General features: G+C 41.6%; 2 protein-coding genes across 2 annotated transcripts; both read right to left on the bottom strand.

Annotated features, from left to right (window-relative positions):
* Positions 1-37,341: 37,341 nt before the first annotated feature.
* On the bottom strand, positions 37,342-43,507 carry LOC310988972 (transmembrane protein 26; the record flags this gene model as incomplete). The annotated part of the gene is made up of 4 exons (XM_083975803.1): positions 37,342-37,467; positions 38,797-39,513; positions 40,070-40,214; positions 43,314-43,507. The coding sequence occupies 4 exons, from the start codon at positions 43,505-43,507 to the stop codon at positions 37,342-37,344; spliced, it is 1,182 nt and encodes a 393-aa protein (XP_083831929.1).
* Positions 43,508-48,300: 4,793 nt separating this feature from the next.
* On the bottom strand, positions 48,301-70,899 carry gabrd (gamma-aminobutyric acid type A receptor subunit delta; the record flags this gene model as incomplete). Its single annotated transcript, XM_083976228.1, has 9 exons — positions 48,301-48,624; positions 50,768-50,979; positions 52,113-52,268; positions 52,672-52,809; positions 52,912-52,994; positions 55,435-55,655; positions 56,790-56,857; positions 59,266-59,381; positions 70,832-70,899. The coding sequence occupies 9 exons, from the start codon at positions 70,897-70,899 to the stop codon at positions 48,301-48,303; spliced, it is 1,386 nt and encodes a 461-aa protein (XP_083832354.1).
* Between the last annotated feature and the right edge of the window lie 1,190 nt (positions 70,900-72,089).

Below are 72,089 nucleotides of genomic sequence, written 5' to 3'. Positions count from 1 at the left end.
AGATCCTCTGAGATTTGTACTCCTAGGTACTTGTAGCATCTCACCCTCTCCACTGGGTCCCCGTTGATAGATAGGGGGGTGTAGGAGTGATTTCCCCTCCTGAAATCCACCACTAGCTCCTTCGTTTTGCTGATGTTTAGTTGTAGAAAGTTAGTCTGACACCAAGATGCCAGACTTTGCACCTCCCTCAGGTAGGCTGATTCATCATTGTTATGAATGGTCCCCAGCACTACCGTATCATCAGCAAATTTAATGATGGAATTAGAGCTATAGGTGGCTACACAGTCATACGTATACAAAGAGTACAACAACGGGCTGAGTACACACACTTGGGGGGCTCCCGTGCTAAGTGTTATGGGAGATGACACATGATTGCCCACCTTCACTACCTGAGATCTGCCCGTGAGGAAGTCTAAGACCCAGGCACACAAGTTACTGCACAAACCCAAATCACTCAGCTTAGAGAAAAGTCTATGGGGGTCGCGGGCATTGTCAATGTACTTTATGGCTGGTTTGCTAATTGTCAAAATAAAATGCCAGTATTTGTCTTGATGTTTTTCCTGCTATGATTGTTGTTCAGTGCACAGTGTGTTTTCACTGCCATCCAAAGCCAACAACACCATCCTTTTATCCTTGTATCCGATTCCATTTACAGTAAAGTGCTGTGTTTGAGCCACTGAACTGTAACAATAGTTGACTTTGAACTGTTTGTGTTAGTCTGACAACACTGTGCACCTGAGAGGTATCACTCATTAGATCATCAGTGGAGGCTGAGGTTTCATACATTTTCATAAGTTTTGTCAAACTTTGAAGGACGAGGATATTGATCTGTGCAGACATACAATATCACATATCAATATCATTATGTGACATGAATTTCCCTTAATTTCCAGAATTGTTAAGCTGCCAAAATATCTTTTATAAGCATATTCACCACACTTCAGTAATTTTTGAATATGCACTGAGGTTGGAATCAAACCTGAGGTAGTTTCATGATAAAACAAATCAGCAACATTTAAACCGTTAAATCTATGTGCTGCAGCTCCTACTGAGCCTGAATATAACTTACAGTACAGTAGATAATCTGTTTCCTCCTATTCCATTTGCCACCTGCTGCTGTCACAACCAGCATTAAAAAAGAAGAATCCACTGCTGTGATTTGCTGCATTGAGGTTATTTTCTGAATAAACCGGTTGACGACAAAATTAGAGACATTTCCTGTTGATGGAAATAAAAAGTCATCACCTAATGGAAAAGTTGATTTGATGCTTACAAAGTGGCACCAAGCTGGTCATGAGTGAACACTGATAAATCCATTCCCTATGGTAAAATGAAAACTTGATGTAAAAATCAAAATGAATAATTTAAAGTTAAAGATTTTTATCTACAAATCTACAAAGAAATTGGGCCCATTAAAACATAGGAGGATTCATTTTAGTCGGATGGATAAAAAAAAAAGAAGTTTTTATTGGCACACAATATTCCTCAGGGTAATAGGATCACTTTAGAAAATGACATGAAAGCTGGTAAAATTCATTAATGTCTCCAACACTGTGTGAGACTAAAGCAGTGTCATACTGAAAACAGAAATGGCGTGTTGAGCTCAGGATGGAACACTGTGCCAAATGTGAAGTTGTCATAATATATTTCAGAGCACACAATGGTCTCAGATGCTTTATTGAACTGGAATCTCGCCAGGTTGCCGCCGCCAACTGTATTTGTCTTCCCTCCATACAATGAGCTGAGACTTCTTCCAATTCCTCTGCAGCAATTAAAACACAGAGCAGTATAACGTATGTCCTCTTAATTGCCTGAAACATTTTTGGTTTCAGTGTAACACTCTAAGTATTAGGAAATATTTAAATTGCATTCGGTTTGCTAATTAAGTTTTGATGCACAAAAAAAAATGCCTGACTTCAGAAGACCTTAGAGAACTTCGCCACAAATGCACGTCCGCAATGGCTGACTGGTTTTGATAAATCTTTATATGCATGGCAAAAAAAAACCTCATTTCTGCATCACTGACTCAATCAGCATTTTGTTTGTTTCCACTGTCCAGAGTATTGTACAGGAGGCCAGATTAATGACATTTCATTTTTTTCAGCATGCAGCACAGGAAACCCCAGAGTGTTCTGATATATGTCCCCTAATTAGAGTGAGCCAGCTAATGAGCCTCGTTTGGGCTTGGAAAACTAATAAAGGAAATCTAACTCAGAGGTGATGCCCTGTGGCAATTAGATAAGTTACCAGACAAGCAGTATTTTTCCAAGAGCTTGTGGGGCGCTTCAACATCAGAAAAACATTGTAAAGTGTGTTCATTACCTGAGATGAATTTGTCCGTTACAGTCCTCAATTGATCAAGATTGATCGGGCTAAAGACATTTACACCAGCTGATGAGAGCCAGCCAGTGTGTATGGCTCATTAAGAGCAGCCTTGTTAAAAAGTGAAACAATGACTAAAAGGTCCTGCTGGACTTGTTATTTTTGTACTATTACTTTGCTGTACAAGTAAGTATATGGTGGAAAACTACTATAAATATAGTGAAAGGAAACATTTACTGTACAGTAGTATATATCACTCTTACCTTTTGAAAATAAACCAATATATTTCTATTTGTGCTTGGAAGAGTCTTGTAATATGATAACTCTAAAGTGAACTATACATTTTGGAGTTTCTGAATTAGATTGTATTAATGGATGACGGCTAGCTAACTTTTGACTGCAGCTACAGTGAAGCTAACCAATGATAGCTCATTTTATAACTTCTTATAATAATAATGGATTACATTTATATAGCTCTTTTCTATTGTTACCCGATACCCAAAGCGCATACAGTAACCATTATTCATTCATACACATTCACACCAGTGGTGGTAAGCTACGTGTGTAGCCACAGCTGCCCTAGGGCAGTCTGACAGAAGCGGCTGCGAATGCGGCCACCTCCTCCAAGTTTGAGTGGTTTATCCTCCTGAACAAACGAAGTTTCCGGCACAGTCTCTTGTCCAGTGTGTTTATGTGCCAAAAGAGAGAGAATTTCCTTATATTATTACTGTAGTTGATTGTACAGCTTAATCAAGGCATTTATATGTAAAGGCAGCCATGGCCATCGACAGTTTGATATTTTCTCAATTTATTTATTTTTATGCCTGGCCCTTTTTTTCTTGTGTCAGATTTTAATTTTTTGCCTGGCCCTATTACTCCTTTGTACAATTTAGCTACACTAATTGTCATTTCATTATAAATTGTGCTATATTATCTAATGTTAAAAGAAAACACTGAGCAGAAAGATAATGGAGGATTAACTGTTTTATAGATTATAACATCAATACATCCATCCATTGTTTAACTGTTTATCCATGCAGGGTCATGGTGGGGATGGAGGCAATCAGCTGACATGGGGTCAGGGCGGGGTACACCCTGGACAGGTTAAATCAATACAAAGTTCATTATTCCATCCACATCATCATCCCTGACTGTCATTTTGTAACTCACACTTTGACCATAGTTAAATGTGGGTATATAAAGTGTTATTGCCACTTTTAATGAGACAGACGTTTAGCAGCATGTGACAAAAGACACTGCTGTGAAGAGGGGCCTCTGACAGGCTGCTACTGCTCTCAGTTCATTTTATCAGATCATGTCACAGGACTCAAATTCTGGAGCTTAGAAACCTGCTACAGATATGTAATCCATGCCACTGAATTGCCAGAAATACTTTTCTATTAAGGTCTGTTGAGGATTTCAATTGGTCAAACTCAGACTCAGAGATGACAGGAACAAGACAGCATTCAATATTCTGTTCACCATTCACCATTTTGGATGAATTCCTCACAGTAGTGCATTCAAGGACACTAACATCCAACATTTCTGATACAGCTGCTAAGCAGCTATGACTTTGGTTATTGCTGTGTTTATAAGATACCTGTAAAGGCCTTTGAATAATAGTGAGACTGTGCTCTTCTACATTCAGCGAGATGTGACTCTTGACAGTTCGGCAAAAAGAGTCTCCTTCTTGTTTTATTCTCCTTCTGGAGCAGAGTGAATCATCTGGGCGTAATGTTGCATCTGACTTGTGAAAATGAAAGTTAAAACCTTCTTAAAGTGGTTACAATAGAAATAAGCCACACATTGTTTCACGTGGCCATTCTCACAACTTTCAAACAGGGCTTGCCCCTACGGTTTATTACGTAACAGCAAAAGCACGAGGCATGTAAAAAACTAAAAAGAAACAGAGTACATCTTTAGATTTCATTTTACATGATATTGAGACTTGTGAAACAAAAGTCGTCTTGTACATCATAAAAAGTGGAAGCGTGTAAGACATCAGGGGCTACAATCCTTATTCTATGTGAAGATGCTCTCTGAGGTTCAGCCAAGTTAATTTGAGGTTTTAGCAGCTACAGTTACAGTTATGTGGGTATCATCCAACGTCTGGGGCCAAATGTATAAAACTCTGTGTATATTTAGGTGTAGAAATCTGTGCGCACAAAACAGGAAACATGCATACGCAGCCTTTCCGTCAGATGTATAAAACCCCACGTACATACATTACTGTCAGGGACCAAACAGCAAAGACTAGAGAACTCAAGGTGTAAATGTCCAAAAAGATGTTAATTTATTAACAAACTCAATTCAAAAGAACATCAAAAGTATAATAATGAAAATACAAAAATGAGGAAAATAATCAGTCTAAATGAGGGCCCTAATAACTTAAACTCAGGTCAACTTAAACAAACAGCAACTTAACTCAACATAACTGACCTGACAAATGACACACTAGGTAGGGCTTATATAGACAATGGCTAGCCGACAGACAATAGGTGGGGGGGGGACAAACAACCTATCACACTCATAATACCATCCAAACATAATGTAAACAAAGACTACAAACAGTAACCTAAACATACTAAATATACACACTCAAATTGAGAAGATTTAGAGTTCTTAAGTTTATGTCATAATTTAACTAAATCTCAAAGAAAGGCAGCCTCCCCGCTGGCACCTCCAAGTTGGCCTCTTCCAATCACTGCCTTGCTTCCATAAGAGGCCACCTTGGACGGCGCCGCCTCCTTTCAGGTCTGGGGAGCTGCAACAAGACACACACATGGTGAGGTGAGCAAACTCAAACAAAGAGAATGTAAATCAACAGAATGTCAATCAAAATGCGTGCACTCAAATTAATCAACACCTGCCAATAAACGTGATTTTGAAAAGAAATAACTAAATGTGTGTCATTATTTCAAAGAAATGGAAAACAAACTCAACTTAAAGGTGGTCACCATGTGTGGCCACCACAATTACCACGTGTTTTTTTTTCATACATCTCAATCATCCTGAAATTGTGCGCACGTGCACGAGTCCTTTGACCATGCCCACGATTCACCATAGATGGCTTCCGACACACCCCCAGTTGCTGTGAGACTGGTTTGGTTTTGCATATAAAAGGCCGGGATTTAATTTGAGGAGAAATAGCGGAAGCAAGGAAAGATACAGTTGAACAAGAAGCGCCATTTTACTGATTGTGAAATAGAAGTCACGGTTGAAGAAAATTATCAATGAAAACATATATTATTTGGAAACTTAAGCTCTGTCATGACAAATAAAACCAAGGTAAATGGCAGGGTGCAGTAAATTCGGTGAGTTCTGAGCCACGGACACTGGAGATTTAAAAAAGAAGAAAAAAAGTGGTCTGATTAAAAAATGTGAGACCAAGAAGCACAGGCTACTGGAGGAGGACCGGGAACCCCAGCGCTCTCTGCCCTTATTGTGCGCACCGCGTCTGCCCTGATCCAATCAGAGGCATTGTGCCAGATGAATCAGGAGACACAGATTCAGTTTCAATCTTATTGCAATCGGACATGCAATGAAAACTAACTAGTTTGTTCTTTGTTACAATGTACATTATTTTATTCATAGATTGTGATGAAGACCCTGGTGCCTCCGGTGCCAGTGCGCCACAGCTGGACATGCACACATGTCCTTATTGACGGTGTCCTATAATCACAAAATGAGATTATTACTGTATAAACTGTATCGATGGAAGTGATACTGCAGGAATCATCATAAGAAATAAACTAATTTTCTTTTTCATTTCCTTTTGTTTCATTAAACAAACACTCTTCCCTTACCACGCCTACAGTCGCTGCATCACATCAAGATGTATTTGGACAGCTGCTGCAGCTGGTTGGTGATCATAATTATTATCAACACAATGTAATGAAAGAAAAAAAATATCTAAATGAAACATCTCTCAAATTCACACATTTATTATCCTTTTTGCCAATAATCTGAAACGACTGTGTAGACGGGAGGCTACGCATGGTCTGAAGTATGCGTACCAGTACGCACATTCTCACCGCCCATGGATTTTTATACATGAGGAAAAATATGTGGAAAAGACTGCGGTTCTGATTGAAACAAACAAACATTAACAGATAGGGGACAAAAAAAAAACAGTCTCCCCTGGCTGTCAAACTTGGATGCTTTGTAGACCAACTGCAACCGCCTCCCTAAAGGCTTGGTGTCACAGTCATTTAAAACCACAAAATTCTGTGGCAAAATCAATTCATTCCAATGAAATCGCTGTTTGCACCATCGCAGTGACTGCAAGCCATCATGGCAGTGTTGACCTTTGAGCAAACACAGACTCAGAGAATGAGGGAAGCTGTTGCAGACAAGTAGCTGTGTTGCACCAGACACTTTTATTCAACCTCCCTGGTCATAAACTGCTCCACCAAACAGGAACAGTTTGTAGACAGTTATGCAAAAGAAGTCCACAGTACAAAGACTATGTCATCACTGAGCTGATTATTGAAACAAATTTGATTGATTAGCTTTTTTCACTCTTCAATGAAACTCTATTGAGTAAATTGTGCACAACCCTCAGGACACAATGCCTTGATATAGTGTGTGCAAGGAAAAATGGAAGAAGCTTGGGAAGCTATCATGACAAACTAGCACCAGTAGTCTACAGGCTGATATGTTAGCCCACGCAGACAAATAATAGCCTAATGTAACATATGTCCCTATATCCAGAGTGATGTTACTGAACACGTCATCTATACTATTATCACATATAGAAATCCCTGATACATTAAGAAATAACTTTATACCATACAAAACCAACTGTTAAATTGGCTAATGTACCGGACACAGGAAAGCAGTGCAGAGATAATTACCCAAATTGTCCCAAACTATAGGTCCTCTAAATTGAACTCCCTGCAAAAAGAGTATGGAATGATGAATGAGTGAGTGATTTATTTGTGGGTGGGGCTTATGATGGGGCATTGAAGTGAGCGCTGCTGATCAATTCCAGGATCCATTTGGATCTGAAAAACTGGACACACCTGGAGCCACAGGTTGTGTAAGGCTGGTGTGACACACCTACTGTAAATCTTTCAAAGATTGCCGGTAGCACAGGCGGGTCTGATGTGTGCACACTGTCTTACATGAGCAGGAACGGTCCAGGAGGTGTGAAGCTAAAGCATCCTGAACTGATTGCTGCAGGGCTCCCTGTGGCAGCAAGGGACAACATAATCCTCTCAGTATTGAATGACTCACTACATACTTCAAATGTGTTTGTGTCACAAAAAATAATAGATACAATGCACAGTGTTCTGTGTTGCTCTGGGGCACAATATGCTGGAGAACTGCTGACTTCTCCCAGCACCATTTTGTTTTGTTCATCCTCAGAGCAATCACAGCAGCGCCATAAGTTCTCAACATCTGTTGCTTGTGCAACAAAACAAAATACAAAAGGGGTTGGAGGAGGGATCACTGAGTTGTGGAGTTTTAAACATTGGGCCTCATTTACCAATATCTTCAGTACTATTTTCTTAAATTGTTTCTTAATTTATTCTTAAGAAATTTCTTACGAAATCTCTATGTCAGATTCATAAATGTGTTCTTTTGACAGGGGAATTGTTTTCAGCTTTCCTTTTAGATTGATGAATCCCATCTCCTTGTAAATTGAGAGCATGTGCCAGGTGATCCTAACTGACATAGGATTAGCATAGGTAAACGCCCCATCAATCCCGATAAGGGGGCATGAGACTGAAGGGCTGTGTGCACACAGAAACCACAGAAATTGAGCTGGGAAGGTGAGTTGAGAAAGAAAGTTAAAATGCCTGCAACAGAAGAAATGGTTTGATCTCAAATCTGAGGCTAAAAAAGTATTGCCAAACAAAGGAGACAGTTGCAGACCACTGGAGGGGGACAGACCAGCGCATCAGGGCCATTATCAGAGAGACCACACTCTCGGGTTTAATTGATGTGAATTAAGTGTCTATTGTGTTTTTCAAGAGACTGCAATGCTGAAATACTAACTAAAAACATTATAAATGATAAGAAAAATTAATATTTTAATCATATAATATTATGCAACTGCAGAACAGAAGAAAATGCAAAAAACTGTTATTTTTGTGTCAGCTCTCAAATGTGCATAAGTATGCTTTTGAGTGTGCATATTTTGTTCTTAGCTAAGAACAAATCCAATCAGAAAACATTGGTGAAAATCAAAGTATTCTTGAAAATTTCACAAGTGAGTTTTAGGAAGACATTTCTTCCAAACGGTTCATGAAAGAGGCTCATTATGAGAAGTCACTAAAGGTCAGGGTGACATAGGAACTTGTGTGTGTGGGTGTGGAGAGAGGAAAAATACGAGGGTTGAATGAACCACCTTTGTCCAAAGGAATAAAATGTGTCTTAGCTTTCAAGCTATGGCCACACACACTGAGAGCTGTGGGGCATCTGTGAGGGGGAAGCTCATGAGGTGTGCAGGGGTAAAATGAACCACTCTTTCGTGTTTTAAATGGAAATGCCACCAATTTTTCCAACCAAAGTGTGTATACTGGTCTTGGTCATTTCACCAGACCTCTGCAGCCCACTGTTCAGAGATTTAAAACAAGATGTGATCAGGGGTGAAAGTACACCAGTACAGTCCGATACTGTGTAACGGATGTGCACTCACTCACCCATAAAGGACGTGCTAACCAGACTGCCAAATGCTCATTGAGTTAATGGCAAAACGGTTGGCATCGTCGCCTGCCATGCAGGACACCGAGGGTTCGAACCCCACCTGGGGCAGGCCGAGAGAAACACAACGCAGAGGGCCAGATATGACATCGGCTTCAGTGGTGCCGTGACCCGGATGCCCTGGGTGGAGTGAGTTCCGCTGGGATGAGTGTAACGGAGGTGCACTCACTCACCCATAAAGGACGTGCTAACCATCCTGCCAAGCGGTTGTCAACCTCTTGGCGCAGCGGTTAGCATCGTCGCCTGCCGTGCAGGAGGTAAGGGTTCGAACCCCACCTAGGGCAGGCCATGAGAAACACAACGCAGAGGGCCAGATATGACATTGACTACAACTGCATACCTCTAAAAGATTCAATGATGGTAGGCAGTACCAGGAAGAGGGGAAAGCGGCTGAAATCAAAGCCCAAATTCAGAACCAGTCATCGCCGCACTTAAGGCCAGAAAATAGATCTGCTATGTGCAGTCTTTCACACATGCTGGTGTGGACCAAGGTGCATACCAGATGCTAAAATTAAACATTGTTTGATTTTTCTGCTAGTATGGTTTGAATTCACACACATTTGTTTTCACTCTGGTCCATGCTGCACCACTTGCAGAGTGGTTAGAGTTTCTGTGATGACTGACCGGAAAAAGACACGTGATATGTCATGTTTACAGTACATGACTCCAAATTGTAAACATGAAACTCAAGAAGTAACGCTAAACTACAACAATGGAGACAGTTGAAGCAGATCTGGCCGTGTTCACATAACGGACTGCACCAGAGTTCAACTGGGTCCGGTGGTCTCCTACAGTGGGTACTAGTTTCATTTGGAGGGTTTCACGCGAGATTCACGCGTGAGTCACGGGAGGCTCACGCGGATTTTTTGTGGAGGAGTAATTGTGTTTTCACCAGAAGCTGCAATGTGCCCAAACAACCGCCAGGTGGCATCTGTGAGCAGCAGATCGCCTCCATAAGACAGCAGCACGGAGCAGTGAACACGAATGGGGAATGCAATATAATAATAATACAGTATAGTTTTTCAATGAGAAAAATGTAACGACGGCAGCTATACGTCTCACTCTCTTTTATCGATCCTCTTGTCAGCTCCAAACACACCCATCTGCACCGCGATTACGCACCACAGCGTGGTTTTCCACACAGCAGTTAATTAACTCAGTGGGCGATGCTGCCAGTGTGTTTTTAAAATGAGCCAACTACTGTACAGTAGTGTTCATTCCCCACCTTGTTTGACTGAGAGTGTAGCTGGATGATTTCTCATGAATGAACGGGCAATAGCCTATGTCACTTTCGGGCTGGGCGATAAAACAGGATATCCTGAAATAACTTTCCCTCGATAGAAATAGGCTACAAGATGTGTGGATATAGGTTTCATTCATCCATGTTTTGGATGAATGGCCACAGCAGCCGCGACCGAAGATGCAGCCGTGCTGATGTGACCGCAAAAAAACAAAAGTCAGTCGGGGTCAGCTGGTTTACAGCCAGCCGACTCTGAAACACTCGAGACACAATAACATTAGTAACGCAAGAAAGGTATAGTTCACTTAGTAGAGCAGCTCTCACTGTAAGCAAATATTTTATTTCAGTCTGGGATGCCAACGTGCAGTTTTAGTGAATAATGTATTTTCTCTTATCATCATTATTATGATCACTGATATAGCCTAAATGTGCGGCTATATATACCGTATGTGTGTGTTTGTGTAATGCAGGGGTGCTTTAAAAAAAACACAGTTGTCTGCACAGCAGGCATTTTTCTCACAACCGACCTCAAAAGCAAGGGCAGGTCCGCCGAAGCATCATTCCGGGTGTTGTCTTTGTTGTTGCCGCTCCACAGAGAGCACATGGCTACTTAATTATGCACGTGCTGACCATATATGGTTGTGCTGATGCATTCTGGGGGTGGAATATGAGGTGTGTTCATGTCCGCACCATTCTTGGGTCCGGTGTTATTTATCAATGGAATATTGCGGAGAGTTGTGCATACAGCTTGATCAGTGTTTCCCACAGAAAAAAAATAAATAAATAAATGTGTCCACGTCTCACGTGTGTTTACGTGCGGTGCGCCCGCACGCGAGAGAGGCGGCAGGTTGAGAGGCTGACTGGTGGAGATGAGAGCTGGTGAAACGCTAACATGATTATTAAAAAAACACCATCTCTGATCTCTGCCCGCACATAGACAGACACAGGTTCACACACAGACAGGGGCGCACGGCAGCTGCAGCGCTATTAAACTAGAGCAACAGCAACTCTCACATTAAATTGTGTTTTATATTGATTTCATATATTTCACTGATTGCAATTAGGCTATAGAATGCGAGTGTGTGTTTTATTGAAAGCGAGGCTGGGTGAATATCGCTAGTGTGGTTTATATGCAGCGGTCTGTAGGACCAGACACATCAGCGAGACATTAGCACCTTCATTTATAGGTGTGCTTGTGGATACTTCACTCAAGTAGGCTACAGCCCTGCCCCCCACAGAACTTCACACAGCTGTTCAGTCAGCTTAGAAAAACCGGTTCTTACAGATAGCTACCTCTCCTCACACTTTTCATAAGCCGGGGGACAAAACTGTAGGCTTCACTTCATTGTTTCGTTTCATTTCGTTAAATGAAAATCATCTCTGAATTATGGAACTAAAAATAAAATAAAATAAAAAAGATCCTCTGATATTTAGCCTAATTGCATTATTTTTATTCAAATGTGACTGAGACCTTTATCTACCTAAACAGAGGGTAACATGAATAAATATCCTGTTTTGTATTTCTCTGGAAACTGTTACATTATGTAACGTGAACGCAGCACTCTCTCCCCTCTCTCTCCCTCCCGAATTGGGCATATTATGATAAATATACTGTAGATAAAAACAATAATTGAAGAAAAAAATAAGCTATTGTCGGCCCGAGGTATAAATGCCCAGAAATCGAATGTTTCATTTGTGTAAGTTGTAAGCTTCAGAAACCATCACACATGGAAAAGTCACGGACTGAGAGACCTGTAGTTTTAATGTAAACAAAGTCATTTACGTAAGAAAAACACACACGCCTGTCTGAGACCATCTGGGTGGCTCTAGTGTTAACATTAGCCTAATGAAGAATGAAGAAAACACGTTAGGCTACAAATGAACTATGACCGAATTGACAGCAGAAACAGTGTGCACTTATCTCAAGGAAATTGAAATCGAATGCAACTGTAATTTGTAATCCAAGAGGCTGAAACGTCTTCCTAGACAAATAACCAAGTCCAGTTGCATTCGATTTAAATTTCCTTGAGATAACTATGACCGGGAGTCCGGGACAAACGAGAATATTCACAGGTTTAGTGCATGTGCACACGCCGGCCGGAGATCGACTCGCAACAATGTAGCTTTCCCTCGATTAAAGTAGTTCTGTCATCTCCCACTTTGTACCGGATAAGAGACAGCACCCGACAGATATGCTAAATGTTTGGATGCAACAAAGTCACTGTTAACAAAATCAGCATCTAATCTGTCCCTTCAAGAGCAGCTGCTGACAGATGTGCATTATTGCTCCGCTCATGAGTCCAGCAGCATCGGGTCCAGGCTGCTGGCACGGACGAAGCGATCGTGGGCTGTGAGTGGATTGTTACATTCACCAGAACTTGCAGAACTCAAACTACTCAAACTTGGAGCCCGACCAGGCTACAGGAGAGATCAAAAATATGCAGGGGACCCCCAAAAGGCTGAGAACCATTGATCCTGTTGAACGTAACCACTGTGAAACAATAAAACAACAACATTGATCTGATTGACCGGCGTAGCGGTCCCTCTCTCCATCCACTCTCTAGCTCTCTCGACCACAGCTGCAAATGAAGTACCTATGGCCTATGAACAGCGCCACTCTCCATTGCAGCTACGTTGTGGTCAAACGTGGAATTACCCCAAAATCTTTTGAGCTGCATCTCAGTACGATGCTTCCACCTAGTGGCTACAATGTGACCTACAATTTCACGCAACGCGTGAATCACGCTTTCCGTGAGGGAAACGTCCAAATGAAACTAGTACCCACTGTATGAGCCCAACCTTGTGAGCCCAGTGTGAGGAATAATAACAAGTTGCACATCAGGCACACAAACAAAATGAATCACCATTACTGTGATTTATTTTAATATTTGTGCACACACCCCACACATGCACATGAGATAGTTCACAGGGCACATCAAAAACACATCCACCCTCCAAACCTGTAACATTAACTGACAGGTGTAATTGAATTCCATTGGAATCTCATCAAGAGAGGCTCCACCCGCTAGCCTATACTCCATATCAAGGCAAGGCAATTTTATTTGTATAGCCAATTTTTACAAACAGTTTGTCTCAAAGGGCTTTAGCATCATTACAACATCCTCTGCCCTTAGACGTGGCGTCACATAACGCTCAACGTCATCACGTAAATTAGCGGGTTGACCCGGGTCTGGCGTTCCCACTGCAAGCCGATCAGAGCCGATTGAAGGCAATTTTAACCCGCGTCGCTTGCCGAGTCATTTGATGCGGGTTGACGCGGGTCGGTGCGCCTTTCCCACTGCCACCAAAAGCCGATTGTTAGCGGGTTTAAACAGGTTTTTTGGAAAGGGGTATTATAGTGTACTTCCACGGTGTTGTGACTTTTTGTAGCTCAAGTTGTAAAATTGATATTTGCTCTTATGGCCACAGTGGATATGACATTATTTGAATATTTCACACAAAACCAGTCTGAATGTGGCTAAAGACCCTGTAATTTTTTCCCAACACAATATAATCTCCACTCTGTGATACTGAGAAACACCTTTTGACCACATGAGTGTTTAATGCTGCTGCACTGTGATTAGATGGAGGAGGAAGCTGGAGCGTCGGCTGTCAGCTTCATCCACTCACACAGTAATGTTACAGTACTTCTAATCTATCACTAAGATAGAATAACACTGGTGAATGGTTCCTCAAATGAGACAATTAATGCAATCGCCTGACGCTGAGTATGTCTCTAAGCTGGTTTAAGAATACATTAATGAATTTAACAATTAACAATGGAGCACAACAGATGAAATCAATAATTACATGTAATGTATTCATGTTTAACTAAGGATTCACGTCATAATTTAATAATGATGGTATTAGAGTGATTAAAGCTTATTAACATTAAAAGTAATCACACAGTGTCTGGTAAGTTCCATTGTAATTAATTGTCCATGATGTTGCCACCTCTCTCAGTGACATTCAAGTGTAAACACAGCGTCATCTCACAGATCAACTGTTGGCATGCACACACACACCAGCGAATGCACTGCAAACTGAGCCACCTTTTTGTAGAAAGTCACAAATTCCAGTTTCATATCTGTGGAGGGAACCTGCACATAAGCGAGCATCACACTTTTTGTTTCGCTTGTTGCCAGGCGACCGACAGAATAGCTGACAATCTGCTGCCAGTCACATGGCCAGCTGTTGTTTGTAGTGCTGGGTCAGTGTTGGTGCATTTTGGCTATAAGGGTATTATATAAAAAAGCAGAGTGGTTACAACCCCCCCAGAGGGTCTGTATCTGCATTAATACAATTGGTGAACACAGGATGGAAAACAAAAAACAATAAGTTGGATTTGTTTCAGCTCAGGATGCTCACGGCATTCCTCCAAAGAGTCAAGGTGCCTAAAGCAGAGAAATAAAAAATGCAGCAAAGCCAGGAGCTAACTCACATATACAAGGTCTTTTTCTATCGTCACCTCCACTTTACCTATCACAGCCGCATTTGTTACAGGTTCTCATGGAAACTTTCTCAATTACGATAGCAGAGCATCCAATGGAAGCATTTGTCTCGTTTACCTCCAGCTTTCCTCTCTTGAAATGCTGACTGGATGAGAGGAAGCCCTTTGTCTCCACCTCAATCATCACCAGGAGAGGAGCTGTTGATATCATCATCATTATGATCATCATCAACGACACTAATGTTGCTGCACTGACAACAAATCTTCCTCCAGCAGCAGCAGCAGCAGCAGCAGCAGCACTGTAACTGCACAGATAAGGATATTTAAGCTGCTTTTGAGAGTTTCCTGATTTCCTCCCTGTTTTGTCTGACCCAGGACGGACAAAACAATTTGCTCCAAAAGCAGCTACAGTCTAAAATGTCAACATGTACTTTCTACAGTTACATTAGGCTAAAATCAGTGATTCACAGAGGTGGTCTTTGCTCTCAAGTTCTCTAAATCCTTTAAACAGAGTAATAATCTACTAAATTTACAGAAATCATGAATGCTTTTGAAGCCTTAATGTGTAAGGATAGCTAAAGCAATAGCTCACAGCAAATTAGCTTGAACTTACCATTCTGTGTGCAACTTCAAATGTTGAATGAAGTCAGGAGTTGTTGGATCTCATGACCTGGCGAAGAGCACATTAACACACATCATGATAAACATACTATATTAACAACAAATGACAAACAATAAGTTAAAAAACAAAAGTATCAATATGTTTTGACACTCAGATAAGTGCAGACATTCTGGATGAAAATCATCAAGGGTCTATCAGAGCTTTTAAGCCTCTTTTAGCTCATTGGGGGTTTTTTTAAGTATATTTTTTGGACTTTTTATTGCCTATAATTGATAGCACAGTCGAGAGAGAGACAGGAAAGGGCTGCCCGGTGCGGGATTCGAACCGGGGCCGCCTGCAGTGAGGACTTGTAGCCTCAACATGGGGCGGAAGCTCTACCAGGTGAGCTAAACACCGCCCCTTTTAGCTCATTGTTTTGGTTGTAACCTGTTCTGCTCTCATGAATCCAGGTGTAACAGCAGCAGCATGTACGTTATTTCTGATGAAACATCTTCCTGTGTGCCACTCCCTGTTTGTTGCTTTTTGCAGCTTTGCCTCCATATTATCAGCTGGTGGCTGTGAACTGAAAGGCTTCGGACCATGAATGACCATGGAGGCATTTAAGTGCACAGTAGTCCTGTATGTGACTCACCCAGGGAGGGTGGAGAAGGGGCTGTGACAGGAACACTGTTCATTCTCACACTAACCTTGGTAAGTGGTTGTCAAGATGCACAGAAGGCTGCAGATGCACCTCTTTGTGAAACTAACGTATCACCCACAAACTCCTGAACAGATTTCTACATCCATGAATCTCCTGGAAGTCTCAGTCATCTTATCTGGGAGCAGAGTGATTTATTCCACCTCATCAAAGTGAGCTTGAAATCATGATGATGAGCGAAGAGACTGGGCCGCTGCAACGACATTAGCACAGAGTAGCTGTTTGCTCACTCAAATTGTCCTCCGTTTTACTCCCAGGTTCTAAGCCCAGGTTGTCAGCAGAAAAGTGCTGGAATATATCTGCTTTAGATATAACTGAATGAATAATTAAAAACCCGAAGCTTCACACGTCAAGAGAGGGTGATGTGTACATGGCTTTGAACAAGCTGCGGAGGAAATGAATAAATACATAAATTGTGTCTGTGTGTGTGTGTTTGTGCAGCACACAAGGAAGGAAGCCACAGAATTGAAATTACATGGTGGGATGAAAGCGAGAGGTAATTTTAACATAAAGCATGAACTGTCAGAAAAGCTTTTTAACTCTTCCACAGCGAGTGGCCTGTTTAGGCAGAGTGTTTGTGAAATGACAGATCCGACCCATCAGAACGGGAAGCTCCACAAACAAACTCCTGAATTTCAGCAGCATGCTTTGACAACTTCACAAATTGCATTTGATAACATGTTAATGCGTTAAATGGCAGTTTATTCAAACTTGAGTGATACATTGATAAAGCAGAGGTTTCTCCCTCATGTAATGTTTGAGGGATTTTTTTCTTTCAGAGCTAAATAATCCTTTAGCACCAACAACAGAGGGCTGAATCTGTTTAATGTCAGTGGTGCGTTCAGGACCGGCATTTGCAACTCAGACTTTTAATGCTGCATATTCAGAGGGAGCAGTAGCTTTGAGAGATGAAGCATCTCCACCCAAAAACAGAGCTGAACTAAATAACACACTTTGTGAACACTGACGAGGATCAAGGTAACAAGAGCTGCTGTTTCACACTTCCATCCAGGAAACTGTGTGTGTCTGTGTGTGTCTGTGTGTGCGTGTTCACTGATGCGTTTTGTTGCAGCCATTTAGCTTAACAGCAGCTCTGTGTTTACTGCTTTATAGCAACTTTCCCTCTGTAATTGGTCACAGTTCAGCTTTGTTGTAGAAGGCAGTCTGTTCTCTGTCTGTGCAGGTCAAAGATTCCTCCAGATAAACAAACTCAAAGCCAATGGTTTCCTTTTTTCTATTCTTTTAGAGACGGAGCAAATTATATTGTGATGACTCTCCCTCTGAGTTTTCATACACAAATAAATCAAACATAAAAGTATTTATTATTTAATGGTTGTCAGTTTTGTTTGAAAGAGGTGAACACAAACATCTGCTGAGCACCTCAACAGTGTTTTGTTTTCCTCACATTACTTATATCTGCAGGCAATCACAAAAAAAAAGTCACTTGCCATACTCCCCCCGCCCACAAGATGTCCCTGCACTTCCTTCCTGTTGCTCACCTGTTCTCCATCTACCAATCGCTGGACCCTCCCCACCTCCTACACACCTGTTCCTCATCCCTTCATCTGCTCCCTGGTGTTATTAACGGTCCTCCCCTTTTAATGTCTCTCTGTGTGTTTCTTCTTGTGTTACTTCCTTTTCTGTCACCTGTGTGTTTACCTGCCTGCCTACCTTTTCACCAAGTCACATACTGTATAAAGAAATATTTGTATAGCTTTGCTGGCGGGCTGAACTGACTAAATTGCAATATCCTCCTGTTTCTTATCAATATATTCAATTAAAATATCATCTATCACATGTATATGAGCATGTGGGCATATGCACTTTTGTTCATATCTGAATAGAGCATATAATGTGAGTTAAAGCTCACTCTCAGTGCTGTTAATTTCCTGCCAATCTTTTGAAATCTCAATTTAGTTAAAAAAAAAATACACAGAATAATTCATAACATCCATACAGCTGCTTTATTTTCATGCATTGCTTGTTATTTTTCATCAATTGCTTGAATATGTAGGGAATAGGCTACTGATGTTTCTTGAATTAAACAAAAAACAAAATCTTCTTTATGAAATTTTAACTATTATTATATTCTATCATTTTTACAAAGTATAACTGAGACAGAAGCATTCTGAGAGACCAACTCTAACCCGGGGTTAAAACCTGCTGGTGGACATGTCTCTTCCTCTGACAGACATCTTTTTAACAATGTCACTGTGTTCCCATGGTCTCAGCCACTGACTTGTTGGGTTCAGTGTTATTGCTACAAAAACAAGACTGCAGTTGTAATAAACTGGAATTATCCTCTAATTGCGCCAATGGCGTACCAAGAGCTCTGGGATATGAAATGTCATTGCAGTTTTAGTCGCAACATGGAGTCATATTAAAACTTTACTGGTTGTATTACTGCAGCACAGCCATAGGTGCAATAACAGTCTAAAGGAGTGTACGAAGCTCAGAGTAAGTAGTTCATGTATTTCCCTCATGTAAAACTTAAAGTTGAGAACTTTCCTCTCCTCCAGATTGATGCGAGGTTGGATGCTACACACTTTTTAATATTTTAGCTCACATCTTTAACAACTCCCCATGGATTTCTTCTACTTAACCTACTCTTTAACCCACTTTCAAAGAGCTTAGTGCCAGCAACAAAAGAAGGCCAACGTGACACCTCATATAAAGTAACTCTATAGCCTGTTAGTTCTGATGCTGTTTAATTCTGCCTAGTTGGACCGGGCGTCTACTGTGCAACAAAGTCAAGGCCAGGAGGCTGTCTCTAACGATGTGGCGGGCCCGTCACTCACTCCACGTATCTCCACGGCTCCCATCACCCAAGGGCCCACCTCCTTCCATTAGGCTGAATAAATGAGGTGCCAATCAGGCAGTTGAGGTTGTAACTTCACACAGAGCTCAGTCAATGCCTCAGTCTGCTCTCTGGTTATGGTGAAATCTTGTTGAAGGCAGGCAGGGGGATTCACTTCACTCTTAATGCATTGTGGGAGTAACAAATAGAGGCACTCAGAGTCATCTCAGGCAAGGATTTAGGTGTCTGTGGTTACTTTCATGGTGAGAGGGCTGCAGAGGTGAGCAGGGAGGCAGAGTGGTAGAAAATGGAAAGCAATATCCATAGCTCCACAGACCCTATCTTGGGCCTTGTGTTAAGAAGAGTCCTTCTGAAATTGTCTGAAATGTGTCATTTACTCTTCAAATGTTGTCTCAAGCCAGCCAGTTACATGGTATGGCATCACTTGATGGGTGCCATCTAACAACCATAGACACACACACACAGACAGAGGAACAGGAGTCAGGATTTGTTATTCTAGAGAGTGAATGTGATGTAACTGCTGCTTTTCTAGAGACTTGATGTGTGTCAACAGCAGGCTGAGGAGAAAACAAGAGGTGCAGATGTAACAATGTTTGCAAAACAGTTGATTCCACTTGCAATGATTTTATTTTCATTCACGTAGCTGTATGAATTTAACTCAAGCGCTCTTAGTGCATATGCCCCTGGCTACTATGAGATGTGCCTGCAGTGGATTGCATAGGGCAGACATTGTATGATCATGTCAGCATGTACAACTTATAGAAATGTATGTGCATTGTGATTTGCAGAAAATAAAAGAAAGCTTTAGTATAATGCTACCTGTTAGCGGTGTTTGAAAATAAGATGAGTTTGGTTTATTAGCGTCATTATGATGCAAAAATAGTCTGGTGCTAAATCTCAGTTTGAGGGTCATTAAACTGCTGCAGAATTAGAGGTTGCAATAAAATTATGGAATCAAATTAAACATTAACAATGAAAAACCTGATATGGCACATGTAACATTTTCACCTGCCGCCATTTTGCATAGTTACATACATTTGTTCCACCTCAAATAAGCAAATAATACTTATCAGTACAATCACAAATTTAACTGTTTGCAAATGATTCATTGGACCAACTTGCGATACCTTCACATCCAACCAGTGGGCAGAACCACCGGTATAAGAAAATGGATGGAAAGACAGTGACTGATGCACGCTGTGTGTTGTGTTGTCCAGCAAGTACAATAATATTTGAATTACTTTGAACACTTCCTATGAGGAACAGTGGGACAATCTCATGTCAGAGTGCAAGGCAAAAACTTTACAGCAAGGTGACAGTGGGAAATCATGCGAGTCAGAGGGATGTGCTATTGACCAGCCTCTGCTCTGCTTGGGTCTTAATTCACGAAAAGCCCTGCTGAGCTCTTCCTTTCCACAAGTGGTTGAGGCTGCTCACAGAGCGTGCGAGAGCGGCAATGATTAATGTGGTTATAAAACCAGTCGGCTGACTTTTAAGTGTTACACTAGATCATCTAGTGAGGGAGCTCCTCTATGTGCACTGGAGCGATGCGAAACTGGGAGCTGTGAGAAGTGCATGAGAAACAAATCTCTCGTCAAACTTTGATGTACTCCACTCAAAACAAAACAGAAAAAAACACTTCTTTAGTCTGACCTGGCACTGGAAATTCTTATTGCCTCTAAAGTATCATGCCACTGAGGCAATATTTGCTGTCAATCATACACTGAAATGGCTCTGCTACTGGCTTCACATTAAAGCTTTAATAGATATTTCCATTTAAAAGAGGTAATAAGTAAGAACATAACTGCCCCATGACACAAAATAGCCATAATATATTTGTGGGGGGTTGAAAGGGCTGTGGATCACTCACTCCCAGTGGCTCAGGGATTACTGAGATGTCTGTATAGCTTTAAAACCACAGCAGATACTGGAGCAGGGAGTCGACCCTCACTCTTTTAACACCATCATGGATAGTACAACCTCAACAGTATGGAGGATAAACATGAGTCAGATGTCTGATAGCGCACTGAGACTTGAGAACCATATATAATATTAGTGCTTTTCACTCTATGCACAATTGTGGAATGACCCTCACTGGGCAAGACTCCTCACACAACGAGGCTGGAACAACAGCCTGGAGGTGGTGTCAGGTGTTCAAGGAGGTTCAGTTCATGTGAACTTACTGCAGATATGACCTTCTGTTTTGTCTTTAGTTTTGATATATCTTTAACTTGAAGGTGCTATACGTTTTTTGCCATCACTTCATTTAGTGGAGCAGATAACAGAAAAATCATGCAAATTATGATACAAGCATGAAATTGGGTTTGGTTGTTCTCTAGGGCCTATTGATGAAATCTGTCCGATTGGAGATGGCGGCTATTTTCCAAGATGGCTGCCAAATTGGCCTCCCGAAGTTCATAGAAATGTGGGTAGTTGACTAATTTGAATGACATTAGCGTACATTTTTCATTAAGATACATTGTATTGTATCCTATATAGACACATAGATGACATTATTAATAGAAAAGGAGAAAAAAAGATTAAAGTCCCTGTAAAGTGACACTAGATTCGTCTTCTGAGTTAATCACATCCCAGACAGATGTCGTATTAACCATCCTGCCAAATTTGAATGCTAGAAAAAACATTTTAGTAGGTGAAATTAGGTTTTAAAATCATGATAAAATGAGGCAGTTCTCTCAGCTCTGGAAACTGGGGGCGCATCTGCTACAGGCACCGAAGCCCCACCCACTTGCTGAGCTTCGTCAAGTTTCAACTGTCAATCAAATACCGGCCAACTACACTAATGCTAACTGTCACATCATACCCGGGCAGCTACGGGTTTGAGCTATACGCTTGAGCCTGAGTCTGAGTCCAGCTCTTATCTGAATGTTTTGGATACACACCTAGCAGTGAGGGAAAGTAAATATGCTTGGCCCGCTGCTGTCGGCACACAAATCTCCGCTTGCCCTGATAGCACGGCTTGCCGGCTAACACTAGCCCCGTTTGTCCCGTGCTGACGGCGGTGGCCCTCATTGTTGTCGCTGTGTAGCCTTCAAGGCTCCCGTTGCTGTGGCGGTCAGCTGGGGGGGCGACCGCCATTCCGAAGGACCGCCATTCCGACGGTCTGCCAGTCCGAAAATTCCCGAAGGTCCGTCATTTCGAACTTCCCGAGGGGCCGCCGTTCCGAATGTGTTTTATTTTGAAAATTGACCGGATTCTCTCGTGGTTTGACTTCCTGCCCGGCTTGACACGACGCGCCGCGGGGACAGCGCCCGACCGGCCCCTCCCCCTCCCCCTCCCCCTCCGCCTCCAAAGTTTCACCCAGGTGCGAGTCTGATGCATTACATCCATGGTCTGATGCAGCCGCGGCACTCCTGCTGAAAATAAATGTCCTTGCTCTGTGCTTTGGTTAGGTTTAGGCAATGTAGAAAGGAGTTGGTTAAGTTTAGTAAATAGGTTAGGTAGAGGCCAATAAAATTGCAGTTAATATGTATCTCCCCCGGGAATCGAACCCTGATCCACCGCGTCAAAAGCAGATGCTCTGACCACTACGCTACCACCACAATTAGGCTCATTTACTCCGTGCCGTAAACCATTCAAAATTTTTTCAGGTTCGGAATGGCACCCTTTCTTTCAGGTTCGTAATGGCACCCTTTTCCCATAAATAATTAAGGGTCGGCATTCCGACAAATTAAAGTAAACATTCGGAGTGGCGGCCCTTCGGAATGGCACCCTGGAACCGGTCAGCTGTGGGTCTGACACTTCAGAGGCTCACCTGGACTGTGACTGTTTTGGCTTTTTTTTTATAGCGAATGTTAGTATTACGCCAGGAGTACACTGGGAACGGTCGCGACGCGATACGTAAGCAGGGCTGAGCTGAGTTTTTTAACTGCTACACCAGGCACGGACGCGACGCGACACGGCTTCACTGTGTTTGTTGTTGCAGCTGTCAGCTTCACCTTGTCAAGCCGACAGTAAATGGGTGCACTTTATGTATCTCAACACATTTGTACATCCTTCCTGTTAAAATGGATTGACAGTACCTTTTTCACAGGTAATTTGCTGACTATTTAGGGTTTGCAAGTGCAGACTATATTAAATGGTATCAATTAACTGTTTAACTACACGATCGTGGATCCACAATGTAACAAAACAAACCCCATAATGTTGCACTGCTGCTGGCTTTGCCTCTGGTACATGAGACATTTATTTTAATCACTTTTAAATGTAATATATTCGTTTTATACACCATTCTCTGTAGTCTTCTACCTGTTGGAGGGCCGCGTAGCCACGCGACGAGGAAATAAAATAGACCTGGCGCGAAAAAGAAGAGAGACGCCGCGCGACGGCCGCTGGAGTGCGTGTCGCTCACATGGCCGGTGGAGAAGTTTCCATTGACTGAATGGGCGCGAGCTGCTGCGGGTGTCGCACGACACACGTTTCGCGTCGCGGCCATTCCCAGTGTATTTCAGCCCTTAGCAGACGTTTACCTTATGTTGCGCGCAGAGGTGGGTAGAGTAGCCAAAGATTTTACTCAAGTAAAAGTATTGTTACTTTAGAATAGTGTTACTCAAGTGAAAGTGCCATCGAAATACTTGAGTAAGTGGCCTACTTGGTGAAAAAACTAAAAAACTTAAAATTAGCTCCTAAGACAGCAGTTGGCTATAGAGAATGTGAAGTTACGTCACGCCGTGGGACGTTGGGCGCCATCTTTGGAGGATCGCGGATGTAAACACTTGCTCGTCTCCCTAAAAAAAGCTCCCCAAAGTTGCTTAAAAGTAATCATGGTGGGACAGTACTGCTGCCTAAAAAAATGCCACAGAAGTATATGCACTAATAACAAAAACGAGATCACGATGGATAAGTCAGTGGAGGGAGTAAATCTGGGTCTTGAATCCAGTCCCCACTCTCTGTTTACGTTTGCGTTCCTCCAAAGATGGCGCCGACATCCCACAACGCAGTGACGTCAGCTTAACATTCTCTATTGGAGGATAATGGGATCAATGGGGTTGGACAGGCAGCAGCTTATTCTGTATGGGTTAAATGTCTATTTGCTTGTTTACAACAGAAACCCTGATTAAATCTAGTCATCATCTTCATGTTTTAGTGTAATTTGCCAAATAGTGAAGACAACAACAGGGAGCTGTTGTCATTAGCAACAAGTGTACTGGTTCCAGTTGGGAAAAAGCACAAAATCAAAGGAGATGGGGAAAAAAAACATCAAGCCAGTTAACTGCTGTGCTCACCACAATGTGCAAAAACTAAGTTGCACGGTATGATGTCCTCATCAAACGGTCAAACCCTCACCTCAGCATCAGTGGTCCAGCTGAGCCTCAGGTCAGTGCTTGATCCTCTAAAGTGTACAGTCAGTTCTGCACAGTAAGAGCCAGACCTCCTCTTCCAATGAGATGTCTAACTGTGGTGCGTCCAGGTGTTCCTCATCTGCTTTTAAGTCAATAATAATCAAGTTCATAGCAGTAATCTTGAAATTAGAGGATTTACAATGGATGGATCAGATGCAAATTTAATGATATCCAAGTGCAATGGTATTAGGTTGTTGTTTTTTTATACAGACATATGAAAAATAGATTAAGGGAAACACAGCTATGCCTTCAAAAACAAAAACAAGCAATAGAAATGCAATTTTCTGAGGAAAAAATGTCTTAATAATTCCACAAAATGTCTGTGCTCAGTGCTCAATAATGTGATTTTTTTCAGGCCTGAAGCTTTTTTCCCGTCTAATAGCCCAGACTCTGCTTGTACACCCACATTCCCAAAGTGTAGCCCATTATATCATGATGTATACCTACATCAGTCCAGCCTTTAAGTATGAGGACAGTGTTTTGTTGACTGTGTGCAACTGTTACAATGACTGTGACTCTGAATACCTTTCACTTATCATTAACACATGCTGCCTTAAAATTGAGGGTCAGTACTTTGGGCTCATAGACATTATTTCATTTAAAATTCAATCTCTTCAACCAAAGCAATGAAAAACATACTGCATCACTGTCCCACTATACTTATATACTGCTTTGTAGAGATTGAATTTAGTTTGCGAGTGGAGATTCATATTGAGGTTCGGGGTGGAGGTTCCTGATTAAGTTAGAACCAGATTCAATTAATGAAAATGTTAATGCTAATCCCTGCTCTTTGTATTTGTCTGTCTACGCATATGTGTCTGCAGCTGAATCAAAGTCTAATCAGGACAAAACGATTTTTTTATATATCCTGTTATACCACCAATTATATTGATGTGGCGCCCTGTCTTCTCCATCTTCCTCGCTTCCTTCCAACCCTTAGGCGTTAGGTGAGGGAATACAATTATTTGTTCAAAAACAAAGGATCAGCAAAAAGGATTCTGTTCTGGATTAAGCAACCTTTTAGCCCGCTGTGGGGCGTATATAACAAAGTGTCCTATAAGGAAACACCTCACTTTGTTAGTTAAGCTGTAGATGCTGCTTTCCTGCCTCCTCTTTGTGCAGGGTTGTATTCTTCTGAATACATATATTGTGCTGCGCAGGTTTATCCTCAGTGCACGTGCACCTCTTGTTATCCAATGCCAAATAATCTGTTTGAACAAAGTCTCTCATTGCTGTACATATTGGATTCATGTGGGCCAGTATTGACAGTGACATATGAGGCCTGGGTGTTTTTTTTATTTATTTTGTGGAGAGCCAGAGCCAGAGCAGGGATGTATGGGAGGTGGGCCACATTACTGATAATACCACTCCTTCGCTCTGTGTTTCTGCTCTCCATGGCTGGCAAGCACACTGGGGGAACGTTGGAGAATCTGCCTTCAAAGGATTTTTTAAGCATGTACCTGTACTTTGGTACATCAAAGCCAGTCTATCTGTTATAATTTAAGTTACATGTATTAATGGGCATTAACACAGCAGAACACGACACCACCACCCAAGCGCTTTATGGTGGGATTTATGTACATCAAGCACGTGATGTCATGTTAAAGAAATCTGGGCGTATAGGACACAAGCCTCTCAACTCCATTAGCTTGTCAAATTGTTTTTGACTGGCTTTGATTTTTGCTTTTATCCTTGTCTGTCGCTCGGTGAGAGTGAGGCGAGGCTGTTATCGTGTGATGGAAATGGAAATCAGGTCTTAGCCCACAGTACAATTGCATGGGAGTCTCTTTGAGTGAAGCATAAAAAAGAATACGCTTTATCAATTCACAGTAAGTGGGTTTCAAGGACAAGTCCAATAATACTTCAGCGGCACATTAAGAATGCTACAGCTGAATTAATGCATACAGATTATTTGGGTTTTACATCACAAGGACTTCAACATAATTTTACTTCATTTTGATGGTTGCTTGGCTTCATTAAAATCTACTGAAAGTTTTCATTTTTGGAAAGACATTTATTTTTACATAATGTCCTTTCAGTCCAAAGCAGCATATCAGCATCAATCATCTCTGGGCCAACCAAGTAGGACATGGCCTAACATTATCAAGACTGGAAACAGGGAAAACTATAGCACCTCTGAAGCACTACTACTGTAGCACTACTACTGTAAGCAACAGTGACCAAAATCAGACTCACAAGACAGATTCAGCTAATTCTGTTCAAAATCACTGTAAATCATGTGTAAATATTCACTAATGTTTATTATTGATGGGGTATAGTTAATTTTTTTTTTAATATGGGGGTATTTTAATATTTCATTCATTCTATTTTCATTGTATTTGTTGTTATTATGTTGCACTGCAACATAATCATTTTCCACTAGGGATTAATGAAGTATTTCTAAACACCCAGGACACTGAATTGATACAGGAAAAGACATAAAATCAGAAAACAAAACAAAGAAACTCAGGCAGCAGGACCAGTTGTCCCTATGCTATGTAGAAGCCTCTGCCCCCTGGTCAATTGTGTTTGCTCTGTATAGTGTTTGCTCATAGATTAGTTTAATATTAGTCAGAGGAGAATAAAGACTTTGACCTAAAAAATGTATATATATTGGGCACCTAATCCCCAGGCCAATAAAAGTCTAAGACCAATGTAACTATGGTAACATGGTAATGAGTGACCAGATGACAAAAAAAAAACAAGGAAACATGGGTCATAATTTCTGGTTTAACGCTGTGTAGAGAGAAGGGAAAGAGTTTGTGGAGATAGGGCTTTCGTTTTATTGTTTCACGTTGAGCTGAATTTACAAAAAGTTAAACGTCCTTGTAACTACTGAATCCTTCCAAAAGACAAACATTTTCTAAGGGCAAACTGAGCTAAGTAGTTAGAAGTGGTTCCTCTGTCAGCCATTTTTTTTTAATATATTGAGAAAAGCTTTGATATATCCAGAATTCAATTGACAGTCTGCTTTAAAATAGTCAAGTTCACCCAGGTGTAGCCTCTTATTTGATGTCTGGATTTAATGGTTCCCCTATAGTCAGATATGCATTTGCATGTATTTATCATATTTTAGGGCAATAGTCATTATTCATGTATTGGATGCAAAATGTAGGCTATTGTCATGTTTATGTATTTGGTGGTTGAAGGAAAGTAACCTTTAATGCACTGAAACCCTGGTCAAGCTTTCTGCAATAGATTAAATAGGCTCAGTCCATCTGAAGTCTGACTGTTATATTGAAGCTACAGTCTGTCTGGCCCATGGGGCCAGTTTGAGCCAGACTGGGGTGCAATGAATTCTGTCACTTAAAAAAAAAAGATAGACTGAGGAACTGTACCATTTACACTGTGTAAAAATAATTGTCCTTTGAAAGTGTGTGAGGAAAGTGACAAAGAAAACAAAAATATGATTTGGAAAAAGTAGCTACTCTCTCCATAACCCTGTAGCAAAGTACAAATTGTGTTATGTTTCCTGTGTTTGTTCTATTGTTTTTGTTGTTGGGAGTTAGGCTACTGATCAGCACAGGTACTATTGATTTTTACCATGGAAACAATGGACTTCAGTCTGGGTTAGCCTGGTTTTTTGTTTGTTTGTTTTTTGTTTTTTTGGGCTTAAAATGGTTCCGCTGTTATTTTTGTAAAACATCATGACTGGCATTAGATTGATCTGTGCGCATAATTAAGACTGGGCCAGCAGCACACAGACCCTCTGACATATGTGAAACTGGCTGTCCTCCTCAGGAACATCTCAGGTACCAAGACACTGTAACAGATGTATTAAGTGGCCGCAAAAAGAAGAAAACAATTTGTGATTTCAGACTCAGCTTCCTGTTGGATCTGTTTCTCGTCAGCGAGTGCAGGTTACGGTTTGGTAACCATGTGAGAAGACTTTGGGAAACTGCCCACGGTCGCTCGGCCAAACTGTCACTCAGCAATAAATCATTGTAGCGTATAAAACCACTAAATGGGTTTAACAAAGTGGTGGAAAGGAAAGAAGTTAATTTACTGAATGACTACATTTAATGGCCAGATTTGTGTAGCTGTTCTTCAGAGGGGAATATTGCATTTATTTGACAGCAGTAGTTACTGCATTCACTACATTTCAGTCTAATAAGACATGTGATACAATTTTAAAAGGCGGACTTTTATTTCAGGTGTTTAGAAATGTATCAGTTGTTTTTTCTAGAATATGTCGGATTAATGGGTAGTCGGAAATGGGCGGTCGGACTGACGTATTCTCCCCACATTACACAGTGTAGTAGTCCCACATACGACTCATCTCACCATCTACAGAGTCAAGGGGGGGGACACCAGGGACTGCATGGTGCAATAACAAATATCCTAATGTGTAAAATATGTGTTTATTCTCTGAATCAAGCCTCTTCCCCTCACCACTAACCCACTTCCTGAAATAGATCTGCTTCATTCACTCTCTGAAGTGTTCCAAAGAGAAAAAGCGCTTCTGGCTGCCCATGTCCTACATAATTTAATTATGTAAACCAAACCAAGAGAAAAGAACCCGCACACCACACAATCTACCACGCAATCAATGACAGATAATCACTGAGAGAGCTATAAATGCTCTGAAATGTACCGAAGCATATCGCAGCTATGGCTGAATATAGTGGCGCGCCTCGATCCTGAGGGTCTTGTTTTCTGTTGTAATATTGTTTCAGTATTGATCAAAATGTGTTTTTACAGATCAAAGTATTTGAGTGCTTTTTAAGGATCATGTAAGAAAACCCTGCACTGTGACTCCTCTGACAGCAGATTGCTTTCTCGAGGGCCAAAATGACAACCGCTATTTTCTGTCCGTTCAACAAAACCATTTGGTGCTTCAGTCTTCATGAAATGACCCTTGAAAGCCACGCTCATTGTTGTGTGGTAGGCGCTGGACTGGTGCCACAATATTCTCACTCAAACGCACACTCAGAGGCTTCACATGTAGTCCACTGATACTCCAGTATTACACTTGTCACATATGTTTCATAGGAGGGCTAAATGGGAGGGGGGTGGGGATTATGTGGGTTGGAAAAGAGACAACATAATAGTGGTTTAGGGTGGAAGAACAGCTTTGCATGCCTCATCTATATTGCAGCATGTCTGTAACACAGCTCATTGGTCCTGCCATTAAAAGAAACAGGCTTTCCTCTTTCACATCTGTGATGCCTCCATTGATTATACTGACTCACTTGGGGAATACTTGTTCCATTAGAGAGTGGTTCAAAAAGCAAGCGGGTACAGCTTTCATTTGCCTACTTGCTCTCCCTCCCTCTTTTTTTATTTTAGAAGTGCTATACACAGACACACACACACACAGCAAGAGCCCCTACACCAACACCATAGCCTATTTGGTGCCATTAAAGCCAGGGGCGTTTTCCTCGGCTAAGCCTGTCAGGTCAATGAAGACACATATAAAGTGAAGTGAAAGCATTTCCTCACTATTGAGCTCTCTTTTTGACACATTACATGTTCACATAACAGATGATGTCGCAGCCTCACCTCCTTTACAGATACACCATGTAATTCCTTGTTGGTATTTTTCTTTCACATGACACACTCTTCTGTCAGGAAGGGTTCCAAGTGATGATATGCACTGTATTAATGCTTCACTTAAGAGACATGGAAAACCATTTAATAAAGTTTAGTTTGTCCCAGCAGCGTCCCCCACAGTGCCTCTGATGCCCGGTTGAACTGGCCCCAAGAAAACTGTGACTTTATTGAAGTGACAGAGAAAACTTAGCTTAGGGTCTCAATTGCAAAATGGCACAAAACATTTCTTGTTGTCAATTTTAACACTGTTAAAAGATATTAAAGCACCCGTTGTATGATTTAACATCACATATAGGTACATAAATAGACATACATGTACACACAGGCACGCATTATTCCGCTTTATAGTCAGGATGCAAATGTAGAAAAGGAGAATAAAATTAAATAAAACTCAGACCCAACAGTCACAGATAAAGTAAGTGCAATGTTTGTGCAGTGTTTCTTGAAAAAAAAACATTCAACATATTACAGTACCACAGTATGGTGCTTTACATTGGACTTATCTTGTCAAACACATTTCCTCTATCTTCTGTGTAAAGTCTCAGTCTCTCCAGCTGTAGAGTGTTTGATGTTTCTCTCATCCACAAAATCACATGTGGGAAGAGAGTCCAGCATCCACATTCATAGAATTAACTTCTTTACAGTTTCTATTCCAAACAAGACAGAACATGTTTTAATATTTTTTTTGACAGAAGATAAAGAGCTGGTTGCTCCTAGGATCATGATGTTTCCTCAAAAGCCTCTAAAAGTGCTTTTCCAGTCGGTGTTATGTCTAGTGCAGGACCACTGAGCATGTGTCAGATTACTCATTTCAAAAGAAGTTAAACATCAGCTTCGAAAATTGAATAGGAATGTTTAAGTTTTCTACAAAAATAAAAAATAAAAAAATAAAATGAAATGACCATAAACTGTCATTTGTTCGGAAAGTCAATTAAATTTGACGTTGAGCTCACTGACAGTTGTTTTCCATCAGATAAGCTCAAGTCAACATGTTGCTGTTGTGTATTTACAGAATAATAACCCTTAACAACCTTATTTGGTGTCATGTGAAGATGACAGGACAGAAACTAATTCCTGACTGGTGAAAGCAAAACACAGCCAGAGATCAGCCAACACAACGACAGCAAACAACAATGACAATGAATTCTTTTGATTTCATATCAGAGCTGATTCTCAATTCTAATTCAATTCAATCTTTAATAAAACCGGCTTTATTTTCAGACATGCGTTCATATTTTAAACCCACGGAATTCAAATACGAAACACAATATGTGCTGTGTGCCTGTGCTACACCCACACAAGGGATTTCACTGATTCTGGCAGAAAAGACCTTTTCTCAGGTCGGTGTAGGTGCACAGAGACCTTTTGATTGGCATCCCCCAGACTCTCCTGTTGGCTTTGTTGAACCTGTTAGCCTTGGCTAAATTACACTTCTATCATGTTAATTAGTTCAAAAACCTCAGGTAGGGTACAACTTCAGCATCACAATTGTAAATTCATATAGAGGTTTGAACAGCAGGAATTACTAAGAACACATGGAGAGTTTTTAACTGACTGGTGGAGCACCTGTCTCTCAAAATAATGAATTCATAAAACACTTCAACTTCATTCTTATGTAAATCCATGTTTTCCCGTAATCCTAACAAAATTTTGATTTTTTTTTTATGTTTAAAGCAGGTTGTATGCCATGTTTTTTAATCTTACAAATGTTTTCCCATTTTTACAGACTTTGTTTATGTTGATTCAATCTTTGAAGGATTTACGTTAAAGTGCAGAATAATAGCAGTGATTGTTGACAGTGTGTCAAGTTGTTAAACTAGTACTGGTGCTATGAGTCCAGCTTTTCTCTCTCATAGTGCAGTAGTGTCCACACAAGCTACATTTCCTGAAGTCAAAAATAAAAATCAAGACTGGTCCAACATCGGTAACCCCACAGAAGTCAAGTACCGAGATACAGCAGGGGCGGCTGACCTAAGAATCATTGCTTTATGTTGAGCAACTTGCCACTGGCTTTCAACAAGAACATGGTGACTGCACATGTGAGGTGCAGTGCAGATGAGTCAGGAGCAGCCCATCTCCTCCACAGAGGACAGAATTAGGACATCAGCATCACAGTGTGGGGATATCACAGGGCATATGGCTCTAACAACATTTGAGCTAAATTCAAAAATGTGTTTGTTCACCAAGCCCTCTCCCTCTCTCTCTCTCTCACTCTCAACTGTTGTAATTATGTCGTCCAGTCGGACAGTCGACTGTATTTCCTCATTAGATCCGGTGTCCCGACATGGCCTTGGCCTCCATGACCAGCGGCTGTTGTTGATTGGAAATGGGGAAAGTGGCAGCTCTCCCAGCACAGAGGAACTGGGGGATGGCAAAGGAGGCGGCCAATTAATATTTCAACAATACATCCTCTGTGGCCTGAGATTGACTGACAAAACTGCGAGCTGTCGTAGCAGTTATCTCCAAAACTGCCATGTGGGTAGGAATTCTGAATACCCTGTTTAGAAAAGGATTTCATATTCATTGCTCACTTTTGCATTCTGCATAAAATTGGTTACGGAAGCAATTAACACTGGAGAAAAATGAAATGAATATGAATAAGGCCGAGAGACAACAAGCCAAAGTTATCAGGCACCTGAGGAGCTAATGGTCTTTTCAAGCTCTGGTTTGTCTTTGGATCGGGAATTAGCTGGAAGTTAAACTGAGCAAACTCATACAGTGCACAGAGGTGACGCCCTGAATCAGTTAGTACTCAGCCTCTAGAAAAGGAAATGTTCTCTGTAATTACACATTCAGCTCAAACTATGAATGTTGTTATCTTTTGAGGAAGACTGCGAGATATGGCTGAAAGTTTTGGCAAACGTTGATTCAGAAAGTCCAAAAGTTCTGCTGCTCCTTACAAAGCAGCTTCGCTATGTGTAGATGAATGAATCATCAGTGAAATAACAGATGATGTTGCAGCCTCACCCAAAATAACTTGGTGGTCATGAGATTTTATTCAGACATTCATGGTCCTCAGAGGATGAATCCTACTTACTCAGGTTAGAGAAAGTTATGGACTTTATGGACTTGAGACGTCATTGGTCCTTTGGGTTAAATATCTTGATTGCTGTGAAATTTGATGCAGATGTTGGTGGTCCCAGAGTGTGGTGCTAGTTCCTCCATAAGACCATTTAATTTAACTTTGTCCAGTACTTTGTGTTGGCCAACCTGGTGCAGAAAGGGACATTTTGTTATGCCCCCTTATGTTGTGAATTGCATCTGAACTTTATACTGTAGTATGGCCAATAGTTTTGCATTTATTTGAGTGAAGCTTGAACCTCTCCTTGTCTTTGTTGTTTGTTTGTTTTGTTCCTCTTGTCAACCAGTCAAGGTGTCTTTCCATTGCCATCTCTTCACCTGCACTGCTGTCTGGCTCTGAATAGTGACTTTTTTCAAATATTTCTTATAGTCATTTTCAGCGTCGACCATATAGCTTTAAGTAAAAGACACTGTCCTGCAGATCAGAGCTCATCAGTTAAGCGAACAAATATTTTCCTTCGAGTCATGTTGTTCCACTTCCTGAGAGCCAGTTGCCTACATCTACTATACCACCATGACAACGGTTGACTTCACTTCCACCTTTGTTCTTGAAGTGCCAGACCACTAACTGTGGCACGGTGGGAATACAGGTGTTGTTTGAAAACCCTCAGGTCTATTCAGACTGCAAGATGAATGATCTGTGTGATGTGGTCAAATAGGTGGGTTATGGCTGGATTGGCTGTCAAATTGTTTTGGGGGAGTTCATAGATGATCTTCTGAAAAACTGGATGACATATCTACTCTCCACAGACAATGTTGATTCTTGGATGTGTACTGGGGGTCTGAGAGTCTGACAGAAGTCCAAAATATGTCCAGGGTGTTTTCGGCAATTTAAAAGTTACACTGTGGTTCGCTACAAATCAGGCCTGAAAAGCAGCTCTACATCACACTCAAAGTCGAAGCCTATACAGTGTGAAAACAAGACAGTTATGTACTGTAGCATCCGCGATCCTCAACCAGTGAAGTAAAGCTCATTATTTCAGCATCCGCAGTGTTACATGAGGCTGTGTTAGGTGGATCCGCAGCTGCCTGTCACAAAGTTGTGGAGTTCATTTGAAGTTTGCCTTTGTTTTTCACTCTTCCTCTCTCACTGTGTAACATATTTCAGTGGCATGTTGACGGGTTTATCTGTAGGACTGGAGGCTGATGAGGCGCACCTCTGCGTGTTTGGACTTCCTGATTAGTTGACACAAAATAGGGAAATTGTGGCATGTGGTGAAAACGCTGCATGCTGTCATGCACCTGCTCAGGTTGAGTGATTCTTTGTCTGGCTCTACCTCTCTTTCTCTCTCTCTTCCTCTCTCTATTCATTATGACTTCTGCAGCCTTCAGGTTCTGTTGGAAAAATCAATACCATGTAAAAACACAAGCAGCAAGTCAGACATTTAATTGCTCAATAGACCTTGCATTAACTGCTGGAGAAGTACAGTCTTGTATTGTTATTAAATCACTGGAAGTTATTGACTTTACTCAGTCTGAGGGATTTCTTTCTAGATATGGAAGTAACTTCCTGGGAAGACTCAGACCTTGATATCTGCTCGTTCTCATTTCATTGTTTTATTGTACTTGTTATTGTGTTTGTGTCTTGAGTAACTGAAAATCATTTACATGCTTTCTGTAGAGCTGTCTTAATTGTGTGAATAGCAGCCACCGCACAAGCCTAGATTGAAAGTATCCAGTTTCCCCTAGACCCCACGGGGCCCCAAAGGAAATTCACTGTGTAGTAGTTTGTGGTAAATCTGATTAATTGTTCCATTCAGAGAGGAACATTTATTCCTGACCTTGGGAGCAGATCCTAATTGGCTAAAAAGAAAAAAAAAATTGGCTTCGTCCAGAGCTTTTAATCAAATCTTGTGACCAAGAGTTTAATGGATGTTTTTGTTTCGTTTTTTGACTTTGTTTTTGTTTGTTTTTGTAAAACTGAAATGTATGACTGAATATGAACCAAAAAAGTGAGTTTATAATTAGTTTCATTAGCTGTGTTTTTAAGTTTATTTAGCTGCTTTGAGTCTGTGTGGTGCAAATATCGTAAATAGAATTATGTCACTGTAAAATAATGAGTAATAAAAAGATGAAAATACAAATATTGTGTTTTATTGCCAACAAAGGCTTCTGTAGTTGTAGTCCCAAAGCTTGTCTGTTGTTCAGGAGAGGAATGCAGCCCAACACAAAAAAAACAGTCTGAGAGTTATGAGTGAGAAGAATTCAAATCTTGACAAGACTGAGGAATAAAATGAGTGAAAGTGAAGTGAAAATAAAAATGTGTTTTTAGGCCTTTAATTTGAGTCAACCAAGAAACTTTACATCAGGATTCATGAAGACTGAATTTGTGTTTTCAGATCAGTGACAAAAATCTAGCCAGGGTTATCAATTAAAATCAGGAATATTTTTATTCAAATGTCTGAGTATCAGTCACAGAAAAATTATGAATTAGTGTAAACTTAGTCTGAAGGAAAAACTTTCTGACATTTTATCAAATCAGAATTTGAACATTATTTTTCAACAAACATGAATCCGCATCAAGTTATAGTTAGGCCTATATCTTTGCAAATATAATAACAAACAGATGTTTTTATTTATGGTTTATTTATTATATTCTACGACAATTATTAGGCTATACCTTGTTTGTTTTTTTCTACCACATTTTGTTCTGTTGCAATCTCAATAAGGGTTCATCTAATCGTATATTATCATATTTCAAGTTCCACATCTAAGACAAGATGTGCAGAAGTTAAAGCAGATATCAGTGGAATGTTTTTGTTAATATAAGTCCTAAATAGTCCTATTTTCCGTCAGCAATCACTTACATGAAGTATTTCAGCCTAAACACGAGTCTCTCCGTCACTCTGCTCTGCTGTAACCCGAGGAGAAAATTTTCCTTGTGGGATACAAGTGTTATCCAATGAGGAGAGAGAACGGCATGAAGGGCTGTGTGTGCAGCCAAGGGATGCGCGTGAATGTGGTGACGTAGCACGAGGACCAATTGATGCCTGACAAGGGCGGGGGCTGCTAACTCATGGTGCGTTCAAAGAAACTCGTACTTTGTGTTTTTCCTTCCTGTGAAGTCATACCAGTTCGATCTGGTACGAGTTCACGGGTCGGAAGTTACGAGTGGCCGTTATAGGGAACTTTCACAGACAACAGGATGGTAAAAACACGAGCTACGGGTTACCTGGAACGCTACCAAGTCGTAGTTGTGACTTGAAGCTGTAACTTACGGTTTCAAAAGCCTGCCTTGAACGCAGCATTAGCCGAAACGGCCGTGAAGCTGATATCTGCTTTAACCAAAGTCTGTCCAAGGACCAGCAGTGAAATGTGAAGAGAGAGGGTCAGTCAGAGGCTCAACCAGCCTTCAGTCTGACTGCTCCTCTCATCACTGATGTGCTGTCTCTGATCAGTCCTTCCACTTCTTGAAGATTGACAGATTCAGTGACAAACAATAATGATGATGATGATGATGTCACGTGCGAAGACATTGCTCTTTATGTTGCTTAGTGACTCAAAGAGTAAACGCAGAGGTTTTAAAGAGGCAGCACTACTCAAGTCCATAACAGATATTTAACAGATGAGGACTTTTAAGGGTTTATACATAGGTACACTGTTGCCCATTAAGTTGGACTAATTTTGTTTTCAGACACATTTCCATTTTTTATTCCTATTTTAAATGTTAATTGTGGTTTAAGATATACACTGTATCTATCAAGAATAAATGATATGGTGATAATGATCTTTTATTCCAACTTTATGGGCAACAGTGTGTGTATATATATACTGTATACTATACTATACTATACATATGAGCTCTCTCTCACTCACTCTCTCTTTCTCTCTCTCTGTCTATCTATGTAGGGCAGCCCATGGATCAGCTGACATCCCCATCCTCCCACATGCCCACACAATCTTGTTAAAGCATGCAGTTAATCTGAAGAGGAGAAGGACTCTCTTCACAAGCAAGCCGCTCTTTCATCACCCTATTGTGTTGCCCACATCATCTTGTTGTAGGGATTTCGGATTCTCCCCAAAACTCAGGTGCGGGCAGCAAGCTGCTGTGATGTCATTTCCCTGGGCGTGACCTTGTTAGCTGGGCATCACGTCGCATTATGTTACAGGGAGAATTAATTTACCTCAGTGGATGACTCTTCATTACTTTTTCTCATCTTTCTCTTAAGAGTTGGCTCCAGCATCAATAATTTAGAGCAAAGTGCCTCCACAAAGATGAAACAGAGGAAACACAGAAGTGCTCTCCAGCAAATTCTCTGGAAGTAGCCTACAGTGGGCGATTTAGGAAATCTCACTCATGTTCTGTGCATTGTGTATTCAAGCCCATAGCCTACAACAAAAAGAGGAAAACACATAAGTTCTCTCTCTCTATTTCTCTCTCTCTCTCTCTCTCTCTCTCTCTCTCTCTCGCTCTCTCTCTCCTTGTTCTACTGTCTCTATCTTTCTTTTATCAAGAGCTTACTGAAAACAGAGTCTGATCTTGTTCACAGCTCCATCTGCTGCGTCTCCTGGCTGAGGTGAAGTACATGGACACAGATACGGGGTGAGTTGCTGGAGAGGCCTCTGATTGAATTGCCACTTGCTGCTGTTGCTCGCTCTTCATTCCCAGTCTGCCCAACATGGTGTGAGAGCCTCAGAGTGAGAGGGTCATCCATAAATGCAGAAGGGGCTGCAGCTCCGGCTTTGGCTTGACAGGAGAGGGTATTGTCTGGAGTGAGGGGAGGGAGGGATTGTGCTGTGTCTGTTTGTCCCTTCCTTGAAGTGGCTTAACACTTTGAGAACCCCGCGCCCTGGATCAAACATTGTCTTTGTTTTTAGAGGCTCTCTTGCTTTTGGAGGAATATCTGAACACAAAAAGAAAGAAAACACACCTTCCATCTCTGAGCTGAGATAAAGTGAGAGCAAATCACGTTGAACTTGAACAACTCCCACATCATCACAAGTGTGCTTTTGCAGACATAATAAAAATGCAGCGAGCTCTCGAAGAGGCTTCCATGGGCTGATTGTGCTCAAGAGGAAAATGAACCTTGACAAATGAGGCAAACCTCTTCACTCTCCTCCTGTATGAGGTGTCTCTGCATTGACTAGACTGTTAATTGCATCGCTATCGCCTAAAGGTGACTAAATCTTTTAAATCAATTTATCACATGAATTCCTGTTGCATACATCCTCCTCCTCCTCCTCCTCCTTGTGTCACTGTGTCCAACAAAACATCCTACAAGAGATTTTCATACCAAGTTCAACGCTGCCACCGTGTTACTGTTACTGTGCTGCTCTCTCAGTTTGTGCTATGTAACCAGCATGCATGTTCCACTCAGGTAAACACTGTGTGATGCTCTGGTTGACTTGGCAACACTGCCATCTCATGGTGATGAGAGGAAAAACAAAGCAGCACTCTACTCTCCTGAAGTTCTTTCATTAGAAAAGGTTTATTAATTAAAGTACGACATGTTGGCATCATGTCAAACCGCCACACTTATTGTTTCCTGTCAAAGACATCATCACAATCATCATCATCATCATCGTTTTATTAGAAATCCATATGCACAACATAATGAAACCCCATTATCCCTGCTGCTGGTGATTAAAACAAATGAGTTGGATTGTAAATCATGAATCATGTGTCTGTTTTCAGCTTTATGTTTTATTTCCTTTGGAGATACAGGTCATGTTGAACTTGTTGAACTGGTTTTCTTCACTGGAGGAACCTCCTCTGTCTCAAACAACAAATTTCCAAAGGGGGATTTCATAAATTCATCTCTGCTCTCCACTATTTCTGAACCTCCAGAGTCCAGACTGTCTCTCTGAAAGAGGCTCAGGTGCAGGAGATGGCAGATGCGTTTCAACTTTTCTCTTGGCGTGTTAAAGCCACAACCTCCATTTCCTCACCCCCTTGAGGGCTGGAGTCATGCCTCACGGCTTTTTGAGCTTCCCTGTACCTGGACACATCTGTGATCTTCCTCCCGCTCGGTCTCTGTGTCTCTCTGACAGCTCTGCTCTCCACAGTCAGCATCCTCCTCTTCCTCCCGCTCCTCCGCCCTCATCCCCTCACCCCTCTGGGCTCGACACCAGAGCACCAGAGCGGCACACTTCTCCAAAGCCCAGTCGCCGACCGGCTGCTCGCACTGGACCACAAAGATGCGGTAGAGCTCCAGCAGGACGATGAGGATGTTCTTGCAGGTGAAGAAGATCATGAGCTGGTTCAGCACCTGCTCTTGGACCATGAGGTAGAGCCGGTAGAGGAGGAACGGGCCATCCTGGAGCCCGACCGTTAGCAGCAAGCTCCACACTTCACTGGAGCAGCATGAGGTCGGAGCACCAGGAATGCAGAGGAGACCCCCCACCCTCCCCTGAGGAGACTCATCCTTCAGTGGCCGTGTCTGAGTGAGCACCAGGGGAAACTGCATGAGTGCCCATGAGAAAAGAGACAGGCCCACGATGACAACCACCCGCTTGGTTTTGACCTCAGGTTCCCTGAAGGTGTCGAAGATGTCCAGGATGTCTGCCCCCAGTCCCACGTAGACCATGAGGAGCTGGGACAGCTGGTCCCGGGACATGTCCCCTTTGGGCATTAGCCAGCGGCCCAGAACCAGCACTATAAGCATCGTCTGCTCCAGGCCAGCCACCCAGTTCTCAGGGTCAAGCTCCACGATGCCCTGGGTCAAGGAAAGGCAGCATTAGTTAGAGAGCAGTGAATTCCCTCTCTTTGCTGTTTCAATATGTTTTTGATCTCTAATTTGTCTATGAATCTATTACAATGTTTTTTTTCCTGGCACATGTGAAAATAAACAAATACCCTGCATCTCTTCTGTGGATATGGTTCTGATTGTGAGTCAGCACTTCACTGTATCAGGGTTCACCACATTTATCCTGACAGCACCCCTCAACATTTCATAACGTTCCTGAAACACTGCATCTTCAAAAGCTGCCACCCAGCCTTGGGCACAGCCAAGGGCCAAAAAACCTCCCAAATCCTACATCAAAGAAACGGCACTAAAACCGTCCCAGAAGGCGTGAGATCTGAGAGTTTCTCAAGCAGGAGCCTATCAGGACTTCATCTCAATGTGTCTATTACACATTTCCTGCAACTAAAAGTTTATCCACCGGCCCCCTTTTGCTAGATTTAAATCTTATCTGATATCAGGTGTCCCTTTAATGTGGCTGTATGGAGGGTGAGGCATGGAGGAGGAGGTTTGTGTTGGGTATGCCTACCGCTGTGATTGGGATGTGAGCCAGCAAACGAAGCTCAGGACCTGAGGAATTGTTGACGGGCAGTTTGGACTGCAGCAGGCTCAGCTCCAGAAACCAAATGGATGGAATGACAGTACTGAGGTAGAGGAAAACCATGGGGGAGAACCTAAAAGAGGACCGCCAAAGGAGAGGGATGAAGAGGGGGGTGGGGGAAAGGTGGGGATGGGCTATTTTTAGTGGCACAGTTTTATTTATTTATCTATTTATTTATTGCCACTTGCTAAAGAAGAAAGAGGAGGAGAGCCTCCACTTTTTTTCCCCCAAAAGAAGCATCGAATTTCAGACAGGCAATTATTCTCATCATATATGCAAATCCCACTTGACAGTGCAAAGCCTTCTCCACGAGGAAAGAACTTCAAAGTAAGACTCAGTGAGACAGAGAGAGGCCTGAAGAAAGCCTGTGTCTGAGGACATTCACCGAGCACCAACCGGAGAGCTACAGTTTTTTTTTATTGTAGCCTATTTTATTTCATTTTTTCAAATGAGGTGTGAAACTAAATACTTTACATCTTTTATGAGACTCACATTGTAAAAGGTTGATGTAAGCTCGTGTTTACTCAAGCCAAGATTTCTTGCTGGTCAGAAATGAGTCGAGGCTGCAGGAGACTTTTCCCTCCTGTGACGACGGAGACGTGATAGCAGCTCAGTGAAAGACAGAGCAATAACACAGCAGAGGGGTATATTTGTTTTTGATAGACAGTGAGAGAGACGAGTTTCAGAGAATAACGGGGAAATATAGTGGCAGAGAATATGACAGGCTGGCCGACTCTCTCTGCCCTGGGCAGATGGGTAGTAGGCTAGAGTGGTTGCACATTTACTAGTTGGGCCTATTCAGTAGTTATTCACTCCCCACGCAAAACTGTTTATCAAAGTCCCTGCTGCAACATTAATCCTGAACAATGTGTGAACATCTGGCTCATACATGCTAATTTAGCCCACAAACACATTTTTAAAGATACACTTTAAAAACTCCTGGGTTATTTCTTTAATCCAATTTCTTGGTTAAACTTGTTGGGTTAAAATTATGGGTTATTTTTCAGAGAATAACATATTTTCTGGGTTAAACAGCTAATATTTTAACCCAGTTCTTGGGTTGTTTCGGTTATATACCATTTTCTGGGTTATTTCTACCCTTTTTTTTTTTTTTACCCATTTTCTGGGTTAAGCTACACATTAAAAACTCTTGGGTTATTTCTTCAACCCAATTTCTCGGTTGCTTGTGTTGAGTTAAAATTATGGGTTATTTTTCATAGGGTGTAACCATTTTCTGGGTTATAAACATTTATAATATGAACAATCACACGTCTAGTGTTTGCCTTGGTTTTTTTTTACTTTGCCTGTAATCTTGGACATTGGTTTTGTGTGGATTTGGCAAGTAGGTAGTAGGCTACTTAACCCAAACATTGGGTCAAAAAGAATAACCCAATTTAAATAAAGCTCCGGTAGTGACCCGGCTAAAATACGGGACAACTCGCTGTACGGGCATACCGGCGATCCGCGCTGACGCTACATGAAACAGCCCCCACACGTTTTGATCAGGGCGGCGGCCAAAATCACCCAGGTGGCCCGCCAACCCATGTATGCTGATATTAGCATTTAGCTCAGATCCCTGCTGTGCCTATGTAGCATGACTATAGACTCTTAATGGAGGATTATCTCATTTAGATTCATCACAGTCAGTGAAAATCCTGATGAACCACATGGGGCACAGTTCCCTCAACTCTAAGATTAATGTTTCAACATCCTGTTCACATTTTGTCTACATGTCTAATTGTGATTCAACATGAACGTTAAACATTTCACAACAAACTCATTTGATTAGCCTTATGGTTGGAAATTACCATTCAGTCAATAAGTCAGCTTTATCAGGCTACTGTCAATGTTATCTTATTATGTGGAGATACACGGCATCACTTAAACTGCATTTCCATGCTGCAGCAGAAAGCTAACAATTATTATTCAAGGTAATTCCTATCCAACCCACTGTTTATTCATATAGGCCTATTTTAAAATGTCATCATCTGGCTTGATAAACTACTGCGCCCATGTGAGAGCCTGTATGAAACACACTTTAAATAAGGGTATAGAAAAACATGAAGATATAGCCTATAACTGTGATAGAGGTAAACATGTGAGTGAATATAGTGAATTCTGAACCAATTCATTAATGAATTGTCACTTGATGCACTTCCTTAATATAATATCCTTGCACTTTTACAACAAGTAGCCTAGCATTTACACAGCTCTGATGCTACTGATGTTCCTCACTTTGGATAAATGTGTGTGATAAATGACTAAATGGAAAATGTAGGCTAAATGTAATGAAAATTATACTTCCGAAAGGGTGTTTTCATAATTTATATTATTAATAAAGGCCAATGCAAAGTGAAGTTAAAGCAGAAGTAAGCGGAATATTTGTGTTAATATAAGTCTTAATAGTTATATCTTCCGACGGCAATCACTTACATAGAATGTTTGGTCCGAAACACGGGTCTGTCAGTCACTCTGCTCTGCTGTAAGCCGAGGAGAAAACTTTTATTTTATTTCCTTGTATCCTACAAACTTTATCAAATGAGGAGAGAGAACGGCATGAAGGGCTGTGTGTGCAGCCAAGGGATGCGCGTGAATATGGTGACGTAGAGACGAGGACCAATAGATCCATGACGAGGGCGGGGGCTGCTAACTCCATCGGCTGACAAGAAGTCAGAAAAACGACCGGATCGCTTACTTCTGCTTTAACTGAATGTCCAGTTAAAAATGATTGGGTGAAAAGACTGAAAAACAGATGGACAATAAATTCTTTGTTAAATGTAGCACAAACAAATCGAAAACAACTAAACAATAATAACAATAATAAAAAAAAAAATTATACAGCACTTTTCATGATGTTCCAAGACACTTTTAATAATTAGCCTGCTTAAATCACAACATCATCTGATAATATATATTAATAATAATATTACACAGGAGTATGTTATCTGATCATTTAGATCCCCATACTTCAGACAGTCCTGATATTAAAAGTGTGTGTAAATCTCTTATGCATTATATTATATTATATTATATTATATTATATTATATTATATTATATTATATTATATTATATTATATTATATTATATTATATTAAATATAAGTAGTAGTGAGTAAGTTGTGTCGCAGACAGGAACTTAGTTTTCATGTTTTGCGTGAGTGTTAAATGTTACCATTTCCACTCTGCGTTTCGGGTGCACTTCAGGGTGACTGCCATTTCCACGCCCAGCAGAGCCACGCCCGTCAGCAGCAGCCAATAGAGCGGCTCCCCTTTCACAGCCACCACGCGCCACACCGTTACCACCCCATGCACCGCAAACAGGAAGCGGCTCAGCAGAGCCAACAGGATGTTCAGGAGACGACACATTGTGCACCTGTGCAGAAGATCATCAGAAGCTTCATCACATCTCATTAGGTTTCATGGAACTCATCGTAACTCGCCATGAATGATGGAAATTTAGTTGTTTTTGGTTTATCAAAATAAAAAGGATGTAAATTGAGTTTTCGTGTATTTAACTGCCTGGTGCATCCTGGGATGTCCTCCCTCCCTAATTTACTGACTCACAGTGTGTTAAATAGAGGGAGCATAATGTTAAATGACTGAGCGGAAAAAATCCTTTTTGTTGCTACATTTACTTTTCAACAAATCATTCATGCAAGGTCGATGAAAGTTGAGGCTGATTCAGCGTTTTGGCTAAAAAGTTCATACGGTCACAATGGAATAGTCAATAAACATAAAGTTGTGAGTCAACAATTTTAAAGATGAGACTGATAAGAAAAATTGCAGAGAGAATAAGTAGGGATAAATAAATGAGAAGCACTTCATGTGTCAAACTTTTGTTAACAGGGTCTCAAAGGTTACTAAAATAAAGTGTTTTATGTTCTGTAGTTTTTCTAGTGTATTACTGTAGAAAAGTGGGTAAAGGCTTTTGCCGGGTAAATAGTGGAAAACTGCCCGAGGCCACTTCAATTTGATTGCATTTTGCACTAAGTTTAAGGAATACTCACACAGAAGATCATTGTCAAGATGCCAAAAACCCAAGCAAGCATGAAAAATGAGTGAACACTTATGTAACCGCCCACATCATTACACATTGCATCCTTAAGTCCAGCCTTAGTTATCAATAACTATTTCATGATGTCAGTGAAAAAACAGTCAATTAGTCAGTGCTAAAAAAGCTTTGGAGCTTTGGGGGAGCACGGAGCGAGCAGTGATTTGTAAGCAAAGAGTTAGACACACTGATCTTCAGTCAATATTAAAGGACTCCAGGAGGCTTTGTGTGCATTTGTTTAAATTTGATCAGTGGATCTATGTGCATTATTGTGATGACTTAACACCATTGCTAACATGGTGACCTCCCAGTTGACTGGTGGTAAAGGTATAGAGCTACGACAAACTTCATTTTTCAGGAGCTTCAATGGATACAGTTGCATTTTACTGATGTTTAATTCAAAAATATATCCAGCATTGGAGCAGCCTGCAAACTCTATGTAGAGCTATACAGCCGTCACGTTTACACAATGCAGGCAGTGGGGTCCCAGTGTTACACATGGGAAGATGTTTTGTCTAGTTTTTTTCAATAAGATGTTTAAGAAGTCATTAAAAAAGTATCACACGTTTCTCACTTGTTCAATATGTAAGATCGTCTGCAATTAAAAACTGTTTTTTAATAATCAGTGAAAAGTTGTCAGGAGGTGTCAACACCCTGGCAACCCCTGTAATGTTTTTGTAATTAAAAGCTTATAGTGATGATCCACAAATACTAAGTACATAACTTACTCACCATAAATAAAACAATTATTTACAACAGTATTAAACCCGCCTATAGTGTTCTTGCTTAGAAACAAGCAAATCATCAGAGTCAAAAAGAGGCAGAGTGGTGTGCTGTTACCATGAATACCAATCTGAATTTATGCAATATGTATGACTGCATGCAGTACAGACCTACGGTGTGAGCTGGACTCCTCGCTGAGATCAGTGTCCTCAGTGTTTTCCCCGTTGTAGAGAACGACAACACCTCAACAGTAACGCGCATTGACCTGTGCTCTGTATCTGTCTCTTTTTAAATGACAGCCACCTCTCTGCCACTGCTGGATGAGTAGGCATGTCAGAAGTGTGTGTATGTGTGTGTGTTTAGTGTTTGTTTTCAGTGGGGAGTGACTACTGTTCAAGTCCACTGGAGTAGAGTATCAGGAACTGCATTCTACAAGTGTACATGTGTGTGTGTCTCCGTCTCCTCGGTGCCACTGTAGGAGATAACGTTTCCTGCCCCTTGCGCCCACATCTTCATCCCCATCCGTCATGATGTCATCTCTCCTGGCCCAGAACAAAGTTATCTCCCTGGGAGAAGCCGGCCTGTTCAGAGAGCACCCAGCCCTGCCCTGCTCCCACCCATGCCTGCTCTGCCTCTGCACTGCTGAGCCCCGATAACAGTCTCGCTCCCTCGGCCTCCGTGCACACAAAAAACATGGTGCAACAGCAGGGGGTGGAGGAGGAGGGAGGGGAAGGCAGAGGTGGAGGAGATGCAGCCCCCCCAAGCCTTCACTGCAGTGTGTGGGTATGTTACTGCTGTTGCATCAGAATGAGGAGGGCTCGTAGGTCGATGCTGTCCAGGAATGTCAATCCCGTCAATCCTCTGAGCCGCTGAAGTGAAGCCACGACAGATGACTGATAACATGTTTTTTTATTATGTGGTCAGAGTGTAAATTCCAAACATTGGTCAGGAAATAATCAATATGAAGGTGACATCACTCCCACTTGCACTTCTGGAGGTTTCTGTCAATAAAGGCCTTAAAACTGCATTATCTGATTCTTTTTGCAGCAATGGGGGGGGGGGGGGGGGTTCAGTAGTAATTTTAAGATGTAAACACACAAATCAATGAGCAAATTACATGTCCAGCAGATCTAGAGTAGCATTGACATTTATTTCCATCTGGCTGAAGAGTTTCCGTAGTATTCCCCAACTCCTCACAACTCTTCTTAAGCTGCTAAATGATGTTTTTTATATACAGTATTTAATCAAGAAATCACATTGACATGACGACTAGTAGTCCTGGGAACAGGTTGAATTTATAACCTCACAGGTTGAAACCTGAAGCTGCAGTTCCTCTGCTGACCAGTGGAGTGTCTCCAACTGTAAATCAGTCCACATTGCTGTTTGCTGTTTACAGCCTGCAGCAAATTTCTTCCTTCATCACAACTATTTTTACAACTCACCTGTTTACACTTTATTAAGACTTTTGTCATTAGATATTGGTGATGATTAAAGATATGGTAATTGTGTAATACAAACCTACTCTGTTGAGCATATTTGCTGCCCTTTATTTACCACTGCACTTTAGTCGTCTACATTATTTATTTACAGTTTTATTTTTGTTTCATTTCCGATGCGGCTGTTAGTTTTGTCTTGTGTTGGTTTGTTTTTTTATTGTGTGACTCGTTGTTTTTGAGAGTAACAAACTGTCATTTTGATGTAGGTGACAATAATCTTCTCTATGTGATTATGTTATGTCGGTAAAGCTACACTGAATTGAGGGTGTGGCCTCTTTGAGTGACAGCCTATTTGTGGATTAGCCTGGAGTTAGGGGGTGGAGTCATGTACTGCCAAGATGGCGACAACCCATCAGCTTTCTCTGAGCTTCAGAGACCTGTGGGTATAGAGTTGATATCCATCTTTATTTACAGTCTGCGTACATGACTGAGTCTCCTAACAGCTTTGCATGGCTCAGTTTATTGTGGATGTTAATCGACTTGATGTTGGTGACCGTTGTTTCCTCCTGAGTCATCATCAGGCAAAGGTATGGATAAACCTTAGTCCTACTGGTTCTCAGAATAACACAACTATATTTTAGGTCTTGAAGAGTTAAAGTACAGTTGATAAATGTGCAATACAAACCTACTCTGTTGTCCAATATCTGATATATCAGAGAAAGCTTCTGCATTGCGCAAGATGTTGTAACCTTCAGAGCAGACCAGAGAGTGCTGTGATTATTACATCGAATCTCTCTGGCTAGGAAGCTGTAGTGCTTTCTCATCCCCCCAAATTTCCTAAAATCAATTTCCCTGTTCAGATGAAGAACAGACAAGAGTCTGGAATTATTAATAGACACAAAGCTGCAAGATGAACATGCAAGTCAATTATTCATAATCCCTCAAATTAGCATTTTTTTTCGAGCCTCATGTTGAAAAAGCCTCACTGCAGCTAATATTTTTGTTTTAGAGATTGTGCATTCACAGAGCATCTGTCAGGAGGCCTTCCAGCATTTTTTATTGTTATTATTATTCACACCCAACAACCATTTGGATTTATTTATTTATTCACTTTTCAAGTGACCATTTGAAGCTAGAAGAGACACACACACACACACACACACACACACACACACACACACACACACACACAGGTAGTGGAGGAAGCCATTTAATGGTGAGGAAACAGGCAGAACTGGCAGAAGGAGATAAGACACTCCTAAACAAAAAAAAATGAATTGGAAAAAAATGGGTGGAGGACCAAAGGAGAAAAAGGCAGAGAGAGAGAGAGAGGGAAGGGGGGGATGGGTGGCGATGACTGGGGACGAGGGTGTGTGATATCAGCCATGCAGAATAGTAGAACACCTCATCTTGTTATCCTCTTGTTTGGGCGGCACTTTTCTCTTGGAGATAACAGGCGGTTCAGTCTGGACAGTGGCTTCCAGTTAGTTCAGCTAACTATGCTTATTTGTGTATTGTAAGATGTGAGCTGGGGAAGGTGGGGAGGTGAGGGGGGTGTCAGTACTGCAGATGGATCAAGCAGGATGATGGTCATCGTGTCCCGTGTTGAGCTGAGTTATAGTCCATGTAGCAGGATGACGTGTGGATCACTGAGTGTGTGAGTCTCCAGCAGGCCACACAGTCCCTTCGCCTTCATACAACACGTCTCTGTATTTGCACTTGAAGATGTGAAGTCCTGTTAACACTTTTTAAACTCGTAACTAACTACTTCCAATTAACTACCATTATTTCCATAATCACCTATTGTAACACTTCATGTCACGTCTGAAGTTAGTTTTTTCCCTGCAGCAGCAGACTGAATGATTCAGCTGCACCAGTCTGCAGCTCTGAGGTGGCACAGCTCCAGCTGTTTCTTATATACAATGCACAGGCCTGTTGCCTCCTCCTGCTCACATGGTGTAAGCCACCCAGTAGATCACGTTCACCACGGCAAAGGTGAGAGGGAACATGGCCCGGGCGTAGATGTCGATGGTGTCGGCGTCGATGGGTTTGCAGACGCACTTGGAGCAGCACTTCTTCTCCTCCTCGCTCTCCTCCGGCTGCTTGGACCTTCTCCGCCTCGGCTCGGCCTCCTCGGTGCCACCCTCCCCGGGGATTTCGGTGCTGGAGCGCTGGGACCGACCGTGGCGGCTGGAGATCATGACACCCTGGTTCATGCCAGTGACGGACAGGGAGAACAGAACCATGGCCTGTTTGCCGTTCTTTACGATGGACTGAAGAGAAACAGAGAGACGCGGTTTTCAGAATCCAGGAAAATTATCAAATACTCCTCACTGTTAAATGACTAAGAGATCATTTTTCCTGCATCCTAAACCTGCTGCATGTTTTACAATGTGAATAATACAGTACATCTACTGTTTGTTTTTTTCCAAACACCAATTAAAGAGTCTCTCGCTTTGAACCACAGAGTTTCATGGTATTTCATTTGTCAAAACATTTGGCATTTTAGATATTTATATACTGTAACTTCCACATGTAAAACCCAGGAGCCTGTTGATCATCAAAGAAGATCTGGTTTATTGTGGTTTGGGATGCTGCAGTAGTAAAAAGCAGCGTCTTAGATATACTTTCCTCTAAACCCTGAAAGCCGTCCCGTTGTTTTAGACTGTCATTAACAGTAACTAGTGGGTAGTGCAAAATTTCTTCCATCTTATTTCTTCACTCTCTTGTCTGTTGTTCATGTAAAACCTGTTGCTGGAAATCTCAGAGTCCTGTTTGATTCAAACCTGAGCTTTGAAAACTACATACCAAGAACAATCTCCTTAAACACTGAAATCTCTCCACTGGTTACCGGTCCAGGCCAGAGCTGATTTCAAGGTCCTTCTCCTTAAGGCATTGAATGGCCTGGCTCCATCATACCTGTCTGAATTACTCATACCCTATATTCCACCCCGCCCTCTCCGCTCTGTAAATTCTCATCTTCTGGTTGTTCCCACAGTCAATAAAAAATAATTTGGTTATAGGGCCTTCTCCTACCGTGCACCTTGCTTATGGAATAGTCTCCCACTACATGTCAAATAATCCACTTCCACCGTAACTTTTAAAACACTTCTTAAGAAGCACCTTCTTACACAATGTTTTGGCAAAATTTGAGTGTCCTATTTATCTCCCTGTACGTTCTTTGCTTGTCCTCCACAGTAGGCTATGTTGCCTATTTGGCCTGTATTTTTTCCTGATCATTTATTGTAAACTGTTGTGTAAAGTGACTTGCTATTTCTATTATTGTAATTAATTTTGTAAAGTGTACCGAGACCATGTTGCACCATGGTGATTTTACACTTTAAATAAACTAAACTAAACTAAACTGTGATCTGGAGAAACTCATTCACAGATTCATGTTCAGGGCTGTCACCTCCTCCTCTCTGATTTATCACTGTCCGGCTCTGACTGCCTTAGAAGTAAACTCTCAGTAAAATCTCTCTCAATCTCTCTCCATGAGCTTTGGGCGCAGGAGAGCTGTGCCCCGTGGAGCTCCTATCTCTTGTATTGAAGAGGAGGAGCATCTGCACATGTACAATTTTAGACTACGTACTGTAGAACATGTTTAATCTACATTTTAATTGCAGGTGATACATTTAACTCACTTTTATCTCACTCAAAAAAACGTGTCAAAGTACATTTATTTTATTTTTGTAAATCTTATTCAAGGTACTGGGGAGTGGCTGGCCGGCCACTGGTCAGGACCCTGAGGTACACTGTAGAACTGTTAACCTGATCGTAGCCTTAGATCAGAACTCAACCCTCAGGTCACGGTCATTCTGGTCGGTTCAAAGTCGAGGTTTGACTGTGGAGCGACTTGCCTGAAGAGACGAGGCAGAATCCGTGACTGAGTTATCTTCATTTACATTAAACTACATCCTATGTCTTCCCTCTAAACCCAACCTAATTTCTCCTGCTTTAGTTTATTTAAGGTTCTTGAAGTCATTGTAGACATCATCAAATTTCAAATCACACCACAATCATATTCAGCTTCACTTTGTCCTCATATTTCTTGTGTTATTTGTTTGGTTATTTACTCAAATCAAATTAATTGAAAAAAAATGAAACATAATGAAGGCAGGTCTTATTCTAGAGGTCTGTCTCAGGAAGATGGACGTCAGCAGCACAGGAAACAGACAGCATGATGAAAATCACTGCTGGAGCTCCCTGTAGAGTAGACTCCTGTTTTCCCATTATGTTCTATACAGATTCATTGTCTTGTTGAAGGTCAGCTGAATGGAGGCTTGTCAAAGGCCCAGCCAGCTCTATGTTTGAGAGACACGCTCATTACTCACAACAACCCCCCCTGCCTCCACCCACTGCCGCCAGGTGCTGTTGTCTGCTGATGGGAGAGCATGATGGGAATGATTGCCTCACCTCAGAGCTGAGCTTGTTGGCCTTCACCTTGGCCTTCTCTTTGAGCCGGTAGTCAGCGTTGTAGTGAGCGAAGGCGTACTCGATGAGCGCCGCAAACACAAAGACATAGCAGATCCAGAAGTAGACGTCCAACGCCTTGATGGCCGACGCTCGGGGCAGCGAGGAGCGGGCGCTCACCATCAGCGTGGTCATGGTGAGAACAGTTGTGATACCTGCAGGAAGAACAATGTCAGTCTCATGCGCACCGCCAGCATCTACAAGTGCTCATTAACCCAGTGACAATACCTGGAGCAGAGCTGTTCTACTGTGTTGACAGGGGCCACATTTACCGACAGCTAAGGTAATCAATGAATCAATGAATATGAAAAGATTAATGAAACACATTTTTATTACTTAACTTTTGGAAGTTTTCTGAAAATCAAAAACCCTGCATTATGTTTGTTGGGATTACTTCCAGATAACATTCAAATGTCAAAACACCAAAAACTCTGGTGTCGTTTAGCTATGACAACAGGGTGCAGGGTAACATTACGCCACTGGAAATCTCCCACTCAGTCCACTTTTAAGGAGTGGATACGGGTTTTAAGCTCAATGGCCAGTTACGAGCGGGTCACTTATAGAGTGGCTGGGAGGGAGGAAAGACTTATTTAATGAGGTGTGGGGCCCTTTCCTAGCTCAATTGCTGGATATGTAAGGATGTCACCATCTATCTATATTTTATTAGATGCAGGTACAGGATTGGTATAGTATGTATACTTCCTAGGGTGTTTTGTTTTGTTTTGTGGATCTATGTTTTGTGTTGTTGTAGGTCTGGCTTGCTTTCTACATTGTTGCTGAACTGCATTTATTTTTTGTTCTTTTTGTTGCTGTTTGTAAGGGGAAAAAAAGGCTGGGCAGATACTGATAAATGCACACAAGATGTTTCTCCTATCCATGTAACTGCAACAAGGTAACAAGTATTTATTTGTATTTGTCTGACATAAACATCAATTTAAAAAAAAATGTAAGTAGATTTTCTGAAAATCTAACACCCTGTTCAGACCTGATATCAACATCTCCCCACTGATGTCCTCTGAAGGAAAGACTGCCCACTCCTCTATCATCCACTGCCACTGGTTCATTGTGAACTGAACCCCCCACCCCCGCCCCATCTGCTGATTGGCTAAAAAACAATACACATACATACCTGTCTATTTGTGTAATTGGTAGGAAATGAGACAATTAATGGAGACGTATTCTAAATCAGGTGTGAACCGATACTCAAAGCTGATCACTATGATTGATCAGTGAAGATGCAGGTTAATAAGAGGTGGCCTGAGAGAGACTTCATCAACCTGATACCAACCTAATGATACACGAGCGGGGACTGCTGATTGGCTGATCCAGAAGGACACCCAGGACATTGCCACCAGTAATATGGACGGCATGTATGACTGGATGATGTAGACACCTCGGTTACGTCTTAGCTCGAAGCGAAGACTGAGTCTCGGGAATCGTCCCGCTGGGAGGAAGAAAACAGACGCCGTGTTTAATCGCTTCACTGACGAAGCTTATTATCCATCAGGAAAATGTCACAGAGAATAATGTGTGTTTTCTCGCTTTTGCCCCCTAGTGGCAAAACATCAAGATGTAAGCAGCTCTTATCATCTGCTGCACCCCCTGCCTGGCTACATCCACTCCCGCATCAAATATAAACACAGAAGTGCCTGAAGTTAGAAAACAAAACAAAACTTGTGCTTCAGAAAGAATCTGCAGAGGTTTCCAACACAGGAGGCGAGCCAAGTCCAAAAACTCTAAATAGTACACGATGCATAAAACATTACGAGAACGTGCCAAGGATTTTAACAGTGAAAAAAAAAAGTGTTGGACCTGGAGGAAAACAGGAAAACAAGAAGAACGCTCACCTGATTTGAAGTTCATCATCTCTGTGACGAATCGATAGTCTGTGATGGTGAACTGGGAGAGTTCCAGTTTGTCCAGGCCGTGGATGTGTCTCTGACTCTCTGACCAGTGATACACGATGTCCTCCGAGGAGTAACCATCTGCAATGAAATGCCCGTTAGCGTTAGCAGTATATCGAGAAAGCACAAAAGCTTTACTGCTGAAGGACGTGTGGAGGAAACGAGGGTAAACCTTCAACTTACAGCTCTCCAGGTCCAGCATGCACTCCTGCTCATCCATGGGATACTTAGTCAAGTCCATGTCACATGCCACCGTCGAAGTGATGCTAGGAACAACAACAAAAGAAAAATCCAGTTCATATTCATAGTTAAATCCACTCAGATCTGGTATCACCCCACTGGTATAAACCCCACTGAAATCATGTGTTATTTGTTGAAAGAGCTATGTTTTTGTTTTGTTTTGTCTTGTTTTTTTAATCAAACTATCAGATAAAATATTGTTTTAAATATACAGTATGTCCTTGTACTAGGTATACTGTATGGTAAAAACAGGTTATGAATCATATTATTCATCTATTGTCTCATTTCGTTAACAAATAATAACAAACAAATAAATTATGGAGGTGATATCTGGTGTTGAGCGGCATGGTGTTACAGTTGTCAGCCCTGGTGAACACACAGCAAGAAGGTTCAAGGTTCAATCCCCAGGTCTGGGGCCTGTGCCTGTGTAGTTTCATTGGCTTCTTCCCACAGTCCAGAGAGTCAAGTAGCTACAGATCAGGTTGACTGGAGACTCTAAATTGTGTGAGTGTGTGAGGTTGTTAGTCTCTTGCCCCACCCTCATCCTGTACGTGGTATAGCTGTGTAGGCTGTAAGTTGTTCAAGTTGCTGTTTGTTTGTTTGTTGCTGTCTCTGTATCTGGATGTGGTTTTCTTTCTTGTCAGGGGAAGCTGGTGGTAGGCTACTTGTCACAACAGTTTCAGCCAAGACCAGGGATGATGTGTTTTTGTAGGCTAACCCAGACGTTAGCATGGTCCTGGTTATCTCTTTTTCCTTTCCCTCCCCATCCCTTCGTCCTCCTCTCAAACCCACCTGGTTGAGAAAGACCTTTACATACTCCCTGTCAAGAACCTTGAGATAATGCATAGCAGGATTGGGCACAATACAAATGAAACTGAATTGAGTTACAGTAGGCCACACACAGACCAGTGTGTCAGGAAGGCCACAAAACTGAGGGGGGGGGGGGGGTGCTTGGGGGGCGGCCGGAGATCAAGCAGATGTGGCTCCACTCTTTTTTTTCTTTCTCTCACTCGTCTGTCCTTTCCTCTCCCTTACTCTCTCATTCTTTCTTTAGTCAATACTCACTACTGTTTTCACTCCTCATCTCACCCCCAAATATCTCACACAAGAAATCAATCACACACATGCACACTATTCGTACACAAGAGAAAAATCTAAGCCCAACATTGTTTTTTTGCTTTGTTGTGGGTTTGTTTATTCTGTATTTGTTGGTGTTCATTGATCGTCTACTCTACTGTATGTTGCATGTATGCATCCCTGTATTATTTGGTTAGTGTAAATGTCCTCACCCTGTATTGCACTATATACTGTATACAAAAAAAAAAAAAAACACTGTCCCATCCCTCCCAGTACCTCTTTGCACTCTTGCCAGGACTGACTGTGCTGCAGCTTTTACCCACGAGCCACCAGAACAGTGAGCTCGAGCTCCAAATTCACCTGTTTGCATTAGCACTTTTTTATATCTTATCTTAAAGCAGAAGTAAGCGATCCGGTCGTTTTGGCTAATGCTGCGTTCCAGGCAGGCTTTTGAAACCGTAAATTACAGCTTCAAGTCACAACTTAAGATTTTGTAGCGTTCCAGGCAACCCACTCGTGTTTTTCCGAGCTGTTTTACCTGTGAAAGTCACTATAACGGCCACTCGTAACTTCCGACCCGTGAACTCGTACCAGATCGAACTGGTACGACTTCACAGGTCGGAAAAACACGAGTTACGAGTTTCCTTGAACGCACCATAACAGTCCTAGTCCCTACGTCACCACATTCACTGCGTCCCTTGGCTGCACACACAGCCCTGCATGCCGTTCTCTCTCCTCATTGGATAAAAACTGTAGGATACGTTGTAGGATACTGTTTTCGGATTACCTTTTTCTTTCACTTAGGTTTAGTGGGTTATTTAGGCCGCCTTAGTTTTGGGGGTGAACACTGAGTACGACGGCCGATGGCTGGCTCAGTGTTCCCCTCTCTTTTGTTTGTTTTGGCTGGGAACCTCCAACCCTTTTGGTTTGTTGCTTTTCTAAGTATTTGTTTGTTTAAACCAATAAACATTTGTTATTATTTAGTGGCAACAGTTGTTTCTGATTCGTTTATTTGATGTGTTCCGGGCCTTACGAGCCATTCCTTTAAGGTCCGTAACATGGACCATACATTATGATAGTGACCAATGAATCTGAGTCTGATTGTGGTTTTGGATCTTTTCACTTTCAGCTTCAGCACAAGCACATCAGACCATATCGCTCCCATAGACGAAGCGGTTTACTCTCAGATTACAGTATTTGATGGATTTGAAGAGACTTTGACACATAAAGACAACAAACAAGAGACCAGCTGTGCTCTCACTTGTCTGAGGTTGTTGCATTTCGAATATAGAAGAAAAGGGTGAAGATAGCAGCACCCAGATATATGTATAGGTCTATTCTGCAGAGGTTTGGAGTCAGACCAATGGAGACCAGGGTGTGTGCTCGTACCGGCTGCTGTACAAGATGACTCCGTTGGGCTGCAGGCGGATCAGCTTGTTCTCCACGGTCACGTCGTGGAACCAGGCAGATTTGGCGTTGACGATGAACGTGTCGGGAAGCCACAGCTTGTCCACGAAGCGACTGTCCAAGCCCAGAGTCTTGTTGGTGTGGTTGTAGGACAGGCGGTCGTCGTGCCAGCTCTGCCGCAGGAACACGGTCATGGTGTATTCCTGCCAGAAACAAAACACACACACACACACATACCGTATACATAAAGGCTGAGTCATGGGAACTGGAAAGCAGACTTATCTCAAGAAAACTGTTATTTTTTTCTCAATCCAAACAATTCCAAACTGAGCTTTAAGTGTCTAGAGACACAACTTCAGCCTTTGGAGAATGGATATGTGTCTTGTGTCGTGGCTGACAAAAAACTCTTTGCCACACAGGAAGTGTGAGAATCTGTGTTTTCAGAGTTTTACCCATAAAGAATGAGGTTATCTTGGTCTCTGTTGTGCAGATTTTACATGTTTTTAAGTGAGTGCAAAACTAAATCGTTTTAGTTATTGTGATTTAGTGGAAATTAAATATGCTTTATTGCAGTTAAGAAAGTCAATAGTAGTAATGAGATTACATTAATAATAATGAAGATAAGATAATGAAATTACATTAATGTACATTTGCAAGTATAAAACAGATTATATGTGTGATGAACATAATCCAAAGTATTTTATTCAAAAAGAAATTAGAAATAATCAAGATGAAATTGATATATGTCAAAGTGCTGAATAATAGGGAGAAATTATTAATTTGAATAAGAGTGGAAACAACAACAATTACTAATTTGGTAGAAAGAAACAGTGTAATAAAAAATAAAATGAAAGAAGCTGGCAGATAATTTGGTGGAAATCTGGAAAAATATGTTTTTTTATACTGAGGAAAAAGGCTGATTCTGACACCTGTATGAAACCTTTATTTGTGGATCATCCCTGATTTACAGCTTTACAGAAGTCACTACACTTTAATTCTGATGATAAATCAAGAGAAGTGATGAATTGATTTGTTTGGGGTAAAATCAGAGGCACAAACAGAACAGGCACTGTCCCACCAGTTTCGGTTCTCACCGCACAAAAATCCATGAAAGTATCAAATTATCTAACAACTGAGCTGACTTGTCACACATGTTCACACTGAGCACTTTCAAACCCTCAAGTGGGATAAATCAGGATTATGCAAATAGCAAATCTTTGATCTTTGCTGCAGCACAGAAGAGTTTAGGGAGAAAAGAGACATAGAGACACAGACAAACAGACAGAGAGAGAGAGAGAGAGAGAGAGAGAGAGAGAGAGAGAGAGAGAGAACTTTACCATGTTGGCCTCAGAGATGTGGTCGATGCTGGCCACCTCAATAGCCATGGCCACGTTCACTGGAGGACCTGCAGGTGGAGAAGTCAGAAAAGAAGGCACACCTGCCGCCGCCCCCCCCAACCAACCGCCACCACACACACACACACACACACACACACACACATACACCTCCCTGCTCACTTCATCCATCAGTCCCTCCCATCCTCCCTCCATCATCCATCTGTTTCCCTCCCACGTCTCCAGCGCTCCTACAGCGCACAGAGATTAAGCATTATCCAGTTTAACCATGCTAAGTGGCACATCACACTGTGGGCATTCATAAACAGCACTGGGCTTTCATGGACTCGCACAGGGTGAGCTTCTGCCTGCCTGCACGCACGCACACACACACACTTGCACATAAACGCACATATTGTAGCGTTTCCACTTAGTAGTTTGCCATGTGATTAGCATGAAGTGTTCCTCTGTGATTGGACGCTCGAGGGCACAAAGTCTCTGATGCAGAACAGAAAGGCTATTTATACTGAACATTAAGGAATCATATATCACCATTCCCCACCAGTCAACGCCATCCCATAATCGTCTCTGCTAAGTGATATTCAACTGACCGTGCAGTGCCTGTGTACTGTTGAGGTGATTTACAGTGGCAGATTTACCGTACACTAAAATACACAACGTCCTCCAGTGACGCTGCACACATTAATAACATATTTGTTTTACATGCTCTGTTGCAAACTTGACTAGCCTATTTATAAAAATGGAAACGTTTGCACTGCACAGTCTTCACCATCAGTCTGCTGCTTTGTTTTGTTTATGTAAATTCATTTTGCTTCATAAAACTTTAATGCGACATACATTACACAAATAAAGCCAGATTCACAAATGTGTCGTGTGACCTGCAAATGCAGAAACGATGCATTTGCAAACAGCATCCACATCATGTATTGCACTCACACCAGCGCTCACTTATATACACGCTCTGGCCAAAACAGCGGGAGAAGCAGGAGGCTATGTTGCAAGTGCTTTGTCAAGTTGTACTAGTTGGTTGAGCTCTCTGGGCCACCGTAGGTGTATCATTAAAAAAATCGACTCCCACCGTTTTTTGTTGTTGTTGTTCTTTTGTCTATTTATTGTTTCTTTTTCTTTTCTTTTCTTTTTCAGATTAGTTTTTTCAAGATATTTACTTTTTATCTACTGAGGTGAAACACACTTGTAAAAAAAAAAAACATGTCTGCCAATTTATGAATGTAGATAATGGCTGTAGTAATAATATTAACAATAATAATAATTTAGCATATATAAATAGTGATAAGTAAAAAGTTAAGTAAGTCTTGACCTCAGCCTGTAAAGTGCTTTCAGATAATGTTTACATGTATAAACATGTTTAAAAAATGTTTTCCAAAATACAGTGGGATTCACATATCAAAATATCTATATTATACATGCATTTCTAGATTTTTGAGTCTCCAAATGAATGTTTTGGAAGAAAAGGTTCAATAAATGTCCTATCTGAGAGATCATATTTTTTGTATAACGGATTGATGATTACGTTTTTTTCAGCTCCAATGTGAAATCCATTGATTGTTTACGTAATGACATCTGTGAGTGCAAAGTCATATCTGTGAATGTTATTTCATATACAAAACACATTTATGAATCTGTTTATTAATTTTGTGTAATGTAATTTTTTTATTTGACGTTTAATGACACAAATATAAAGCTATGAGATGTGAGTTGAATGAAGGGAATTACCCCAAATAACACACATGATTCCCCAATGGTCATAACAGCCCCTTCCTTCTGTTCAGAGTCACATTATAATGTTACATCAATAGGAATGCAGTGACCACATGATGCTGCATTATGATGATCAGCTTAAGCAGTGTGTGTGTGTGTGTGTGTGTGTGTGTGTGTGTGTGTGTGTGTGTGTGTGTGTGTGTGTGTGTGTGTGTGTGTGTGTGTGTGTGTGTGTGTGTGTGTGTGTGTGTGTGTGTGTGTGTATGATGATAGCAGCGCTCCTGTTCCACATTTTCACCTCTGCTCAGCTGAGTTAAGCTGTGAGATTGAGAAATCTATCGCTGTGGTCATTGGATGTTTCACATCTTGCAGCCATTCTTAGCAAAGTCTCCAGAGCAGTGCGCATTGTTTGCACCGCCCGTCGTCTCCTTCTCATCCTTGAAGGCAGCATCCCCTATCAGCAAAGCCTCTCCTCACCTACATGTTTTCATTTTTGTGTCCTTAACAAACATACAGTAAGGTTCCCCTCAACTGTCAGAGCAGCTTTACATGATGTAAACACAGGTTTACACTAAAGAACAGAAATAAAGACTCATCTTGGGATAATGGAGCTGTAGGATGAGATATGAACATCCACGTTGCTGTGTGTGCCTTGGCTCAGTGTTATGCTAAGGATGGCTGTAAATGTGAGGGGGTGAAATGCAACCCAACGCCACGAGCAGGTAGATCTCATACTCACCTCCTATCCCAGGGCGAAAATTTCTGGCATAGCCCTTCATTAACTCATCCAGATTAGGTAACCAGGATATTTCAATGTCTGTACCTACATAGTCCCCAATGTCACTCAGCATGGCCCTAAAGGAGACAGACAGCAAAGAAGCAGCCTTCAGCGAGCGTCCAGCCACAGCATGAGTCCACAGGAAAACCTGGCAGAGTCTCAGATACAGTCAGGAACATACAAACATGATAAAACATCTTTAAATACAACACAGTATTAGCTGTAAATAAAACATGTTAACTGATTAAGAAAACATCCTAAAAACAAACAAACCTTACCAACAGACAGCTATCTTCTTTAATGACAACAATAACAATGGTTTACAAAATTATAATGAATTAATCTTAATGAGTGTATCCGTGTATTTATATTCATATTTACATACCTGAAAATCTGTAAAAAATAAAAATTGTATTAAAAACCAGGAGAAACTACAGTTCCAGTTACAAAAAAAAAACAATCTTATCTAACTGTGTTTACGAATCCAAGTCAAATGTGTTTTAAATCTGCATCTTTAAATCATCTTCCTTTCAAATTTGATCTTATTTTTTAAAAATCTTTATCTATGTTTCCTTGAGTCCAAGCTGATTGGTTAAACCGTGCTCTGGGCTGATTTGCCTTGTTTTGAAATGACTGACTTTCGATGGCACGATGGTACAATAGTTTGTAGCTACTGTCACCTCACAGCAAGAAGGTTCAAGTAAGTTCAATACAGGTCAAAGACTGATGTTGTCATGGTGATAATACACAGTTTTTTGTTTTTATCCTTTAGTGGATAGGAGAGTTCAGAGAGAGACAGGAAATGGGAGGCAGAGAGGGGGGGAATGACACGCAGGATAGGGCCGCTCGACACGGGATTCGAACCGGGGCCGCCTGCAGTGAGGACAATAGCCTCAACACATGTGGCGGGTGCTCTACCAACTGAGCTAAACACCGCCCCGATAATACATAGTTAAAGTTATTGTGATGTATTGGTTAGTAGTACTGTCACTGGTTCATTTTCTGGGCCTGAGAACCAGGATGAACACCAACCTCACCCTCCGTTCAACCCTGCACAGATAAGCTCTGTAGCCAGTGGGTGGATGGAAAACCTCCCTGTGAGTGCCTGTGATCTGTGATAATCATGCTGATGATAATGTGTTATCAGTAGCATGATTAGCAGCTCATTGTGCAACACCTGTCATTCATTAGGTTTTTGCATGAGAAAGATGCTCAAACAGCAGCTGAGGCCCACCATAGTCTGTATTAACCTGTAATGAAGTCTCACTGGTTGAAGGCTGTCAGACGTATAATTTCTCTCCACAGCAGCTTCAGTTCACAGAGCTGAGCCTGAACGTCACGCTGTGAGTCCTCCAGCCTCAAACGCTTCTCCTCTGAATTAAAATAGATTCTCATTAGACAATAAAGCTGTCTCTAATAACTTTTATCCTGATTGAGTTCCCTCACTGCTGTCTGGGAGGTGACACCTCGATTAAAACAGACCTTATGCATTTTTCATTCTGCTCGGCTCTGAGGAGGTGAATAACAGTGAAATTGAAACTTTTCTCTGCCATAAAGGGACACCCCGCCCCACCTCTCCCCGAGACCCCCCACCAGCCTCCCCTGGAGCCCTGAGGACCTGCTGTAGGGCCAAGAGGCCACACTGAGAGCCACAGCCTGGGTGGAGGATTTAAGAAGAGCAGAGCAGCTCAGAATCCACCAGGTGGCAGCTTTGTCTTCCTGTAAACACTCAGCATGCAGCGTGAGTGAACACATGCGCACACACACACACAGTCACACAGCACAGCGTGAAGCTCTGAATGTCAACACAGTGTGTCCCTTCAATAACACACTGTCATTCAACACGTACGACTCATTTCAGATGTAACATACCCCAGTGTTCACAGACCTGACTGACGTGCAGCAGATGAACTGAATAAAAACTGAGGGTTTCGGTGACATTCAAAGTCACAAAGTGCTGGAGGAGGTGTTGCCAGGGAAACAGGCCACATGGGGGGGGGGGGGGGGGGGGGTGGAGTGGCTGATCGAAGGTTTTATTATTGACCAACTATGAAAAGCTCTTTCAGTGACCTTTGAAATCAGAATGACATTTGAGGAAAGTCGACCTCCTAGAAAGCAAAGTAGTACCCCCAGCTCTGTGAAACAACACGCTGCTCAAACACACACACACACACACTTTGCCATGTCATTAAACATTTCCTGAGTGGATCCATTTCATAGTGGATGTATTTTTAGTCCAACAATCACTGTCACGTCTGAGAATAAATGGGAGCTCTGAGTGAATTCATTAATCACCATGTGACTCCTGGATTTTTTTCTCTAATTGGCACTTTCTAAAATTGGAAATAAAGAGCTTTTCCCTCCAGAAATTCGTTAACACACCAAGGTCGGACAGGCCGGGATCACACAGAGAGACATGTGGAAGTGTCTGCAAGGGACAAAAACTTCAGACCTCACTGTGTGCTGTCTATAGAGTTCAGATGAATGTTTTTACCACTTATCTTTACTGATTTTGAAAACTATATACTCGTATTGATTTTGATTGAACATTTGATTTCCTCTCTACATGTGTTGCTCATGTTCACCTCACTGTATTTTCTCAGCCCTCTGCAGAAGACAAACAGCTGTGTGTTTGTTTCCTTCTATATATCATTTTCATTACTCGTCTCTCCTGAGGCCTCGTGAATCTCACATCCTTCTGTTTCTGAGTGAACGTTGGACAGATGGAGGGATAAGAAAGAGGAGGACAAACAAAAGAATTCAAGCCTACATGTCTTTTTGTGATCATATCAAGTGCAGTACACACTAACAAGTCAGTTTCATGGGCTGACGCTGCTCATCACCTGAACATCCAAAGCATAGGTCATACTAAAAACTTAAATGTTTGTGTGTGTGAGTGTGTGTGTGTAATGTGAAAATTATCTTTTAATGTGTCCCTACACATTCATCTCCTCCCCACTGCCCCAACATCCATAGAAAAACAAAAGATACTGCAGTAGGACAGGAAGAATTCATTGTTTATAAGAAAAAAAGGTGCTGCCTATGTGACTCCAAATGTTGTTGTTTTTTTACAGTCTTGATAGCAATTAAAATAAATACAAACAATGCTAGGGAATTTCACTTTACATCAGTTATCATTCCTCTGCACAATTCATTTCTTTAATAAGATATTTTAAATTTTCTTACACATTTATCTCCTTCTCATTGTGCCCACATTCACAGAAAACAGAGGATACGGCAGCAGGCCAGGAGGGAATGATAAATTGTAACAAAGAAACAGGAGAAAATTACATTTTCAAATGTGAATTTGTGGCTCCTGCAGTATGGGTTTTTGCTGTAGTCTTTATGTAAATTAAAATACATAGGGGGAAAAAATGATAATTTGACTTTACATCAGCTGAATGATGACTACCTATGCTGAGTCTGTCAGAATGAAAAGCAGAACATGTCAAAAACAACAACAGCATGCTTCTATACAATGTATTACTTTTGTTGAAATATCAAGTGTCCTGTAAAAAAAAAAAAAAAGTCATGTTTACATTCACTATAGCTTCATCTCTTAGCATGTGGCTGCTACCAGCTGTCAGTCAGCGTTAGACCAGCAGCAGGAACGTGCACGAGTCACCCACATCCATCAAATCCTTTCCTGGCATTTTTATTTTATCTGTCATGTTCCACCTGCAGTCACTGCTTGTTTTTTTTTATATCTTTGTTCATATTTTGTTTATCTTCCTACTATACTGCACCAAACACCAAAACAAATTCCCCCGTATGTGAAAATCTACTTTGCTATTAACAAACAAATTGTTTCATTGTGGAGAAAATAACTGAAATTACAAAAGTTAATTTTTCACATTCAATTTTCAGTTGCTGGGCATATTTTTAGGAGAGTGTACACAGTATTCAGCCATACGATTCCTGCACTAAAACACTGTCTCACCTTTTCTCTTTAATCACCTCATGAACCTATAAGGTTAATTCTAATTTGGGGTAAATTGCATGTGGATTCAGACTCGTGGAACAAGTTTGTTTTTACTGATGAGCCAGTCGGCTGAGTTAACATAAGCTTGGCATCTTATTGTATATCCTGTATGAATAGTGTTTATGTTTTTATGTACGTACATTCAAATCTCTCTTGAAAATGACCATGGAAGTCTGAGCCCTGACCCTCTGTGTCTCTGTTTCTCGGTGGATGCACAATACAGAGCTGAAGCAGTTTCTCCTGTTCAGGTCACTGAGAGTCTGTGCTGTGGTCATTTAAAATCCTAAAGAAACAGCTTCTCCCAATTTAAATAAAGTGATAGTATGTCCAGATCAACGAGAAACACTACACATCTCTACAGGACCCAAACCAACATATGAGACATGTCCTCACAGTATTGTGACCGTAGGACGGACTGCAGAACACTCAAAAGATATTCACGGGGTGGTGTTTAGCTCAGTTGGTAGACTAAGCCTCAGTGCAGGCGGCCCCGGTTCGAATCCCGCATCGAGTGGCCCTATCCTGTCCCCCCCTCTGCCTCTTATTTTCCTGTCTCTCTCTCAACTCTCCTGTCCATTAGAGATATTTTCACATACTGGTGTTCACACACCGAAAATTTACAATTAACAGCTAATAACAAATTATTTTATCTCTTTCAGTATCACAAAACATGAAAGCTCCTGTTTATGTATTAATCTATTTCAGAACTCCACTCTGAGAGAATAATTATTGTTTCCCCAAATGAACTTTGTTTAATATCATCTTTCTTTCTTTTTTCTAATCACACTAACTTGGATTTTGAAGTGATCTATAAAAACAGTATTATCATTAGTAGAATAAGTATGAGTAGTATTAATAAAACTATAATAAAAATAATTATCATCTGATTTAATTAAAAGAATAATGGTAATATCAGTAGGATGTGATACTAAGAATCAATGGATTGTAGATGATTTTAGGGAAACAGTAGAAAACTGCAGTCAGGGTTGTAGCCCGTTCAGAGATCATAAACACTCATCATCCTGATTTGGCTCAGTTACCAGACATCCTACGCTGGTTCTTTATTTCTTACCTCCAACTATAAAATGTTTTTATAATTTGGATTGTTAATATTCTTTTTTCAATTGTAAGGTCTGACAACTATATTTGCCGATTTGTCTCAATGCATCAAAATGAAATCAAATGAATCAATTCTCTCAATTGTGGTAGGGAAATACAAATTTATTTATGTATTAAATGGGCTAAGATTTGCCATATATTTATCCGTAAATAATCACTACCTTCAATCACTGTACTCCGTTTCCAGTTCCCCCCCTTAAAGACTTGACCGCAGTGGCTACATGCTTGCCTACAACCGAGAAACAGTAAAGAGTAACAATAATATAAAAGACTGCAGTTCTTTTATTTGTCATACGTAATTGTACATATTCATAATAAAAGCTTTGATTTTGTGACTGCACCATATTGTTTTCAGATTTATGATCTTAAACTGTAGATATGATGGATTAGATATCGTTATAGACAATTTATCCTATTGTATATGGAAAATACCAATTGATCGAAATTATAAAATAAAAGGTTGTCAGAACTGGAACATTTGTGAACATATTTTACAGATAAATGAAAGTCATTTGAATACAATGTTTCTCTTCACTGTTTCACGTGTGGTGCATCACCTTGAATTGAGTGGGAGGCTTTTAGTGGAAGCACATAAGTGTCCCTGCAGAGCCAGCTCCTGCAGCCGGTGGAACACGATCAAATCACTGTGTTATTGGGGAAATGTGCTCTCTGGACTGTGGGGGGGATTTATCCGCTGACTCAGCCTCTCATGCGGATTAGTCAGGACGACTGTGTCACCTGAGTGCAGGTGTAAGGACGAGTGTGACAGACCATGGAAGGATGGTGAAATTAAATGCTGCGGCATCACGTCCTCTGACATGTCTCTCATGTGTCCAAAAACAAAACGTCTCTCTGCTGGAGACACGACCCTGAATCACTCTTTCCACATAAGATAAACAGCTGTCCTTCACAGGACCGGTCACTATATATAATCAAACTGTCATCACTAAACAACTGCAGCTGTCATGTAAAGTCAGAAATGAGCCATGGGAGGAATGTGTTGATCTGCCCACTCCTCCTTCTCTCGCTGTGCATATGTACATTTATATTTCAGTCGTTTTTTCGTTTTTATTGAGTTTTTTTTTTAATTATTATATTTTTGCAGAGAAACCCAGCAACAGCACTCTTGTCATGGTAACTAGCTGACACCACTTCTGTGTGAAACCGTGTCCCTGTGCGTAATTATTCACAAACATATTCATCATCCATTAGATAACAACTAACGATGCGGCACGTTCTTCTTTCCTGACTTTCGAGGCACTGCTGTCTTAGCTTACTGTCATAAACTGAACTATCTTCTCTCCACTTCCTGTCAGCTGGTGGTGACCACACTGACCTGGTCAAACCCTGAGAGGATCCAACAGTTTGTAGGGAAATGATGCATCTACAGTACACATCATGGGAGTCTGTTCTTCCTCAGTGTTGTGATCTGCTGCACAAGCCTATTAGCAGCCTCACACCTGAATAAACTGTGGCTATATTAAGACCACAGACTCAACACTTTCTGCAGCTGCTTCACAATGAAAGCATGCCACACACACACACACACACACAAACACCTATCTATCTATCTACACCTTTGGTAGCCGGGAAAAGCTAGTTAAATATCAGCAGTGAACAAGGTCAATAGATGTTAAAGGCATAGTTGTAATTAGGTACGATACTGTAATACCACATTTATGCAAATTTTTCCAAACATCACATTCCTTTGCTTTTTCTTTTTTTTTAATGCACAACTAACACACGGTCTGTTATACTGACCTTTGAGCTAAACATAACCCAAGCATATTTTATACCAATTGCAGTGAGGCCCTTGTTTGTTTGTAATTGTTTTTGGTTTAAACTTACATTTGCATTAACCACTACTGTATGTCCATCAGTTAACAATTGAGAAGTATCCCATTAAGGTCCATTTAGAAATAAAATGAAATATAGAAATTAGTGATTATTTTGCAATTAATTGTGAATAAATATCTTAATAACTCTACTTGTAATATTTGTCCTTTACTAAAAGTGGTTTGTTTTCAGTGGTGGCGATTGTCGTGTGAGCATCGGCCATCGTTGTGTTTACAAGACAAGCTCTCTGCGCAGCTCTATGCCTCAGGGCAGATTGGAGGCTACAGTTATTATCCATCAGCACTACTGCGCCTTTGTTTGTTAAAATGCATCTTTCCTTTGTTTTCACGACACTAGTCTGAATTTTCCAACCCTGAAAACTGAGACGCTGCTGATCCCGTTTTATTTTGAAAACTCCAAGTTGTGTCATAGGACTGGATCGTGAAACTGAGACCCTTGTAAACTATGACATCGACACCCATGGCCTCTCCTCATTGCATTTCATCAGTCTCGACTACCAGTGCTGACGCAACTGTCTTTGTGGTCCCTTTTTGTATTTTGGGTGACTAATCAACTGCAGGGTAAACAAACTGCTTCTTGTTTACAATATGTGTGTGACTGTTCACGTATACAGTCTACACATTTTCAAGTGTGTCACACGTGTGTTATTCTCGTAGACAGGAATTAACATTGGTGTTGTTTCCACCTCTTGAATCAGATGTTGTTGATTAAAGAATAAAGTTTGATTTTGAGATGATGAATCCACAACATTTCTTCAGGACTGGTGGGTAAACAGCTCCTAATGCTAACATTATACGTAATAGCAAAACTTAATTGCTTCTTGAAAGGATGCAGCTAGACAACACGACCCCAGTTAAAACAGCAGTAAATAGTGCATTTGCTGGGAACTACATTCAAGCGTGGATTAATATTTGGTGCCTTTCTGAGTATCTCATAGGCCTATGTAACGGATGTGCACTCACTCCACCCATAAAAGACATGCTAACCAACCTGCCAAGTGGTTGTCAACCTCTTGGCGAAGAGGTTAGCATAGTCATGGGAGGTCGTGGGTTCGAACCCCACCTAGGGCAGGCCGTGAGAAACACAACGCAGAGGGCCAGATATGACATCGGCTACACCTACACAACTACACTTCCAACCTGTACAACCCTCTTGTCCAGTTGTCATGTTTACAACACGTAACGTCCGAAGGGGGGCGTTCAAAAAGCTGCAGTTCCAGTCCGGCCTCTGGGGGCTGGTTCCAGAAGTGAGCAACTCTCCATTGACCGCCATGTTAAAATAGCCGACTTTACAGCTTAAAAAAACATATTTACAGCCTGGTGCCTTTTATTTTTTTGGTCTCTACCGATAGTTTCCACCTCCATGAACACTGTGTGTGTGGGGGGGGGGGTTCTTGGCCGGCAAACCGCCGCGTCACCACACTTTCTCATTTGCTCCTGTCATAATGACTATGAACACTAGGTGTCATCTAGCAACAAAATGGGTCATAGCAACCTGCTACAAAGACAAGCTTTGGGAAAGCCCCGACTATAATAAACACACTGACCACATCGAGAAAAAGATACCTATAGCCTACCTTCATCACCATTGTTACTGTATAGGCTAATAGCAGTCATGTAAATTGGACACTGCTCCTCCATGTCACATTCATCCATCCACAACAACCTCCTCCTGACCTCATGATGTAGATGTTTTCTGTTTATGTAGCTACGTCACTTTGCTCCTTTTTCATATGACCACTAGGTGTCACCTAGCAACAAAACGTTACAATAGACTAGGCTATATCAACCTGCTGCACAGTAGCATCTGGACTGTGTACCTATATTGAAATTACTTCTGGACTCTAGATAACAATCTTATTGCTTATTGTTTTATGGTGTAAAACAACCAATGAGATTCTTTGCCTTGTGAAGGATCCATAACCCATGTGTTGCCATGTTCTATCTGCACTCATTACTGTGTTCGGGTGCTGCTGCTGTCCGGTGCTACTGTACTCTTATAGCCCTGTGCTTTCTGTTGTCTCTGTCTCTGTTGCAGTATAGGCTATTACACTGTCAGTTAGGTGCAGGTCAGGTAGAAGAGAAGTGAAGTGAAGGGTAAGTGACACAGCTGGCAAGAAAAGCTGTGGAATTCACACCACACCAAAGGTGGTGATGCAGAGCCAAAGCTAAGCAACTTTTTTAAGAAAATGGATAAATGAGGAGCTAAAAAGAGAACCAGTGTAATTCTGTTCTGAGAGGAGGGAAGAGGGAACTTTGAACCACCAAAGGCAAAACAGCACTGTATGAGTGTGCATGAATGTGTGTGTGTGTGTGTGTGTATATGGCGGTCAATACGTCTCAAAATTTGTGCGCCACTATCAACTGAACGTGTCACAAGCCTGTGTAGCAAAGCAGCGCCTGGCGTGTCATGTAGTTTCCCCATTTACTTATAATGGTCCCCCGTTCACGCGCACATTCGCGTGATGACTGCTGCACACCAGTTATTACACGACGCGGAGTGACGTATTATTTATGCGGGTTTTTTTGCGAACGCACGCAGAAACGCACACATGAAGATAATTGAACACGCTCACATGCACTTGAAAATGACATGCGCAAACTACGTCACGTGTAACAAGGAGTTAGCCTACGTACTTTACTTGCACGTCACTTTTTGACAAATGTTGTTAAACACAGACACAAAGTTAGTGGTCCGGATTTTAATCCCTGTATCATTCGTTCTCTCAATTGGCAATCAAAAATCAAAAAATGTAAAATTGACGGATTATTTTGTTTTTTGTTTTTTAATCTAACATAATATCTCACATAAAAACGAAAAAAAAAATCTATTTTAGGCTCTGATCAAAAATACGAAATGGAAAAACGGGCCACAGGATTGAATTTGATTTGGATATTTAATTGGTCAGGTTTACGTGACCCGGAAGTTTGTCCCCCCCCCCCCGGGTTACTGTTATGTTTGTTAAGCTTTTACTCCCAGCCTCCTGCCATAAGAAATATGGAGTTTTCAGCAATACTGGCATCAGTTTCAAAGGAAATATCAGCACATTTTTGGATAAACTACATGAGGTGTTCATGTACGCGGACTTGCTGCATATTTTGATATTGATGGAACCCCATAGTGTGTGTGTGTGTGTGTGTGTGTGTGTGTGTGTGTGTGTGTGTGTGTGTGTGTGTGTGTGTGTGTGTGTGTGTGTGTGTGTGTGTGTGTGTGTTATGAGATAGAGAAAGAAAGAGCTGACACATAATGAGGTGCAAAAAAAAGCCTACACTCTGCATTGTACTCGGAACAAAATAATAATAACAGCAGTGACTGGAGGCAGGAAAATCCAATTACAATAGCTATTACTCCCTCTGCTGGTGAACAGCCAAGAGGGACAAAAGGAGAGATTTGCCCAAATTTCACTCAGAGATTTAACCGCTTCACCCCTTTGCTCTTTTTGTCAGTGGAGGCGTATGGGCTTTGGGGAAATTGGAGCTCAGTATAGTTGATGCTGGTTATCCCAGGCTTGCGAAAGCTTACGGAGAAAATCACAAGGGCATTTGGACTGCTTGCAGATGAATACACTACTGAAAACATAAAGTTTTAGGGGCTCTGGTTTGGATGACCCTGGTTGACAAAAGCATCCACTATTTTCTGTGTAACCAGGTCATGGGTTAGGTTACATATCAATGCAAAATGACCTTAAAGGCCCTGAATTTGGGGGCTGTCTTCAGTCAAAGGGATCAGTGTTCTAACTATCTGATCATCTTACTCTCACCTCACTTTAGGTCCTTAGCTGATTCAGTTTTAAAGACTAATTTTAGCAGAACATGCAGTGAGCAGGAGGCGTTGTAATCCTTGTTCAGTCACATGTCTGTGATGGAAGCTGCTCATCTGACTACAGCAGCAGCAGCAGAACCGGCCCCAAACTCTCCAGTAAACAGGGCCCCCTCTACTTCTTCGTCTTCCTCTCCTCATCTACCACCTGATATCTGACCCCCTCCCCTTACTATCCAACAGGCCTGAAGGTGGGTGACATTATCTGGCAAACGCACCCACTCTCCTCATCTCCTCCTCAGGGATCTCCACATAAAAAAAAAAAATGTAAAAAAAAAAAAAAAACAATCACTTGGTTCTATGCATATGCATTATGCAAATAGTGTCATCAGGTCCATGTGCCTGGGGGGAGGTGGGGTGGAGGTGTGGGCATAGCAGAGCAGAGAGTGGGCTTCAGGTTGTGCGCATGGAGCAGTGTTTTTACAGAAACAAATAGAAGATAAATTGACGTAAATTCAATTCACTAAATTTAGGCGCCATGCTTATTAATACAGACTATAAAACTGCAGGCTATTCAACGACTAACATTGATATTTAAAAGAGATCACTGATTTAAGGTGATGTGAGAGGTCTGGGTACTACAACGCTTCCCTCATGATGTAACCATGATTCCCACTGGTTCTTTCGCCATCACTGATCACTTTAAGTTAATGCAACATCCAACTTTTCACTCCCCCCTCAACATATGAGTCCTGGTACCTAGACACCTGCAAGAAGTAAAAAATAAAAGAAAGGCAAGGCTGGTCTTACCAGGTGAAAATGTCCCCTCCGACGAAGAGCAGGGCAAGACTCGACAGCAGGAAAGTTGGGACCTCCATTCCACTCGCTTTATGATGAACAGCAGTTTTATACAGGAAAAAAAATAGAAAAATAATAATGATAATAAAAAAGTTTCCCCGTTTGTCAAAATCGACGACAGAAACCACGGAGTTTTATTTTAGTGCGCTCATCATCTCGTGATCCGGCGCCGAGAAGAAGAAAGTACAGAGAAGCGCTGAGAGTGCTGAAGACGCTGACGAGGATGATGGTGATGAGGAGGATGATGATAGTGATGGTGGTGATGATGGTGATGATGATGATGACCCCATGATCAGCTGCTCCCCAGTTCCTCCGCGTCCAGGAGGAGCGCACCAGAGGAGAGCGCACCTCTGAGGGGGGAAAGGAGGGGGGTAAAAAGAAAACTCCTGGTCCGACCGCTACACCGATCCACCGCCGCTTCAGCTGCCGCCGCTTGTCCCCCAGCAACAGAGGAGAGAGAGAGAGGGAGAGAGAGAGAGAGAGAGAGAGAGAGAGAGAGAGAGAGAGAGAGAGAGAGAGAGAGAGAGAGTTACTAATCTGTCGATCCCTCTGTTGCTCGGCCTCTAAACGTCAGATTCAATCTGGACACGGAAGGCGGGGGAGGGGGAGGTGGGGAGGGTGTGTATGGGGGGGGGGGGGGGGTCACGAACACATAAGACTTCATCATATGCAATGTTTGAGACATCTGAATAATCTCCATTAGATTAATTAGCGCATCGGATAAAGTTTGTGTTTCTCTGTGGTGGAAACAGCAGAGTAACACTCACAGCCACACTGGGGCCAGAGGGGCCCAAAGTGGGTTTGAATACCAGAAGTCCTTGAGTTGAGCCCATAGACTGTAGGTTGAGCCAAGCTAAGGGAACCTCCCCATTAATGAAGAGCGGAGGTAAAACTAAGCCAACTTGTGGCTATTTTAGGGACTGCAGCCATGGTTTTGTTGGGTCAGGTTCTCCAACGGTTCTCAACTCATAATTGGGCTGTTGAATTAAAGCTATAAAAGACTGGTAATTTGAGACTTATGTTTGTCCTGTTATTGTTAAAATTAAGTTAAAAGTGTTATTCATTGATTAAAAAAACATATGAGGTCCAACCAAGAAATATCAATTTCCCAAAAAACCAAACACCGAATAAAATGCCAATGTGGGGCTTACAGACATGATCTAATATGCACATACGGTAATTCTTAAAAATCAAATCTTAAAATAGTGAG

Source organism: Trachurus trachurus (assembly GCF_905171665.1).
Source record: "Trachurus trachurus genome assembly, chromosome: 7".
Lineage (NCBI taxonomy): Eukaryota > Metazoa > Chordata > Actinopteri > Carangiformes > Carangidae > Trachurus > Trachurus trachurus.
Note: the sequence above shows the minus strand (reverse complement) of the source record. Positions and strands in the feature narration are given on the sequence as shown.